Raw genomic sequence first — 72,089 nt, 5'->3', positions numbered from 1 at the left:
TGGCACTTTTAGGTCATTTTCAGTGATGCAAAGTACGACCACCGGTCAGACATTTTCAGTGATATAAGCTGGCACTTTTAGGTCATTTTCAGTGATGCAAAGTACGACCACCGGTCAGACATTTTCAGTGATATAAGCTGGCACTTTTAGGTCATTTTCAGTGATGCAAAGTACGACCACCGGTCAGACATTTTCAGTGATATAAGCTGGCACTTTTAGGTCATTTTCAGTGATGCAAAGTACGACCACCGGTCAGACATTTTCAGTGATATAAGCTGGCACTTTTAGGTCATTTTCAGTGATGCAAAGTACGACCACCGGTCAGACATTTTCAGTGATATAAGCTGGCACTTTTAGGTCATTTTCAGTGATGCAAAGTACGACCACCGGTCAGACATTTTCAGTGATATAAGCTGGCACTTTTAGGTCATTTTCAGTGATGCAAAGTACGACCACCGGTCAGACATTTTCAGTGATATAAGCTGGCACTTTTAGGTCATTTTCAGTGATGCAAAGTACGACCACCGGTCAGACATTTTCAGTGATATAAGCTGGCACTTTTAGGTCATTTTCAGTGATGCAAAGTACGACCACCGGTCAGACATTTTCAGTGATATAAGCTGGCACTTTTAGGTCATTTTCAGTGATGCAAAGTACGACCACCGGTCAGACATTTTCAGTGATATAAGCTGGCACTTTTAGGTCATTTTCAGTGATGCAAAGTACGACCACCGGTCAGACATTTTCAGTGATATAAGCTGGCACTTTTAGGTCATTTTCAGTGATGCAAAGTACGACCACCGGTCAGACATTTTCAGTGATATAAGCTGGCACTTTTAGGTCATTTTCAGTGATGCAAAGTACGACCACCGGTCAGACATTTTCAGTGATATAAGCTGGCACTTTTAGGTCATTTTCAGTGATGCAAAGTACGACCACCGGTCAGACATTTTCAGTGGTACAAAGGAGTACCACTGGTCAGACATTTTCAGTGATGCAGAGCAGTACCGCCTGTCAGACATTTTCAGTGATGCAAGGTAGTACGTCCGGTCAGGCGTTTTCAGTGGTGTAATGTAGTTCCACCGGTCAGACGTTTTCAGTGATGCAATGTAGTATCATAGGTCAGACATTTTCAGTGATATACGCTGACACTGGTCAGTCATTTTCAGTGATGCGAACTAGGATTGGTCAGAAATTTTCAATAACGCTCAGTAGTACCATCGGTCAGTCATTTTCCGTGATGTAAAGTAGTATGTCCGTTCAGACATTTTCAGTGGTGCAAAGTAGTACCATCGGTGCGACATTTTCAGTGATGCAATTTAGTACCATCGGTCAGAGATATTCAGTAATCCAAAGTAGTATCATCGGTCACACATTTTTAGTGATCGGAAGTAGTATCATCCGTCAGATATATTTAGTGGTGAAAAGTTTTATCATCAGTCAGAAATTTTCAATAACGCTCAGTAGTACCATCGGTCAGACATTTTCAGTGATGAAAGGCAGAATGTCCGGTCAGACATTTTCAGTGATGCAAAGCAGTACCGCCTGTCAGGCATTTTCAGTGATATAAGCTGGCACTGGTCAGTCATTTTCAGTGATGCGAACTAGGATTGGTCAGAAATTTTCAATAACGCTCAGTAGTACCATCGGTCAGTCATTTTCAGTGATGTAAAGTAGTATGTCCGGTCAGACATTATCAGTGGTGCAAAGTAGTACCATCGGTGAGACATTTTCAGTGGTGGTACCATTGGTCAGACATTTTCAGTGATCCAAAGTAATATCATCGGTCACACATTTTTAGTGATCCGAAGTAGTATCATCCGTCAGATATATTTAGTGGTGCAAAGTAGTATCAGCAGTCAGACTTTTTCAGCGATGCGAAGTAGGACCACCGGTCAGACATTTTCAGTGATGCAAAGTAGGACCACCGGTCAGACATTTTCACTGATGCAAAGTAGTACCATCGTTCGGACTTCTTCAGTGATATATGCTGGAACGGGCCAGTCATTTTCAGGGATGCGCACTGGGATTGGTCAGACATTTTCAGTGATGCAGAGTGGGACCACCGGTCAGACATTATCAGTGATGCAAGGTAGTAAGTCCGGTCAGACATTTTCAGTGATGCAAGGTAGTATGTCCGGTCAGACATTTTCAGTGATGCAGAGCAGTACCGCCTGTCAGGCATTTTCAGTGATATAAGCTGGCCCTGGGTAGTCATTTTCAGTGATGTAAGGTATTATGTCCGGCCAGACATTTTCAGTGATGCAGAGCAGTACCGCCTGTCAGGCATTTTCAGTGATATAAGCTGGCCCTGGGTAGTCATTTTCAGTGATGTAAGGTATTATGTCCGGCCAGACATTTTCAGTGATGCAGAGCAGTACCGCCTGTCAGGCATTTTCAGTGATATAAGCTGGCCCTGGGTAGTCATTTTCAGTGATGTAAGGTATTATGTCCGGCCAGACATTTTCAGTGATGCAGAGCAGTACCGCCTGTCAGGCATTTTCAGTGATATAAGCTGGCCCTGGGTAGTCATTTTCAGTGATGTAAGGTATTATGTCCGGCCAGACATTTTCAGTGATGCAGAGCAGTACCGCCTGTCAGGCATTTTCAGTGATATAAGCTGGCCCTGGGTAGTCATTTTCAGTGATGTAAGGTATTATGTCCGGCCAGACATTTTCAGTGATGCAGAGCAGTACCGCCTGTCAGGCATTTTCAGTGATATAAGCTGGCCCTGGGTAGTCATTTTCAGTGATGCAAAGTAGGACCACCGGTCAGACATTATCAGTGATGCAAGGTAGTAAGTCCGGTCAGACATTTTCAGTAATGCAGAGCAGTACCGCCTGTCAGGCATTTTCAGTGATATAAGCTGGCCCTGGGTAGTCATTTTCAGTGATGCGAACTAGGATTGGTCAGAAATTTTCAATAACGCTCAGTAGTACCATCGGTCAGTCATTTTCAGTGATGTAAAGTAGTATGTCCGGTCAGACACTATAAGTGGTGCAAAATAGTACCATCGGTGAGATATTTTCAGTGGTGGTACCTTTGGTCAGACATTTTCAGTGATCCAAAGTAATATCATCGGTCACACATTTTTAGTGATCCGAAGTAGTATCATCCGTCGGATATATTTAGTGGTGCAAAGTAGTATCAGCCGTCAGACATTTTCAGCGATGCAAAGTAGGACCACCGGTCAGACATTTTCAGTGATGCAAAGTAGTACCATCGGTCAGACATTTTCAGTGATGCAAACTAGTACCATCGGTCAGACATTTTCAGTGATGCAAACTAGTACCATCGGTCAGACATTTTCAGTGATGCAAACTAGTACCATCGGTCAGACATTTTCAGTGATGCGAACTAGAATTGGTCAGAAATTTTCAATAACGCTCAGTAGTACCATCGGTCAGTCATTTTCCGTGATGTAAAGTAGTATGTCCGGTCAGACATTTTCAGTGGTGCAAAGTAGTACCATCGGTGCGGCATTTTCAGTGATGCAATGTAGTACCATCGGTCAGAGATATTCAGTAATCCAAAGTAGAATCATCGGTCACACATTTTTAGTGATCGGAAGTAGTATCATCCGTCAGATATATTTAGTGGTGAAAAGTTTTATCATCAGTCACAAATTTTCAATAACGCTCAGTAGTACCATCGGTCATGCATTTTCAGTGATGTAAGGCAGAATGTCCGGTCAGACATTTTCAGTGATGCAGAGCAGTGCCGCCTGTCAGACATTTTCAGTGGTGTAATGTAGTTCCACCGGTCAGACGTTTTCAGTGATGCAATGTAGTACTACTGGTCAGACTTTTTCAGTGATGCAAAGTAGGACCACCGGTCAGACATTTTCAGTGATGCAAAGTAGTACCACCGGTCAGACATTTGCAGTGATGCAGAGTAGTACCATCGGTCAGACATTTACAGTGATATAAGCTGGCACTGGTCAGTCATTTTCAGTGATGCGAAGTAGGATTGGTCAGAAATTTTCAATAACGCTCAGTAGTACCATCGGTTAGACATTTTCAGTGATGCAGAGCAGTGCCGCCTGTCAGACATTTTCAGTGATGCAAGGTAGTACGTCCGGTCAGACGTTTTCAGTGGTGTAATGTAGTTCCACCGGTCAGACGTTTTCAGTGATGCAATGTAGTATCATCGGTCAGACATTTTCAGTGATATAAGCTGGCACTGGTCAGTCATTTTCAATGATGCGAAGTAGGATTGGTCAGAAATTTTCAATAACGCTCAGTAGTACCATCGGTCAGACATTTTCAGTGATGTAAGTTATTATGTCCGGCCAGACATTTTCAGTGATGCAGAGCAGTGCCGCCTGTCAGACATTTTCAGTGATGCAAGGTAGTACGTCCGGTCAGACGTTTTCAGTGATGTAATGTAGTTCCACCGGTCAGACGTTTTCAGTGATGCAATGTAGTACCATAGGTCAGACATTTTCAGTGATATAAGCTGACACTTGTCAGTCATTTTCAGTGATGCGAACTAGGATTGGTCAGAAATTTTCAATAACGCTCAGTAGTACCATCGGTCAGACATTTTCAGTGATGTAAAGTAGTATGTCTGGTCAGACATTTTCAGTGGTGCAAATTATTACCATCGGTGAGACATTTTCAGTGATGCAATGTAGTACCATCGGTCAGACATTTTCAGTAATGCTAAGTAATATCATGGGTCACACATTTTTAGTGATCCGAAGTAGTATCATCCGTCAGGCATATTTAGTGATGCAAAGTTGTATCAGCAGTCAGATTTTTTCAGTGATGCAAGGTAGGACCACCGGTCAGACTTTTTCAGTGATGCAGAGCAGTAGCACCGGTCAGACATTTTCCGTGATGCAGAATATTAGGTTGATGCGTATGAAATGTCGGATTTTTAGGTGAATGTATAAAACTGCATATCTTTTTTCAAAATCGCTTTATTCATACGAGTAATGCTCCATTCGCTTCAATACATCTTTCCCAACGAGACTTTAAAGCATAGATGCCTGTGTTAAAAAATTCTTATCTTTAGAATCAATAAACTCTGATATTGAATTTTTCAAACTGTCTTGATGTGTTCTCTGTTCTAAATGTTTAGAAAAATGAAAGTCCTTCCGCGAGAGATCAGCTGAATTGGCTGGGTGCTGCAAAACTTCATATTTCAATTCATTTAATTTCGCAATTGTTTTGTGCTATGTATGCGGCCGAGCACTGTCATGGAGAAGTAGTGGGTCATGCCAATTGAGAAGTGATGGGCGTATAATTTTCATTTTTTCTTGTATCTCATCAATGTACTGGGAGTACTTTTCGGCCGTAATTGTATCCCCAGTTCGAAGGAACGAGTAATGAATTACCCCTGTCACATTCCACCAAACTGTGTTTAAAATCTTCCGTGGATGAAGTGATGGCCTTGGAGTATGGACACAAACCTCATCCCTATCAAGCCACCGAGCCCTCATTTTCCTGTTGTCGTAAAGAACCCATTTTTCATCACAGGTAATAATCCGATCAAGAAATGGCGCTCGATGAAATCGGGTTAGTAACGATGAGCATACATTCAACCGATCCAGCTTATTTCGCTCGGTTAGTTCGTGCGGCACCCACTTATCCAATTTCTTTACCTTGCCAATTTCAGAAAGATGTCGTAATATTGTTGTATGGTCAACGTACATCCTGGTAGCAAGTTCTCTCGTGGATACAGTTGAATTCGCTTCCACCAATGCCTTCGGATCATCATTTTTCACAGAAGTTTTGGGTCTTCCACGCGGATCATTTTGTAATGAAAACTCACCAGAACGAAATTTTTCAAACCAACGCTGCACTTTTCGATCGTTAACTGTATTCTCCGCAAACGCTTGGTTTATGTTGCGTGCAGCTTCTGCAGCATTATTACCAAGTTTATACTCATACAGAAAGATTACACGAATATCGGTTGAATTCATATTGGCACAAAATTCAAAACAAATATCAAAAGGGAACACTTTCGCGAAAACTCCTTTGTTGAAATGTGACTCTGGCAATGGACAGTACGACTATAAACGAGGTTATGTCAAAAACAAAAGTATAACGAAAGCAGGGAGACAAACGTTCGCATGTAAAAAAAATCCATTTCATATGCACCAACCTAATATATTAACACAGAAACTACCAATGAAGTCGAAAGGATTGATCGTGGAATTTTTCTTTCTACAATTGCTATAAACATATATCTACTTTTAAAAAATCGAAAACTGTAATTAATATATTTACCTATCTTCATCGTGTCACTAAAATTACTATTATCTATGCTCGCTATGTTTCAGTACCTATTAAAGATAGGTAATTTTAGTATTAACATTTTAACTGCCACGCACTTTTTATGTATTACATTCAGACCACGATCAAATTTCCATTATTCTTAGGATATAATGAAAAATTATCAAACACTGTGCCAAAGAAAAAGAAGGTGGACCAAATAATTAGTGTTTTCTATTCAAAATTCTTTATTCATTTACGTTGTTCAAATTTTCAAAGGATGGTTAAAATAAAACAAATATAAATTGAAAAAATTAATAATAATTATCGGCGGACGCTGATGATCACTATGGCTCCATTGAGAAGACAAATGCCTATCACTGATAACCACCATGACAGTCAACGTGTTAATCCGTAATATCCATCGAGTAATTCTTCCACAGTTTATTTGCCTGAAAATGAACACAATTTTCCAAAATTGTGAATTTTTCCAAAAATATTTTGGCACGATTTTCGGTTAAATGAAGTATTACGCGAAAAGTAAACACGTTAGAAGATTCATTCCTATTTTGAAACTTTAGGTTAGGCTAGGCTTGTAAACATTGTCGGTGATTCCAGCACGTCGGTGAACCAATATCGTCAACCGAATCAACGTCGATCAAATGGTATCGGTTAAGACATTGTCAGCGATTCGATAGAAAGCCCCTGCACGCTGTCATTGTCTGGCGCGAGCCTCAGTCAAAGAATAAAGACCGTGAAAAAATTCCGTTGCGAAAACCGAATCCCAGGCAGTCACATCGCGTTGCGTTCATTTCGCGCGTCGTTTGACGCATTGAAATGTATACAACAAATATTCGACAGTGGGGAAAGGCAGTTTTACACCTGAAAAATTGACTTTCCGCCAGAATTTCGGCAAAATTCAAGCCAAGCCTCTGCCAAAAGCGTGCGCGAGGAAGGGCGGAAAAGTTCTCATGACGCGAATCAACCCCGGAGCCCTAGAGGTCTGATAAAAAGGGCCCTCGAGGTTTTTGGGGAAGCTGGGCCTAGAAATTCCAATTACAAAGGGATAATCGCTGGCGAACAGCCTCGCGGAGTGGAGTGCTGGGAGAATTTTGCGGTCGCAGCCGTGCCATAAACAGCCGGCGGACCAGCGCCGGCCTTTTTATCAGCGCCACTAAATCCGCCGGAAACCGCTGTTTACCCCGGCCGAATTGTCGGCGCGGCCTACGCGCGAATAAATCGCGAGGTGTCGCGAAATTCCGCGCCGTTACGGAGCGTAATGTCGGGCGTAAACTGCGCGAGAAGCGTGTGCGGTTCGCGGGGCCGAGTGACACCGAGTGGCTTGCAATCGATATGGCAAGAAGGCCGGTCCACACGCTCGGACCCGCGTCTTCCAGCCTCGATCCTCGCCGCTCGTTTGCCCAGGCACCGAACAATGCCACGAGCTGACCGACCGGCCTTTGTCTTCCGGTCGATTGATCGATGCTCTCGCGGTTCTTCCTCGCTGTTCAGTTTCTCTCCTCTCTCTCTCTCTCTCTCTCTCTCTCTCTCTCTCTCTCTCTCTCTCTCTCTCTCTCTCCCTCTCTTTCTCTCTTTCTCTCTCTATTCTCCTCTCTTTTTCACAGCCGCGCCGCTCTTTTTATGGATCGCGAAGGTAGCCGGGGTATGGACAGGTAGAGTCATAAATCCGACCACTGTCACGCTCGCGATTCATAGGCATCGAAGACGCTGCAATGGCTGTGACAAAGGGCTCGTTACAAGGGCTGTCGTTGTTCCTTTCGGGGGTATGTAGATCGTTCGGTGGATGGGTTCCGTTCGTGGTTTGTGCGCGTGCGTGTGGTAGTGTGGCACAGGGGATGCCGTAGCGTGTGTTTGTTTGAGGGTGATTGAAAGGGTTGCGGGAAGTTTAATTTCGAGATTCATTTGCTGGTTGTCGATGTTCTTGGGGGATTTTGTAGATATTTCATGGTGTAACGATGATGGTGTGGTATATGCATTGATGAAGTAGATATTCGTTTGGGGGTTGGAAGGGTTGCGGGATTTTTAATTTCGAGATGCAATTGACAGTTGTCGATGAGTTCTTGGGGTATTTTATAAATGTTTAATGGCGTAATGATAATAATGGTAGGTACGTGGATTGATGAAGTTTCTGTTTGTTTTAAGGGTGGTTGGAAGGGTTCTGGGATTTTTAATTTTGAGATGCAGATGGTGGTTGTCAATGAGTTCTTGGAGATTCTGTAGATGTTTAATGATGTAATGATGATGGTGTGGTACATGGACTGATGAAGTAGATATTTGTTTGGGGGTAGTTGCAAGGGTTTCGAGATTTCTAATTTTGAGATGCAATTGGCGGCTGTAGATGAGTTTTGGGAGGATTTCCTAAATATTTAATGGTGTAGTAATGATAGTATGGTATATGGATTGATGAAGTAGATATTCGTTTGGGGGTTGGAAGGGTTGCGGGATTTTTAATTTCGAGATATAATTGACAATTGTCGATGAGTTCTTGGGGTACTTTATAAATGTTTAATGGTATAATAATAATAATGGTAGGTACGTGGATTAATGAAGTTTGTATTTGTTTCAAGGGTGGTTGAAAAGGTTTTGGGATTTTTAATTTCGAGATACAGTTGCTGGTTGCCGATGAGTTTTTGGGGTATTTTGTAGATGTTTAATGGTATAATAATAATAATAATGATTGGTACGTGGATTGATGAAGTTTGTACTTGTTTCAAGGGTGGTTGAAAGGCGTTTAGTATATTTTAATTCCGAGATTCAGATGGTGGTTGTTTATAAGTTCTTAGGGGACTTTATAAATGTTTAATGGTGTAGTAATGATGGTGTTGTACATGGACTGATGAAGTTGGTATTTGTTTGAGAGTGGTTGGAAGTGTTTCGGGATTTTTAATTTCGAGATGCAATTAGCGGTTGTCGATGAGTTTTTAGAAAATTCTATAAATGTTTAATGGTGTAGTAATGATGGTATGGTACGTGAATTGATGAAGTTTGTATTCGTTTCAAGTGTGGTTGGAAGCTGTTTAGGATGTTTTAATTTCGAGACTCAGATGGTGATTGTCGATGAGTTCTTGAGGGATTTTGTAGATGTTTAATGGCGTAATGGTGATGGTATAGTACTTGGATTGATGAAGTTTGTATTTGTTTCAAGTGTGATTGAAAGGGGCTTAGGATGTTTTAATTTGGAGATGCATTTGCTGGTCGTTGATGAGTTGTTGGGGTACTTTGTACATCTTTAATGGCGTAATGACGATAGGGTAATGCAAGCAATAATATAGTTCTGATTCTGTAGAGTGCTTGACAAGATGAAGTCAGGCTTTAGAATTCTTAATTTTGCACATGCAATTGTTTATTATTAATAAATTATTAAAGTCTTCTATAGATACTTAACGCAAATGTGGTGTAATATATACTTACATATAGAATGATTACTCAGCCAACAAGCTTTGGTCAAATTTGGGAAGCTTTTCTAAATCTGTGGGATGCAATAATTAATTATTTATAAAGTTACTACAATATCTTATCGATATTCAATGATATACCACTGATATATTAACTCGATAATAATGGAACAATTTAGTTCCATGAATTTTGAAACATTCCAAATCAATGACAACTCGAAAATTTGTACTATTTCAAAACATGTACTAATATATTCCCTCGAAATTTGAGTACGAGACTCAAATTTGACTAACAAACATACCATTTTCGTCTCTCTCGGCCAAGTCATTTCCATAACCATTTGAAGTTACTCGAGGAACGCAGGAGGATCACAGGCCGTGCTATCATTTTGTCTCTCGCTGTAACGTCGTCCCTGAAAAGGGTCTTCGTGTTTTGTGACATTGTACAGTTGGTATAGAGGGGTTGTAGCTGCGAGTTAAAACAAGGGGCCCGTTTCTTTCGCGAATGTTAATTGCACGAAGGGGTTAGCACGGAGGTCTTGGCAGAGGCAGAAATTAGAGCGAAGTAAGCCGAGTGGCCCTAAAATATTCCGGTAAATAGCGCTAGACTATGGGCTTCGCACGTGACAATGGGGACAAGAGACATTTGTCGTCATTGTTCGTGCCTGTTACGCACCTGCGCCATCGGACATGTCCAATTGGACAAATTCAAATGAATAGAAATCAAATCCTGACGGATTTCATCCTTCGGACCGGACATGTCCTATGGACAATGTTAATTCTGCACCACTGCTTTGTACATCGATCTCCCCTATCCTTTTCGTACTTTCTTCCTCTCTTTCTCTTTCGTTTATCGTCCGGTTTCGGATGCACCCTTGTCCATGTTAATTAATTACATGCCAGTGACTCTCCGTTAATTATACGTTAATTACACTTCTGAACTAGGAACAGTACCGGGAGTGTATTAATTACCAAACTAGGCGAAAGTCTTAGAACACTTGGCCAAGTGAAACTGAAATTCCTTGTTTCTGCGAATGAGTACTATCGACTGAGGTATAGCGGAACATCGAAAATTATAATAAAATTGCGATTTGAAAATTTCGTGATTATAATATACATGCTCGTTTTCCTATTTGGAGTTTTATACATAGTTCTTGTATAAAGTTCAGTCTAATTCAGTTGAGTTCCAATTTATTTATTAATTCGATCTTAATAATTTTCTTGTAATTATTGTTAGCGGTGGATGAAATTTAATAACAATAAGAACAATTATTTATTTAATTACAAAGATTATCAAACACAAATATTAGGTTGAAATATAGTTAATAAATATAAAATATTTTATAAAAAATATTGTAATAAAAATAATTAATTTATCATAATCACATGCTCATACGTCTTCTCACTATTAAAATTCAATTGCAACTGACATATGCCAAATTATTCTCCTTTTTTTTTCTTCTTTCATACATTACATACGCAATTAACACACCTCAATCATTACACGCATACTCATTTATCATAATAATTTGAATTCATTAGATATTTCCATCTTATGCATACTTGTTCCACTCATACCAACACATATATATTTAAAAATCTGTGTAACCATTACCACAATTGTAATTATAATTACATATGATAAAGTAGTATGTTCGAAGGAAATATCGATTCATATGAGATAATTAATATTTTCTGGGACTTTTTACTCCAGGTTGTATCGACTGAGGTATAGCAGAACATCGAAAATTATAATAAATTTGTGAAAATGCAATTTGAAAATTTTATGACTATAATGTACATGTTCGTTTTCCTATCTAGAGTTTTGTATATAGTTCTTGTACAGAATTGAGTCTAATTTAGTTGAGTTCCAATTTCTTTATTAATTCGATCCTAATAATTTTATTGTAATTGTAATTAGAATTACACATGATAAAGTAATATGTTCAAAGGAAATATCGATTCATATGAAATAATTAATATTTTCTGAGACTTTTTACTCCAGGTTATATCAACTGAGATATAGCAGAACCTCAAAAATTATAATAAAATTGCAAAAATATTGCAATTTGAAAATTTCTTGATTATAACATACATGTTCGTTTTCCTATCTAGAGTTTTGTATATAGTTCTTGTAAAGGGTTGAGTCTAATTCAGTTGAGTTCCAATTTATTTATTAATTCGATTTTAATAATTTTATTGTAATTATAATTACAGTTACGTATAATAACATGTATAGTAATATGTTTGAAGGAAACATCGATTCATACGAGATAATTAATATTTTCTGGGACTTTTTGCTCGAGGTCGTGATCGAATAATTTTTTAATCGACTCATTTCGTAATTCCCGCTATTCTTTCTCCGATATTTAGATGTTTCAAAGAATGACTCGCCTTTCTTCCCTTCCCTTTTCTCTAGATCAGAGCTCCTTTCATCGCGGCATTTGTAAAAGATTCGTAACCAAGGGAAAACCATAAAGAACAGCAACATAAAGGGAATATCTAAAGATTCGTTTCCATATAACAGCATAAGGAAACGTTTTCTAAAAACATTTGCAATTCCCATCATGGCACCAGCGGAGCAGACAATGTCGCCGAGGAAGAAAATATTCGACCGTTTCCGTCGCGAAATTTTCTCGAGTAAAATGCAAACTTTCCACGTGAAAATTCGAAAATAATATTATCTATGAAGTAAGAACGCGCGCAAGCAACCGTAGTAATGGAAATTATCTAACAATCAATCCAACATCTGAATTTATTTTGCATTACATCCGTTTACTTTGTAACGATATAAAATTATTTATAAAATTTAAAATTCACGTACAATTATGGAAATGATCTAAATGGAAAATGAAAAATGAAACGAATTAATTCTTCACGTTTTCTATACTATTCTACGTCCATTTACTAATTTACAAAGTAGGAAAATATAGAACATATATATACACACATATTTCACACAGACAGATATTTATTTATAGTTATATATAATATTATGTTAAATAATAGTATATAGTTATACTATGTTGTATAATAACAGTGTATAGTTATATATAATATTATGTATAATTAGAGCAATCCATGGCTATATATAACCACAAATTAATAGATTGCTATGAAAACAATTTTGTTAACAATTTTGTTAACATCTAGGAAACTAAGAATCCATGAGAAAATATTTTATCTAGATCTTCACATAAACCACATACATATACAAGAAATTAGGAACAGATACCTAAAAGAAAAATATCGAAACACTATAAATTCCTTGTATACCTACTGATTTATATCTAACCTTTGGTAAACACCATCGTATCCCTGAGTTTCAGATCTTGGTCAACCTTTACCCTTACCCTTTACCCTTACCCTTTCCCCAGCCTCTTCCATTACACGACGTAGAATTAGATGAACCCTATCTAAACGCTGTCAACTCAACTCGCTGATCTTCGACGGAAGACGCCTCTTTTTATAATAATCAGACACGATTGTTTTTTACCCAATATTCTAGTAGGTGTTAGATTACTATGCCGGAAGCTAGAAGTCTCCATTCGAATATTCTGCAAAATGCTAGGTTACTATTTTCCACAAGTGACAGTTCGTTCTTGTTACTAAGCGAATACAGGGTGGATATGAGAGGCCAATATATAAGCAACAATATATAAGAATCGGAGGGTTCACTGAGGCACTTGCGAGGTACTCGGTCCTCCTAGATTCCCTCTGATAATAGTTGCATGAAACATGGTCGCCACGCAGTAATCTGTCACGCTGTCAATCACTCCAATCACTCCAATAATAGGAGTATTCGTAAATGTTAAAGGGGTTATAACGCCAGGAATAGTAGTCAGTGGAAAACTGTGGAAAAACTGTGTACTATGCGTGGCTGAAAAGAAGTCATCTCGTTAGGTTGCGGAGCAAGAGGGGTATTCCACTAGTAATACCCACTCTTCTATGACACTCCCAAAACTACTACCTCCAAGTTAAGATATCAGTAAAATTCTTACACTCGAATAATAGAAGACGCAATCGAAGACCTAGGATTGGAAATACAAAGTAGCGAGTCGGATAAGGAATCGGATGACAATAGCTCGGAAGATTTATAAGATAAAGGAGTACGAAAGTAATAATAATTAACATCATTTATGAAAATTAATTTAAAATTTAAGATGTATTTTTTACGATAAATTAATTATGTAATTGCATCATACTAGATAACCGTTTAAAAAAATCACACGATACGACATAAATATAAAAAATATGTGTACAGTACAGCACGTTTGCTGCACAATGCGATGAAAAGTTGATCGAGATGCTAATTAGTAATTAGTAATTGCAAATAATCACGTGTTCGTCGGAAGAATCTGAAGTTAATATGCTTTTGGGACGAGTCTACGCTCTTGCGTCTATTTGTTGCGTCTGTCTCACTTTGTCTCGTTGCTTCCTTCGCTTTCTTTGTCACACGGTGTTCTATGACCGGGCTAATAGGAAGGGATCAGTTCTGCCAATAAGGGAAGCCCTTTACTCTACTTCTGCCATGACGTTAGAATGATTGAGTTGGTGAGGATTCGGTCCTACGAGTTTCTCAGGTGACTTCTTTTCAGCCACGCATAGTAGATCTTTATTGAATGGGCGAATGGTTAGAACTGGCCTGTTTAGGGCCTCGCAGGTCAAAAGTCGTCTTCAGAAGTCAGAACACCGGGGGAAGGGATTGCCCCCGCACCGCTGGAATGTAGAGTTTACCTCACTATTGAGTTTTACCGTAACAGTAAAAACTCCGAATCCTGCTTATTAGTCCCAGTAACCTACAGATACTTGCATTTTCTTGTTACAGAAGAGCGAGAGTAACGCGACCCAGGTGGTGCTGACGAACCTACAGCTAGACGCAGCCGACAAATACAGCTGCGAGGTGTCCGCTGATGCTCCATCCTTCCACACGGACCTGGTCTCAGCCAGCATGGACGTCGTCGGTAAGGAAACCCCTGTTTATTAACCCTTGGCCCAAGACGGGGTTGCTTTACGGGCAGCTGTACATAGCACGAAAGATCGCTGTGCACATATGTGCACGTGTACATAGACGCGGGTGTTAGCTCGCGAGCGCACTTTCGAACTGCGAATTAATGCCAGCCACCAGCTCGGTGGACTTAAAGGCTTACGCGAATCGCTGTGGACCGAGCCGAAGATAATACTGCGGGTACACGCGGCGGAATGAACGGGAATTAGGTGTCTTAGGCACCGGCAGAATGAAGCTACCCCGCGGTTAGGTTTTCCTACCCCTCACCCTTGGCTCTCTTCGGGTCTGTTCAAATCGGGTATTTGCGATCGCGTTTGTATCGCGAGAAGTTTACTGGGCAACCAATGACGCGAAAGTGACGGTTGATGATAGATTAGTAGCGAGTATTGCTAATCTAGTATTCGCGTGAACCGTGGTTGTTTGCATTTGCGAGTGACGACGCCACTGGTCTCCGATATATAACGTGTGATATAACTTTGTTTGGTAAGTCCAGGGATTAATTCGAATATATTTTTGGGTAGAACTGTGGTGTCGAATTTGAATAGGAACGTGGTTCACGAATCGGAATTTTGGAAAAGAATTTTGTCAATGGAAAAGTTATTTTCATATATTCGAAGGTTTAGATAGGTTATGGCGAACTTTTTAATGCCAGTATGTCAAAATTAAATAAGAAACCTAACTTAACTTGAGTGCTATATCACATATAGTAATAACCTCAATTTTGCTCTATTTGTAGATAAAATAAATTTATATTTTATATATTCGGAAAATCGGAAAATATTTGCAATTATTTAACGTGTGATATAACTTTGTTTGGTAAGTCCAGGGATTAATTCGAATATATTTTTGGGTAGAACTGTGGTGTCGAATTTGAATAGGAACGTGGTTCACGAATCGGAATTTTGGAAAAGAATTTTGTCAATGGAAAAGTTATTTTCATATATTCGAAGGTTTAGATAGGTTATGGCGAACTTTTTAATGCCATTATGTCAAAATTAAATAAGAAACCTAACTTAACTTGAGTGCTATATGACATATAGTAATAACCTCAATTTTGCTCTATTTGTAGATAAAATAAATTTATATTTTATATATTCGGAAAATCGGAAAATATTTGTAATTATTTAAGTCTCTTTTTAATTCTTGCTCTGTATTTGTACTTTCATTTCAATATTACGTGTTCGACGATATTTCTAAATAATTCAGCAATTCGCTTAATAATTTCATCTCTATTGTGCAATTTATTTTTATTTATTTTATTTTCCTCGTCGTCCATGAACAATGCGTGTTATAGGTTCGCCATCCCTGATTTACATATTACGTTTATCTTTGGGTCCGTTTCCCTTATCCTTCTTTGGTTTTCGAAATTCCATTTTATTTATTTGTTCAGTAAAACCCATTTCAAGCTTCGGTTTGATATCGCTGGCTTACGACGCGTTGTCGTTAGTAACTAACAGAGACGCTAGTGACCCCTAGACGACGCGACGTTGCGGTTACCGCGGAGCGCGGGAATTTTGAATACCGAAGTAAGAAACGAAGCTGCGTCGATCTCCTGCTTTATATTTTTGTTTGAGAAAATGAGAGAAAGGATTTGAGAGTCAACAGAAAGGGGTGGAAGACGTTTGTCAACACTCTGCAGCTCGTCAATCGACAAACTGGGGAACACCAAGGGTTCTGCCTCTTTCTTTCCCCTAATGTCAAGAAATAGATTTAATCCTTCGCACTCCAGTGGCGCCATTCATCGTCTGCGATTCGTTATTTACCCTCGTCTTCGTTAATGGTACAAAAATAACCAAGCTTCCTTTGTAAATAAATTCGCGTCTATAATTTCTCTCTTACAAACAAGAATTTTCCTGTCAAAATACTTCTCGCTAAAAATTATAGTAAATTTTGTACCTTCCGTTAAATATTTTTCTTTTTGAAAATAGAAAGTTTGCTTTCAGAAAATTTCTCGTTGAAGTAATGTGTTGGAGTCGTTGTTTCGTTCGAGTAAAAAATTTCCAGGAGTGCGAAGGGTCGAGTACGTTTCGTTTGAAGACAACTGCGTTTCGAGATCGAGATAAGAAGGGAGAGGGAAGAACGATGGCAGTTATCATTTTGCTTCGTTGGTCGTGGAAACTTGTTAAACGGTGTAATTAAACCGAGGGAGTGATCTAATGTCCATGAATGAATGTTGAACGACAGGATTAAAGTTTGGTGGAGGTAAAAAGAGGAGATAGCGATCGTGCTCTCAATGGGTCAGATTACGGGATTTAGGAGAGCTGGGATCGAACCTAATTTTTGAATACTCGAAATTCGCGCTCGAAACTTCGTCGAATTTCAAAACTTTCGAAACTGGGAGTGATTCTGTTTTTCGAGAGAAATATCTTGCCTGGGGACTAAGGCTTTGTAGATGAAAACGAATTTTTAAATTTTCAAAACTCGAATTGGAAATTCGGATATTCCGAAAGTCACCAAATTTTTAAAACTCGAAATATCGATTGCATATTAGAAAAATATTTTGATTTAAATATTGCTACTGGGAGCTTGACAAAATTTGTTCATGAGCCTCCATTTACAGTAATTCAACAATATCCTTGTTTAAACCCATTTTTAAAAATCCAAAATTTTTGTACCCCATTCATCTTTCACTTTATTAATTATAAATTAGATGTACATATAGAAAAATCATTTGAGGTATGATTTACACGTTTCTCTTTACTCGTGAGTCTCATATTTTTCCCCCAAAAAATTGTAGCATGTTCAAATTTTCGCACGAATGTTTCTAAAAATCCAAAATTTGGTGAACCCAATTAATTTTTCCTTTTATCAATTATAAATCCGTTATACGTGCATAAAAATCATTCGAAGGATAATTTCCACATTTTTCTTTCTCAAAAAAAAATTTCGCAATTCGAATTTCCAAGAGGAGCTCGAAAAATTTAGAATCACGAAGAAACCACAATTATCAAAACTGGAAACTTCCTTAAACCTCAACGAAAATTAGAATTTTAATGTTCCTAATAAGAAACTCGTTCCTGAAATTTCCTGCCCGAAAAATTTCCTCATCAAAGGTTCGCGTGTAACCGTGCAGGCGGAATTATCATTCCGACGCGTTCATTTATACGTAATTGCCGTTTGTTCGAATAGAATTACGGTTTAACGAGCGCTTTACGACGTCGTTAAATTTCTCGTCCGCGTTAACCGGAAAATCGTAGGCCGGGTTAGGCGTCTCCAAATTACTAAGAACGATGCTAGCTGTCGTCCTTGTATTAGGAAATATGATTAAAACGCGAACGCAGGTAGGGAAGGTAAAAGATTGAACAGGCTGTTAACCCTCGGCTCGAAGATAGTCGGATTAACCCTTTGCACTCGACCATTTTTCGACTAAAGAAGAGTAGGAGTTCAAAGATTTTCTGCTACAAAGCTGACGATATTATTTCGATCAGTAAATAAAAAATTGTATAATAATTAACACATAGAATTATTTAATTTCGATACCTCGCACACTGTTACGTTATCTTAAATTTGACATGTTAATTAATATAGATCTTCGAAATTTTATCAAATGGCTACTGAAGAACGCCTCTCGAGTGCAACTGGTTAAATACCATTGCTTTAATAAAATAAAGCAAAAGAAAGGCAAATTTAGCTACTGCGAAAGACAAAATTGCGAAGCCCAAGTGTACCTTTAATTATAACAATTACACTACAGGAAATTAGTATTAAAACACGTAGCAATAGTTACATGAAAATATATTAAATTCAAAATTTAAAGGGTTAGGTTAGGTTAGGTTAGATTAGGTTAGGTGGATTTTAGAGGGTAGAAATCCGACATAACCTTGTCCCCCCCCTAGGGGAACGTGGTATCTTCCGAAGATTCCACCCACGTAAAAAGAAAAAGGGTTGACTCCTGAGTCATTATTCCATTTCGGATATCAGGAAATCCGTCCGTCGCTTGTTGGATCTGTCACAAGTGGGTCTCATCTGTCGCGTCTGGTACTAGTAAAATTCCTAATTTTGCTTTACCTTTATAAGCTTAATCCGCTAGAACGGCTTTGAGGCACATCCGGAATTGCAGTCGCAGTATAAAATATAAAATAAACCGTTATGTCTGTTAAAAGTGTAAGCCTTAATTATAAAATCATATTCTAAACACGCTCTCCGGGACGGAACAGTATGCTAACTTCAGCGTCTTTCAGTGGTGGTGGTTGTTTAAACATTTGGATTCTTATGCCTGTCGTCTAGAGGATAATATATGGGTCTTTGTCACGGTTCATCCTAGCGGTGGTTTAGGTGACTCTGAGCATGTACAAGTCAAGGGAAGCTTACAATAGAGGCATAAAACAGGCCTCCACTTGACCTGGGACATTTCGGTCCTAGGGCCGCAACAAACATTGTTGTAATTGAAATAATTACTAATTTTCAGTTCTCTTGTTCGGTAAATAAAGAATCGAAAAACATGGAGTGTAACTCGACATAGGAGTTCCTGTGACAGAAACTAATGTCGAGTCACGCTCGACAAAGGAGTGCAAAGGGTGATACTCTAGTATTCCTACATCTGTATCAAAGAAATATCAAAAAGTTCCGCGAAACAGCCAGAACAACCGATTTCCTCTTCGCCCACCCCAATTTCTCCCTCCCCTCTCCCCCTTCCCTTCGTCCCCCTAACTCTTGCGCCATCGAAAAAATTAACCAGAAGAATTTCTCGCGGGGAAACAGAAAATTTCGTGCCGGAAGAAAGGGCAAGGTATTCTCGATGGAATATCTCGGCCCCGTGTCTAAGAGGGGTAACGAGCGACGCAGGGTGTCGCGGAATGCTCGGAACGCTCGGTGCCCCGTTGCGCGGGCTGCTGAACTTTTAATAAGTCCCAAAATTTCGAGCGGAACAGCGGTAAAAGAGCGCGTGCACGTACACGTCGAGGGAAAACTTTTTTATCAGCGTGTTCCGCCGGTTGCTCCCGCAAACTTTGCCCGCGCACTTCGCGTGTTTCGTTTCCCGACGAACGGCCAGTCACTTGAATTCTCCCTGATGGAATAACGGCGGAGGGAGAGCGAGGGGGCCAGGGGGCGGGAAAGGAGGGTAAGGGAAGACAAGAAGGAGAGGAGAGAGAGAAGGAAAGAGTTAGAGAGTTAGGGGAGAAAGGCAACAACTCGAGAGGCTCTCGCAAATCACGAAAACGATACGAGACAAAGAAGGGGGTGGGTGAGAGGGAAAAAAGGAAAAATGGCGGACAGGTATGCTTAAATAGTCCAGCTATATCCCAGATGGGAAAACGAAAATCGCGGATCTCCTAGCTGCGTGTGTACGTGTTTGTGCGTGATCGCATCCGTGTGTGTGTGTGTTTGTAGCACGGTGGATGTAGAGGGTGGTACGAGAATCAAGGGTTGAATAAATTGGCAAGGAAAAATTGTATTCTCCCGTTTAAGGGTTGTTTATTTGATATTGTTTATTACTGAAGAAAATTGAATTTTGTCGAGGTTAGATGGAATTTTGAATGGCTCGTTCGGTTTAACCCTTTGAAAATAGCAGTTATTTTAAGCGAGATGAAAAATAAATTTGTTGACGTAGAATGGAATTTTTTGATTTAGCCACTTGCGGATAATAAATATCTTAACTTGCATAGGAAATTAATTTTGGTAATATTAAATAGAACTGTGATAGCCTGATTTTTTAATTTTACTCTTTGCGAATAATAAATATTTTATGTTGGAAAATTTATTAAATTATAAATTAAATGTAAATTATAATTATTTAATAGAAGTTGAAGATGGGGTATTTTTGTAGGCGCGAAATCAACCCCTTATAGGGTGAGAATTTATCGATTTTAAGTTCCAGAACGCTTTTGCAAATATTTTATTTCGAAAAGAAAAATATTATCGGTGACCATATACACGTTTATCAAAATTTTTCTTATTTTGAAAGTGTATTTAAATATTTTGTAATATTTCTTATTTAACTTTTTCCTTTTAATTAATGAATTGAATCAGTAATGTAATAATTTTACATAATAATTAATGAATAATATACTTAGATTCTATTTTACATTGATAATTTTTTAATTTATTATTTATTTAAAAATTTGGTATTTAAGCAAGGGATATATGTGATTGAGGCCACTCTTGTAACTACTAATTTGCATCGTTACTTTCTTTTAATCAATACGTAATAATTATAGATAATAGTAATGAATAATATAGGTAGATTATATTCTACATTGATGATTTTTTAATTTATTATATATTTAGAAATTTGATATTTAGGCAAGGGATATACGTACCAATTTGCATCGTTACTTTCTTTTAATCCCCATCACTGCGATTTACGCAATTATGAAAACTCCTGGATTGAGCAAGCATTTAATTTTAATTAGCCTCTATATATTTATTTCTTTTACAATGAAACTGCAAAAGCTTCTGGGATTCATACAAATTTCTCGCACGTTGGTACGCGTTAAATATAATTTTAATCGTACGATGAGTAGCTCATTTTCCTGTATTTTGATATGGAAAATCCACTAGCACGACTCCGAGGGCCAATTTGAATTTCATAAATAAATATAGCTTCTCGTCGAAGGTTTAAAAATTATTATTTCGATTCAACGTTCGACAAGATTTAACTGGAAATAAAACATCCTATTTTACCCCCCTGATATTAAATTCTATTTTCAACTATTTTCGTTATTTCGGTTACTCGCGCCACGATTTCGGGGACACCCTGTACACACAGTACCCGTGTCTATGTACCCGTGCATGTACCGCAGACGAGAAATATCAAACGCACCCCGTTCGAAAACACTTCCCCGGAAATATTTGGCACGCTCCGATCCGAAAGGGGGTTCGGGACAATACTTGTCTCTCTTACGAATGCATTATTCCGATATCGAAACGCGGACTCGAATTGCCAGCCATAAAAGAAGAATTTTTCATCAGCCGCTCGCGCTCGCGCGTGCTAGCACACGAGAGGATCTATCGGCTCCGTTCTCTGCACACGTGAACACACGTGAACACACGTGAACACACCGGTTGGTTGCTGCATCCGGGAATCTTGAAAAGTTTCCTCCTGCGCCCAACCAGCGAATCCACTATGCATATATGTACATACACACACGCATACACTTGCCGCTATAGGTATCTGGCCACTTAGTATGATCAAGTCTAAAGATTCCTATCTTCGCTGCAGTGCAAATATTTTTATGCTCCACAACGATTATTCCTTGTATTTGTCGTGAGTTTGTATTCGAAAATTTTTTGGACGTTTTGCATATGAAGAATATCAGGTATAAATGGGTGAAGAAGTGAAAGAAGGTTCTTAAAAACAACGTGAGAAATTAATTTTGTGCGTATTAGAGGGAAGATAGTGAAAATAAGTATAAAAGCTATAACATTGAATGTGGAATTTTTAATCAAATTTTGAAATTATTTATTTATGACAAAAATAAATTTTTGAAATGTGCAAATAGATGTTCAAGTATTTTGCCTTACCTTTTTCTTAAAATGGGAAAAAGCTGAATGACCAGATTCGAGTTTGCATCTGCAGTTTACGTTAATGTATTCCTTCAATGTGTGACGCATGCTTCGTTCTAATAATTGCACGTACGACACACGTACGATCGTATTTCCGTGATATCGGATAAAACGGAGGCCAGATACTTAGAGAGGGCAGCATATAAATCTCTCTATATTTATACACGTAGAGACCCATCGTACATACACGTACACACTTATCCACAAATACGTAGGAATAGTCGAACGTCAAAGCAGCGTTTCGAACATGCTCCGCATACTTCCTGCCCCGTGTGTACCTGACGTCTCTTGTTCCGCAGAATTACCCTCTCAAGGGCCGTCGATACATGGGTTAAGGAGGAAATACCGGATCAACGATATGCTACGTTTGAACTGCACATCCGGACCCAGCAAACCCGCGGCCAATCTCACCTGGTACATCAACAACCAACAAGTACGGTTTGCTATACGAAATCGTGAATAACGGCTACGAATTCCTAGACCCCGTTCGGTGTCTCCCTCCTACTCCAATCCGCTGTCTTCCTATCGCTCCGTCTCGCTCTCTGGCCCCTGTAAGATGCGGACCAGCCACGCTTCCGTGTCGGGAACGCCTTGCGTTGGTAAGCGCCTACCGTGCACGGCTCGGACGCTCGGACGTTTTACTCTCTGTTCGGTATTGCTCTCTTTATCTAACTCGTCTTTTTATCGCTCCGTCTCGCTCTGTGACCCCTGTAAGATGCGAACCCGCCACGCACTCGCGTCGGGAATGTCGTGCATGGAAAGGCGCCGACCGTGCACGGCTCGGACACTCGGACGGTTTACGCTGCGTTCGGTGTTTCCGTCCTTCTCTATCCCACCGTCTTGCTATCGTTCCTCTTGTTTTATAGCCCCTGTAAGATGCGGACCGGCCACGCATCCGTGTCGGGAACGTCGTGCGTTGAAAGGCGTCGACCGTGCACGACTCGGAAATAAGAATGGTTTACGGAATCTTGTCAGAGATTTCTAAATCGAGTTAATCGTCACGGGATAACACGACCATCGCGAAGTTCGATGACTTAACACGTTCGTTCCGACTACCTAATCGATCGCGCTAAATTCGTGGCCCGGCTTCCTGGTTTTATCTTACACCGAAATAGAACGGAAACGAGTTACGAAATTGAAATAAACTGCGCTGCGTGGGGTCGACGTGGCCGAGTTACGGCTTTCCGATCGTTTCATCCCGCACCCCGTGGTCGTGGCCGTCGAAGATGTCGATGGCGCGATAAGCGCTTCCGTTTCGCACGATCTGTCCCGACGCTGGCTCGGATTATACGGAAAATGGATACGCGATCGAGGAATTCCTGGGAAATATACTGCGCGACTCCTTTATTTCTTTGGAATAATTTTCTCGGTGACGGGAATTAAAGGAAATCAGTTTTATCGCGTGATAAATGAAATTTTGTTTGGTGGGTTATTTCACGGCGCAGGTGATGAAAATAGTGGAGGAATTTTTATCTTTGGAGTGGTTTTGTGGGTATCGCGAGAATTCATAATTTAACGTTCTAGATACAGAATTGGAAATTCTAGAAATTTTTCTAGGATTTCCGATATTCTAAAGTGGTATATTTTTGCAGAAAAATTAGTATCGTTGGATGAAGTATTTTTTAAAGAGCTGTACAATCTTTGAAAATTTTTTGAATGAGAAAATTAATTGTTGATTAATTGTTATTTCTATAGAAGATATTATTTCTGTAGCCTTTGCATATATAATGGTTGGAAATATATAAAAATAACTATCAATTAATTATAGTTGAAATTCGAATTTACTCTTGGCACATACGATGAATTACTTAATTCTGTCATTTATATCTAAGCTTTGGATAAACAATAGTTAGAAACCTACAAAAATAACAATCAGTTAAATATATCATTGGAATTGGAAGTTTCTCTACAGTATATAGGAGAAGTGACTTAATTCTATTGCTTGCATCTATCTTTTAAAGGAAAACAAAATTAGAAATTTATAAAAGGAGTAATTAATTAAATATATAATTGAAATTTGAAGTTTCTCTGATGTACATGGGCAACTTAATAATTAATTAAATACATAGTTGAAATTGGAAATTTCTCTACAGTATTTAGGGTTACTTATTTAATTCTGTCACCTGTATCTATCTTTTAAATAAATAACAATTAGAAATCTATAAAAATAATAATTAATAGTTAAAATTGGATGTTTCTTTTTGATGTATAAGTCAAGTTGCTTAATTCTGTCACTTATATCTGTATTACACGTATTATAAAATCCAGGGATGTTGTTTTACATGGAATTCTTCTCCTCAATTTTCGTTCATAGCATATTCAGGTGCGTCCATTTCCCTTCGTATCCACTCGAACCTTCGGAATATTTATAACCGAGAATCGTCACGGTTTGTCCAGCTGAACAAATCGTTCCTGAATATAGAACCTCGAGAAGAACAGCTCTCGATTGATGAATCGAGTGTCGTCGACCCATCTTTATTCAGAACACCGATACATTATCGGCCATTAAATCGATAGAAACATCTGTCTGTCGTGATCTCCCTTATTTCTCTCGCAGTCTCTAATTATTTTCGATCGTCAAGAATGTATATAACGCGAGACAAATTTTCGAACCACATTTTCCACGGAATTACTCTCATCTATCCCTTTCTTCTCCGTTTCTCGCCATTCGAAATTTATCGGGATGAGATATTTCGGAAGAATATTTCTCGACGATTTTTACCGACACCCTCATTCGAGATGAATACGCATATCGGACCGAGCTGCGCGGATTTGATTTCGCAATGAAACGTTACCTAACGAAACCTCATGAACGTGTTTTTCTCGCTGTCCGTTGCTCCCATGAGCGACGTACTATGAAAAGCTAACGTCTGCCAAAAATGCTTCCGCGTTATGAAAAAGGAGCACAAAATCGAGAGGAAAAATAATCGAAATTCTTGATCGTGTAATGACGGCGTTATGAAAACATAGCACTGTCGAATAGGTTGTCTATCAATTCAGGTTCCCATCGATAAAATCACATTGTTACTCGAAATACCGATACTTTCGACGTGCACGATCCTCTTTATCAGCATTTTCGAGCGACAGAAGCTGTTTCAGCTTGTCATCCGCTCTTTCACGGCACGGTGAACCCTCGAGGAATTAAATTATCGTCGAAAGGAAATATTTAAATTCCCTCGGGAGTCGGGAAACCCGAAACATCTTTGTTCGGAGAAATCGGAAGAAATTTACTTTTATCGTCCACGATGTAACAGAATTTAATACCGAATGAGGGTTAACGAAGTAACGAGTCGATATTCTTCACACGTGTCCACCATTTTGCCCGATAATTCGATGCGAAAGATTGCAGGTAGCAAGGGGTTTATTAATCCTTGGCGATCCAAGCATGCCCGCGGGGCACGTTTAAGTTAGGGCAAACATCAGCTATAAATGCTGTTATTCCTCGCAAATGAAACACTTCCTGACATATAACGTGTAGCTTGCTCTTTACCCGGCAACCCGTGCAACATTGCCAAGCCTTCGCACACCAGCAAAGCGGCCATTTCGAAATCTCGTCGCTCGAGGATTCTGTAATTAACTGCAAAGCTAATTAACGAAAATCCCTTCGAAATTTTTCTCGGACTTGGACGCACCTAACTCGATACCACCCCCATAACTATAACAGAATAACTATTAAGGGAACCTTCTTCTTTAACATAAATGAGTTCTTCGAATTATTAACCCTCTGCACTCTAGAGGCGACTCTCAGTCGTCATTTAATGAGATTCTAAAGATCGATGTTAATTAATTTAATTTTCGAATTTAAAATATTAATTCTACGTGAAATAATTCTACGTTTTACAATTAATTTGCTCTTCTCATTTACCGTTTTGAAAACATTGTCAATTTTATGGCAGAAAGTCTTTAAATTACTATGTTTCTGTAACGAAAAGATCGCCAAGTGCAAAGAGTTAAAGGAATAATGCACCTATAACGCGATACTGTTCGCGGAACGAACTAACGAGCTCCTCGAATTATTTTATTTATTAAAAATATTCGGAATAAATACACTCGTATCGTTTGCAATTTTCCTTTGGCGCGATTTCGGAACAACGAAACGGAATCCGTTGTTCCAATTTCTAGAATCTCGAAATTTCGGCTAACACGACTCGGACGCGAGAGGAAGGGACGGTGTCGTAGAAGCGCGAATTACCCCGGCAAAGATGACAAGTATCCCCAGACGTCGTGGAAACTGTATTACCCGGGACCGCTGCGGGCGATTAGCGAATTCCTGCGTCGCGAGTAATTAATCGGGCGAAATTTCGTGCTTACCCTTTCGCTACTACAGGTGACTATAGTCACTGGTCACGAGACGCCATCTACACGTGACGCGTGAATAGTCGCTATAGAGTCACCGGTCATCAAAATTGAGCCTAAAATTAAGACGAGTCCTCTCGTTCCATTTAGCTCTCTTTGCAAAGAATTGCAAGCGTTATTGCGATGATCGGATTTTCTTTTTATTTTTATTTTTCTATTTTTTTAGACGTCATCTACATGTGACGTGTGCATAGTCACTATAGAGTCACCGGTCATCAAAATTGAGCCTAAAATTAAGACGAGTCCTCTCACTCCATTTAGCTCTCTTTGTAAAGAATTGCAAGTGTTATTGAGATGATCGGGTTTTCTTTTTATTTTTTTATTTTTTTTTTTTTTTCGAAAAAGTAAAGATTCCATGCCCATGCAATGTTTCCATCTTTGACATCTTTGGTGTTTCGTTCAATGGAAGGGATTCCGTGACGATGGCTACCGTAATGAAAGAGTTAAACCTAACCTAACTTACTCCTATCGATCACCGCGAAATGGCGGAAGCGTAACCAGGGGCCAGAGAATATTTCGAATTTAACCATATCGCGGGATTGTCACGCAGCCGGAGAAGCCGCACGTACGCACTGTCCGCATGTTCAGTCGTTTGGACAAGAACGAGTCCGAGTGGCAGGTATCCCAGATCAGCCTTCAGTTTCTCGTCACGCACATCCATTTTGTTGGGAACAAGCTGAAGATACGCTGCAGCGCCTCGATATACGACATCTACTGGCAGACCACCGAGGTCAGCACGGAGGAGGACAGGCCGAGGGTGATCCACTACGAGCCACCAGCTGCGACCATCGTGGGCATCAACTACCTTCAACCACCGCCCAACTTTCAGACAGGCCAGAAGAAACCCGCTGGCCACGTTGGAGTGAAAGGTAACTGTTTCCACGCGTCGCGGCCATGTTATTTCCTCCGAATGAACGCGTAGGGTGCTCTAAACGTTTCGACCCTTTGCGGTTTTGAGTAAACCGTACCGTGGCACCAAGCCGCTATCGCGATTGTCATTTAAAAGTACCAGTGCACATTTCTGCTTAACATTTTGACTGCCACGTTGGTCATATAGGACCGACCATAGTTTCCTCTGTGACGCCACGGTGGTCATTGGTCACTGGAGCGCTTGTACTACTTACAATTGTAAAAATTGAATGGAAATTGACAGTTAGTAGACTGTCAACCGTAACCAAGGCGTTACCGATGGTCACCCGTGACTGCCAATAAGATAAACAGCTGCATTGGATAAGAATGTTGTCTCATATCACCAATTTATTATTATTTTGCTATTACATGCTTCGAATAATAAAAATATACCCATGGCGTCCTGACCGAAACACGTGATCTCAGCGTGGCAGTCAAAGGGTTAAAGATGGCGGTATAATGGGGCTATGTGCTATGTGCTAGTTATCGTTATGGGTTATTTCAGGTGATCGAATGAAATTTTCGTCTCGAGGAGTCGATACGATCGAAATACGGGAATGACGTGTCATCGTGATTCTCTTTGCAGTTGACACTTTGACTGCCACGTTGGTCATATATGACTAGTCACGGTCTCTTCTGTGACGCCATGGTGGTCATTGGTGACCGGAGCGCTTGTACTACTTACAATTGTAAAAATTGAATGAAAATTGACAGTTAGTAGACTGTCAATCGTCACCAAGGCGTCACCGATGGTCACCCGTGACCGCCAATAAGATAAACAGCTGCATTGGATAAGAATGTTGTCTTATATCACCAATTTACTATTATTTTCCAGTGGCAGTCAAAGGGTTAAACGATTTTCGTTCATAGCGCTACAAGATGTCATCGACCACAGTAACTGTTTATGTGAGACCCACATATGAGTCTTTCGGCTCTATCAGTTGTTTTCACTGAATATATGTTTATATGTTTTAGTTCCTCGGTCATAGACGCATTAACCTACTCCCTACCTCTTTCCTGTCAAGCAGACTGTCAACTTTCCTACAACTCGCTTTGCTAAAGACTGTCAATTCCTTTACAAAGTGTATACAAAACTTTAAATCAAAATATTTCGAAAATGAGGGTCTACCATGAAGAAACCTATTAAGCTTTTTCAATACTAAGTACTATGCGTGACTGAAAAGAAGTCACCTGAGAAACTCGTAGGACCGAATCCTCACCAACTCAATCATTCTATCGTCATGGCAGAAGTAGAGTAAAGGGCTTCCCTTATTGGCAGAACTGACCCCTTCCTATTAGCCCTGTCATAGAACACCGTGTGACAAAGAAAGCGAAGGAAGCAACGAGACAAAATGAGACAGACGCAACGAATAGACGCAAGAGCGTAGACTCGTCCCAAAAGCATATTAACTTCAGATTCTTCCGACGAACACGTGATTATTTGCAATTACTAATTACTAATTAGCATCTCGATCAACTTTTCATCGCATTGTTCAGCAAACGTGCTGTACTGTACACATATTTTTTATATTTATGTCGTATCGTGTGATTTTTTTAAACGGTTATCTAGTATGATGCAATTACATAATTAATTTATCGTAAAAAATACATCTTAAATTTTAAATCAATTTTCATAAATGATGTTAATTATTATTACTTTCGTACTCCTTTATCTTATAAATCTTCCGAGCTATTGTCATCCGATTCCTTATCCGACTCGCTGCTTTGTATTTCCAATCCTAGGTCTTCGATTGCGTCTTCTATTATTCGAGTGTAAGAATTTTACTGATATCTTACGCCTATGTTAACGTATCGCGTTACCGAACTTGGCGGTAGTAGTTTTGGGAGTGTCATAGAAGAGTGGGTATTGCTAGTGGAATACCCCTCTTGCTCCGTAACTTAACGAGATGACTTCTTTTCAGCCACGCATAGTATGTACTGTAGCGACCATTATTCTCATCCTCGCCACTAGATGGATTCCGACTTGGAGGACTCTCTCGCAAGTAGCCCTACTGATGAGTCCACTAACAGGCCTGAACGAAACGCATCCCTTGCTTTTCCTTTCTAGCACTGCCGTCACACGAGGATACTTGCAATCTAGACGACATCGACAACCATAGAGGGAGGACTCCCTACAGCACTATAACTTACACCTACTATTATTCCAAAAACCATGCCCACGAACATAGGGTCCTCTTGTAAGAATGGAAAAATGGTTTCCTTCTTCTCAACTACGGATGCATTCCTACTTACAAACACCATATTCATTGACTCCTGATAATCCAAGATACCAATTCGAATGTAGCCTTTCTTTCGTGTTACAAACCTTCGAAATACCGACTTCCTGGTTCATTTAGGTATACCAAGGCGAGATACTCCGTATGCACCGCGTAACAGCAACCGTCTTTCGATTCGCTTTTAGAACAGGGCTCCGGAGGAACCAGACTGGAAAGCAACGGGCAAAGCTGATAATAGGCTTTGCAGAGGCACGGGGCTCGGAGTTTTTGGTTCTTCTTAACTTCCCGGGGTGTTTACGAGAAGGGTGGCTTAATGGGGGACTGTTTGGATCATTGATTGGACTTTTGATAGCGATACCGTTCAGGCTTATTTTCGAGACGCGGGGGTCGGAAAAAGACCTGCTTTTTCCCCTCTACTCTCGCAGCTTTTATCGGTTATTTCGTGACATTTATCGTGCCGGTGTAACAGCGGGGGTGTACCACGATGTTCGATGGTAGCTCAAGATACGCGTGTTCCTGGCAAACGCACGAATTATTTCCGATCTCTGAATTAGCCCTTCGTGCTTTAAAAATTTTTTTATCGGCTCGGATACCTATCTTTTAAAGTTACAACGAGGTTTTTTGAATATTTTATTAGGATAGGGGAAGGTTTCTTAAAGATCCGGGAATTCGTTTTAATACGGGGTGAATTTGTAACTCTGCTTTTCCGAGATATCTTTTCATTGGCGTCTGTGATGAATTTTCAAATGCTCCATTATTGCATTTTCAAAATTTTCGTTTCTTCGAGCCTAATTGATATATCTTCTTATTAACAGGTTGACTGCCACGGTGGTCATCAGTGCCAGGCGCTTGTCTCCTCAGTGGGGCCACGGTGGTCATTGGTATCCGAGAATACTAATTTTCTAAATTTTCATTTTTGTTTCATTCTAACCAATTTTTGAATAATTGAAGAACGTAAATAAATAGAGAATTTTGACATTCATAATTTCCACCATTTTTCTTTTCTTTGCCATATTGTTTGATAATTCGTCATTATATTCGAAGAATAATGGAAATTTCATCGTGGCCCCCTGAGTGTACCATATAATATATAATACACCATGGCAGTCAAGGTATTAAGAGTCATACGAAGAAATATGCACATTGCAATTCCATCAGTGCACTCCGGAAGAAAGGTACACTACACGTGATAATAGAATTATCTAGATAAAATCTAGATAAAATCTTCTACTATCTTTTTCCGTCTAAAATATAAGCGGAGACTCACCCTGTATATTATTTGTCCCTCCCATAACAATTTTGTTATCTTAATTGCAATATCACATTGCAATTGCATCGATGCACTCCAGGAAATAGATACTCTACACGTGATAATAAAATTATCTACACAGAGTCCTCTATGATCTTCTTCTGTCTCGAATAGAAACAGAGAAACTCTCTCTTATTGGCTCCTCCCTCCATAAAAATTTAATTTCAGATATTTTAATCGATTTTAGATATTTTTAAATATTTCTTCTCGACAAGAATAACCCATCGCTGATTGTCAATACCAGCGTGAGTGAAGCACAAGGGATTAATAATTCGAAGTAAATCGAATCATAAACCCCTTAACAGATTTCCCGCAACTCGATCGATTATTCAAAACTAATTATTCAAAACCGGCATTCCAAACGATGACAGCGGGGGCACCTCGGACGCGGTTAAGTCGGAAAAAGAAGTAGCCGTGATTCCATTAACACGTTCCGTGCCAAGGCATTTTTGCTCGACATGATCGACTAAAAATTGATACATTATCACGCAATATATGTCATTACATCGTCAATCCATGAGTAATTAGCTTGTTTAGAGTAGTTATCACGCCGAGTACCAATTTATGACACGCGTGGCGCTGCGATCGGTGAATCGACTGTGAAAGTCATTCAGTTGGAAAATTCTCGATTAGTAAAAAGAACTAGAAGAATAGTGACGTTTTACAACGATTGCCCAAATACGCCATTTTTATGCATCCCTTATTAGTGGTAGATGAAATATCAGTAACAATAAGAACAATTCTTTATTTAATTACAAAAAATGATCAAACACAAATATTAAGTATATTAATCTAATTAAAAATATATATTAGATAATATAATAATATATATTAAAAAATTATAATAATTATAATAATTAATTTCTCGTAGTCACATGCTCACACCTATTTTCACTATTACAACTCACCTATGCCAAATCTCTCTGGTTTGTTCATTATAACTGACCTATGCCAAGTCTCTCTGGTTTGTTCTTTCTACTTTCATACATTACATGAACATACATAATTCACACATATCTCGATCATTACACGCATACTCATTTATCACTATAACCTGAATCCCATTAGATATTGGCACCCCATGCACACTTGTCCCACTCGTCCCTTTCTTACAGACATCGCTCCTTTATTATATCAACATATATATATATTCAAAATCTATGTGTACTTAATAATTATTGTATATATGTAGGGATATATTTTTCTATATGTTTACATATAGATACATATACATACATATATATATTCTATATATATACATTCTAAGTCCAAATACTCTTGACATTCTTTCAGGGCCATATTCATTGCAATCCTAAGTACAGGTATCCTATAACACGGTTTCACTATAGCACGATTCATAAATTGCGGGAAACCTCCTACAACACAGCATCCTATCACACGGTTTCGCTCTAACACGATAAGAAAATTGCAAAAACCTTTGTACAGCACTGAACTTCTACACAAGCAGTGACGACGAAGAAATTTATTAAATTAAAGTTGCATTAAATTAAAATAATATCTTTATTTTTTTTCTTTGCTTTGTGTTCTACATACATTTATATTTTTAATAAAAATTAAGTTGTTTATGTAGAATTAAAAAAAGATTTGTTTTTAGTAAGTTTTCGGAACGTAACCCCCCTTTTTGTACTGGCTCTGGGTCTCATACAACACGGTTTCACACAACACGGAATTTTCTGGGAACCTATCTACCGTGTTATAGGAGGGTTACCTGTACATATATTTTCATCGGAATTAAATTTGCCATGAGATATGTTTCCAACGCATTAAATAAACATGTCTGCCATATACGTGTCATTTATGATACACGTGGCCTGCAGATCGAGTTTAACGTGTACCATGCTAAATGGTACACGTAACACGGAACTTGTTAAGGAAAAAACCTAGTCATTGATCGTCCGCGGAAATGCAGAAGCTTCGTGCTCTCGGAAGCTTCAAATTTCCTGGCTGAATAGCGTGGCATTTTAACCGATGCTTCGTTTACGACGAACCCACCCGACGAAAGACGTTAACGAGCCAACGTCGGTCGCTTCCGGGCCGATTAAGTCCACCGATCGGAATTTCCATCCTTTTAACCCCCCTCAATTTTCCCCCCTCCTCCTCCTGCTTTGCTTTTTCCTCCCCATTCGAACTAGACGGAACAACAGTTCCCGGCATCCGCCTATTTGTCCACCTCGGATAATCTGACCGTTCGAATTATCCTGGTTAACGTCAAATAGCTCGGCACGCCATCAAATAATTCGTTTCACGCCAGCTAATCCCGAGGCTGCGGCAAAGATAATTCCCGACGTATTCCGGCATTATTTGCTGTGGCTTTGGATTATTTGGCGTCAAGTGAGCCGCCACTTCAACGGCGTTGAAAATAGCAACGACTCTGACGATCATTGCGATAACAGCGACGTGTCGCGACGAATGACACTGGGAAAAATAAGAAAACACAGCAGACGAGGTGTATGCGATGGCTCGAGGTTGTTACCAGGAGGCGAAATGCAATTCGAGTGTTTATCAAACGCGTGTTCCAAATGTAAATTTCCAATTGTCACGCTTTTATTTCATGTTTGCTGCGTGCATATGTAATTTCAGCAATTTCAGCTTTACGATTGCGAGTTGCAAATTTTCACTATTGCGTTGCACGCATACCTAAATTACGTACTATTCGCAGTGCGTTATAAACGTTTTAATTCTTCGACAGTTTGGGTATTTCTGAAACACAAGTATGGTTTAATAACAGTAATAACATCACCGCGAAAATTGGATTTTTATATATTTAGTACTCGCATAAATTTTCAAATTCGATTTTCTTTTTAAGTTATTATACCTTTCCATACGTTACCAGTTGTACCACTAATAATAGGGGACACCCTGTGTAATAATCGCGATAGTTATTCCATCGAAATTATATGATCGAATCAAGAAAGGTCAATGTGAGTAGTATACACATTTGAATTTGGCGGGCGGTGCGTGAGTCGCCACCTGGCGGACTCCCGAACAACTACGGTCTTCGAATAAATCCTTTCTAGATGGGAAAACGGGAATACAGCGAAATTTCAAGTTATTAAAGTAAATATTACAATAATCCCTTCTTTCTTGTCCCACACAGGGCTTCGTTATTCCATTTTCATTTTGCAAAATCTTCGTGCGGTTATTTGACCATTAGCTGTTTGCCCCGTTTGCCTCTGCTGGTTCCGATTCGCGTTCCCTTTATGCCTCCGGCTCCTTTATCGATCGCAAAGTAAGTTATCGGATAAACGGGGTATTTGCTCGTTAGATCGCGGATCGATCGCGTCTCAGCCGGCTTTGCGGACGACCGCGCCGCCATTGTGCGTAATCGCGTGGACAAATAGCCGGACATAATATTAATATACGATACAGGGAATATTTGCAACAAATAGCGTGGCTAGAACGCGACGGGACGGGCAAAAGCGACGATTATCGGGGATAATTAATGCCGGCGTATGGATCCCGGCCGCCATGTTAGTTCCTCCGTCCCCCGCACCGTGGCGCTCGCGTAGCCGAGCGCGTTCAGCTTTAAATTTGCTAAATTAACCGGGCACAAACGAGCATTGTAAAAGGTGGTGATACACGCGATTAACCGGTGTCATAATTAGGCGTCGTTTATGCGGATAAGGGAGAGGGGGTCGGGACGGGGGAAAGAGGCGATGGGTTACGGTCACGGTTCGCTCGCGGTTCGTTCAAATGTTATTCGAGCCCTGGAAGCGTGACGGGAGCGAGCCAGGTCGGTTAATTCGCTCGCGGAGCATTGAATAATATTTGATCGAAGCCCGTGACTGGATCGAGACTGCCGGTGTAAATCAAGTCACGGGGTCCGGCTAGCGCGGGGTTAATTAGTGGGTGGAAGCGAGAGCGGGTGATGGAGCGTCGAAAGGCCGAAAATCATTTCTGCAGTCGCGTTATTTATCGTCCCCGATCGTGGAGGGGGGGCGAGAGGGCGGGATTTTTGTTCATTCGCAGTAGGAAATCCGTCATCCATCATCGTTCGAAAGGCCTCGATCGAAATTCTATGACCTACATCCGGGGGCGGCTATTAAAGCATAAGCGCACCCTCGATTTCAATTTTTTCCCGTTATTATGCCCGGGAAAGCGCGGTTTTATTACTTTCAATCCGCGCACTCGGCACCGACACGAGTAGACGGCCGTGTATTAGCGCGTGCAACGGCAGGAATTAATTTTTGCAAAGTTTCGCGCGTCCACGTAAAGAGATCCTCGCAGCGACCCCCGGCTTTTTTCCCCGGGTACCCGGTCGATTTGTTTCATCCGGGAAGAGAGATATCGCGAACGAAAAGTATGGATTTTGGTAATTTAATGCAGCAAGATATTCCAGTGGAACGATTCTTCGTTGGAAGTTTGAGGAACGTTCGCAATGGTAAATATCGCGAGTTGTTAATTTGTCCACGAATTCCACCCCTCTCGTCACGTCTCCTCGAAACTTTACAATGTTCTTGGGATCAGGGTGACGGTCTTCGCGTGTTTGCACTTCGCGAGAATGGAGAAGGTGTTCGGCACCTTTGTTAGAGGTAGAGCGACGATTCGAATGGGGTGGTATTAACCCTTTGGATTATCGCGAGTTTTAGCGGTGGTAAAAGTTCAGCCGTTGAAATAATAGTATAGTATAGTATAGAATAGTAATAGTATAGTATAGTTTATATATAGCAGTACAGTATAGTTGATTTATAATAGTATAGTATAGTATAGTAATAGTGTAATACAGTTTATATATAATAGTATAATATAGTAATAATATAGTACAGTTTATATAGAATAGTATAGTTTTCAGTATTCATATTTATATTTTTATTTTATATCGTTACTATATTATTATAAATTATTTATATTTTTTATTACAAAATTGACAATCGATGAGATGCTACTATGGGGTTAACCTCAATTTAGAGTCTATATTTCTTTTATTTTTCTCTTTCTCTATAAAGTTAGTTATCACAAAGAATTTTGTACTGTCACGAAACAATGGTACATCATTCCAAAACGCTATAATAATCTTGATAGATTTTAGGGGATGATTAATGATATAATTAATCAGAATATTGGAAGAAGGTTATTTATAATTTTTAATTTTATAACAAAATTGGCCATCCATGTAATTCTACAAAACTCAGTCTCGAGTCTATATTTCTTTTATTTTTCTCTTTCTCTATAAAAGCTAATTATCATGTAAATAATTTTGTATTGTGATTATGTACATCTTACCGACGAAACGATAATACGTAATTCCAAAACTGTATATCTTAGTGAAATTTGAGGAATGATTAAAACCTGCTATATGAGGCAATTGATAAAAATATTGGAAGAAGGTTATTAATAATTTTTATTTTTATAACAAAATTGACCCTCCATGTAATACTACTGAGCTCAGTCTCGAATCTATATTTCTTTTATTTTTCTCTTTCTCCATAAAAATTAGTTATCGCGTAAAGAATTTTGTATTATGATTATATATGTAATTCCAAAACGGTATAACTTGTTAGATTTTAGGGGATGATTAATGATGCAATTGATAAAACTATTGGAAAAAGGTTATTAATAATTTTTATTTTTATACCAAAATTGGCCATCCATGTAATTTTCTTTCTCTCTTTTCCCTATAAAAATTAATCATAGCATAAAGAATTTTGTGATCGCATAATTAACCCTTAGACTTCGTCATATAACCGCAATGCTCCGTGCCAAAGAGACAGAATACGATGAGAATACACGAATTATAGTATACTTATGGCCGGCAAATTATTTTCTCTTTGATTACCCTGCCCATTTTCAAAACAATCGCCAAACATTTCCTCTGTCTGCTAATTTCGGGGATCCATTTGTCGATCAAAGTGTCGAGTTATTTTATACACGGACAGGAATTACCGTTATGACTGGGCATCGCTGCAAGGCAAAAATTTATAATAACCTTTGCTCGAACATCAAGGCAGTGAAACGTAGTATAATCGGACTTCTCTGAAACCTCCTATACCTTTCAGTTATACTAGAAATATAAATGTCGAGAAAATTATCCACAAACGATGATTATATCCACGATAAAGGAAAGAAATTTGTGTTCGCGAAATCTCAACCCTGTAATATTAATAATTTATCTATTATATAAATATGACATTTCACGTGTATGTTATATATCGCAAAATTTTACTAGCAAACTGAATTTTCCCTGCAAACACAAATTCATCGGTGATGAATCCTCTTTAACGAATTTCTAGTAAATTTGAAACTCGCTATTGCGATGATTAAAATAATCTGAAAGCTTTCTGTTTAACCGTACGAAACTCCTAACACGATTTATTCGATTCGCCATTTGTCCACGAACGTCCACGATTATTATCAAAAATTTAAATATTCGAGAACTACGAAATAAAATATGAGGATTGCTTTGGATAATGCTACCTTTCTTCGCTGGCCGAATAAATTAACACCACCTTCGTGAATTTTTCCACCAATAGTGTCGCACACAATTTTTCTAACTTCCACCCTTAAGTTTTTAAGGGAAGTTTTCAAGGGTTTGAATTTTTACAATTTCCTAAATGTAAAGCTGTCTTTGTTTTTCTAGATATTAAGTTTGGAGTTGCGAAAATACAGGCTTTGTTCTTTATATAGACCCCACAAATATTACCGTACGATTTCAGCTCACAAAGTTATTGCTGTTCAAATATTAACATGGTATAAATTCAGTTTTCCTCTTCGCTGTATATTTACTGGAATTTGTGCTTGCACATTTTCATCGCGGTGTCAGACGTATCGTGAGTGCCATTCTATAATAAAATCGCGCACTTTTATTCTTTTATTTATTACCAGTTTGTGCATCAATAGCGCATTCACGACTGACGGGTTCAATAACAATTCGAAAATAGGGGGCCACAGTTGTTCGTTCTCTGCATTCGCTTCCAAAAACACCGAGCGCCCCGAATCAATTGCTGCCTCTTTTATTTCTTTGCTGCCAGCGTCCCGTGACTCGTGGACACTCAGACACAACTAGGACACAACTAGACTCTAATACATAACTGTAGGATTTTTGATTAAATTAATCCTATGCAGACAGAGCTGTATAACTCTATGATAACTCTATAATACAGCTATAATAACTGTCTTTTTGTGACAAAACAGGTTTTGTTTAAGTAAAATATTACATTAAATTTCTAACACGATCCTCTATTCACTAAGTACGTCTCTACATACATTCAGCCTTCTGACTCAACTCAAATCTACCTACTCTGCGTTGCATGGGAGAAGTCATCTGAGAAACTTGTAGGACCGAATCCCCAACAGCCCAACCATTCGAACATCATGGCAGAAGTAGAGTAAAACGCTTCCCTTATTGGTAGAACTGATTCCTTCCTGTTAGCCCGGTCACAGAACACCATGTGACAAAGAAAGCGAACAAAGCAACGAGACAAAGTGAGACAGACGCAAAAAATAGATGCAAGAGCGTAGACTCATCCCAAAGCGTAGTAGTGCTTCCAATTCATTGTAAGTTAACTCTGAGATAACATTTCTTTCGCGGATATCTTACGCCTATGTTAACGTATCACGTTACAGAACTTGGAGATAGTAGTTTTGGGAGTGTCATAGAAGAGTGGGTATTACTAACAAGAGTACAGGCGGAGCAAGTGGAATACCCCTCTCGCCCCGCAACCGAACGAGATGACTTCTTTCCTGCAACGCACAGTACCTCTGACTTCTTCTCAATTCTGACCGCCTCGCGCTCTTGCATCCTTACCTAACCCTTTGCGAGACTCGAAGGACTTGCACTCTCCTTGTAAGCATCCCCATATGTCCATTGTCCTCAAATCTCGACGATGTCTTCCTAGAAATCCAACAAAGAGCTTTCTCTCACTGCAAGACGAGTGGTATCAGTGAAAATTGCCCACAGACATAACAAGCATCGTTTGATTAATTCTTCCTAACTCTTATAAGACTAACTATTAACCCTTTGCACTCGAGAGGTGAGCTTCAGTCACCGTTTCATAAAATTTGGAAGATCGATATTAATTAATATATCAAATTTAATGTAACGAAACAGTGTACGAGGTTCCGAAATCAAATAATTTTACAATTCTATTGTTATATAACTCTATTTACTGCTCGAAAAAGTATCGTCAATTTTTAGTAGAGAATCTTTGCATTTCTACTCTTCTCTTAGAGCCAAAAAATCGTCGAGTGCAAAGGGTTAATTCTTCCTAACTGTTCCTAATTCTTACTAATTAACCCTTTGACTGCCACGCAGAAATCAAATGTTTGCCTCAGGACGTCGCAGGAGTGCACTGCTAGATGCAAGATTTGTTCTAATATATTTTTGATGTTCTGATAAAAATTTGTAATTGTTTAATGGGGCACTTTTGATTTCAAAGTATCTTCTAATTATCGGTTATATTCAAAATGAACTAACTGTGCATTTTCATTTAATGTAGTTCAATGTAGTTCAAGTAGTTCAAGCGCTTCGATCATCAATGACCAACGTGACAGTCAAAGTGTTAATAGAAAAGTCGGTCGAAACAACATGGTCGCACAGTTGTTGGATGAATAACGATTCGTTGGCCCTTAATCACTAGAAGGGCCTGGCTGATAAACGCAGACCAATTTCAGGGTCCAAAAACAATTGATTCATTCCTACTTTCACTAACAAGGAGACTGCAAGTCCTTCGGGTCACCGATTTAATTGAAATTTTGTAGGTTCGTAGATTTCGTCATGCTGTTCAAGAATATATATCATTATAGCCACCATTACTCGATAGTCTGTGAAATATTTGCGATTAAAGTTTTATTACTTCGATAACTACTGATTTATTTCTTGCAGTTTTCGAGTGGCGTTGTGGGTACCTAACTATAACGTGCACAGATTTCACTCATATTCAGCGGTTCGATGAATATGAGTGAATATATTGATTACTGTTCTTTCTTAATACGAGTTGGTACCAATTTTATTCTTAAAGCAGGTGTATGTGCTCAGTGATTGCAAAAAGAAAAATTCTGAGACCAATCATTTTCGCTGGGTTGATAGTTCTAGTGTTAATAACGACACCCGAAAATTCCTATGATGCAGGTCCGGAGTTTTGATTCCCGTCTCTAGTTGGTTCTTCTTCTTCAATCTATTTTTTATTCTATATTCATTTTTCGCCTATGAAAATATTGCAAAATTAACAATTGTAAACCAAATTTCTTAATCAAAAAAATTTAGCTTTTACGATTTCTTATGCTAGTATATATTTGTTATAGAATAATAAGAATGCAATGCAAGGAAAAGAGTTTTCTATAGCAATCTTATTAACCCTTTGACTGCCACGCCGAAGTCACATGTTTCCCTCGGGAAGCGGGAGTGCACCGCTAAATGCAAGATTTATTCTAATATATTTTTGATGTTCTAATAAAAATTTTTAATCGTTCAATGGGGCACTTTTTATTTCAAAGTATCTTATAATTAGCGGTTATATTCAAAATGTACTAATTGTCAATTTTCGTTCAATGTTGTTCAATGTAGTTGAAGTAGTTCAAGCACTCCAGTCACCAATGACCACCGTGGCAGTCAAGGTGTTAATATCTTGTAAATATCTCAAAAACTATTGCGTAGTGGCGGCTATAATGATATATATTCTTGAACTGCATGACGAAATCTACAAACCTACAAAGTTTCAATTAAATCGGTGACTCGAAGGACTTGCACTCTCCTTGTAAGTACCAACGGTCATCTTCACCCCACCAAAAACTGACATCATATAAGCACCCACAAAATTTGCGAAAGGTCAGTTTCAGTTTCCGCCGACTTGTATTTTTCCAACGTAGCCTTGTCGCTAGAACCCGCATTCTATATCGAAATCCGGGTTCCAACACATTGACGACCCGCGAACACCTTTGAGAGAACATGATCTCCTATACAATAACCATCTTATTATTCTTCTAATTAATCTTCTTACTATTTCTTATTATTTCCTCGTCACACGCTTTGAATAACGAAAATACACCCGTGGCCCGGTGCGCGCAATATGCAAATGTGTCGTGGCAGCGAATGCGTTAACCCGTGTTCTCGGTGCCGAGCCCTGTGGCTCGGATGTAAATGCATTTACTCGTGAATCGAAAACGCGACGAAAAGACGAACCTTTGAGTGCTAGCAGCCTGTGTGTTCTCTGTTTCCAGTTCTCGGCTCGTCCAGGTCGGAGGCAAGACTGCCGTCGGCGCGGCTGGTCCTGGGACTGTTCGCGTCCCTTTTGATCGCCATTCGTTAACCGTACCGCATTCAACTACGCGCGCTTTGGAGCTGTTTATATAAATCGACGTGCTTGTAAGAAAGTCCAGGCCGCTTTGTGTGACGCGATGATCAACCTCCGACGGCGACGGCTGACGCACGTGTCGCGCCATTTTCTGGACCACTTCGCGAGAGGAAGGAAGAGCAAGAGCGGCGGCTGACGCATCGAACGCGAGGCAGTCGGAGGGAACCAAAATGGAGCTTCTTGGTCTTGGTGGAACGGAGGGACAGGGGGAGAGCGGAGATTCGCGGGGTGAATCGCGGGAACCGGGAACGGCCATTGCAATCTCGTTCCGTTTGCCCTTGACGAGGACGATGATGAAGGAACGGACGGGTGAAAAGGTATTCGTGGCCCGCGAAGTGTGCAAGAGCGGGGGGAAGAACCGAGACGAAATACACGACGAGAATATCCGAGGAATATTTTATTATTAGACTATGTACTTGCTTCCTTTCGGCGGTGATCATGTGTTTGCAATGTGTAGGTATAATACCGTGTAGCACGTTTACGGCGCATCGTTTCGAAGGAGAAAATGATAGTTTTCTTTTTCATACTTTTATAAAAACTCGCGAAGAGACGAAACGTAGCGTGGATATATATATATACATGTGTATTCAAACGTATATATATATATATGTGTGTGTGTATAATCTGTCTCTAGCGCTCTCACTGTCTTTCACTCTCTGTCTTTTCATCCGTGTGTCGATTCTAGTTAAGAGAACGGTTCGATTACATCACGCGATTCGCCTAAACGAGGAGGAAGAGGAGTGTGGGTAAAATAAGACGTGGAAGTACACGACGAACAGTGAGCGAGGAGATGTACCTGATGAATCGGATATTCGACGAGTCACTTTGCGTTGCCGCTGTCATTCTTGTCTAATATTCTTGTAAGCGAGAACGGTGGCCGGAGCGGACTAGATGGCGCTGCCTCCGACGTCCATTCCCGCGCAAACGTCGTCGAGAAGCTCTCGAGCGGGAGATATAGGCGAAATATAGGGGAGGAGAGGAGAAAATTAATATAAAAATGGCGGGAAAGTAGAGACGAGTGAAGGGGGAGGATATATCGGCGAGGAAAAATGGTTCGTTACCATTTTCGTTCCACTTCTGTTCCTTTGACGCGCAGCTCGCGTAATTTCGTCTCCGAGCTTATTACACCGTTCGATTTATTAAATTCGTGCCGTTTGTCGTTCGATTTAATGCGTTTTAGCACGATACATTTGTCAACCGCGTTTCACGCGCGTCCGTACGTAACGAATGATAAAAGCGATTCACGCAGTCACGTTCTGTTTACAATGAATATCGAGCTTACTGTTCTCCACCGGGCTGCTTCCGGGCGGAGCGTTGTTTCCTGTTGCTCGCGCCTCGTTCGGTACACGCACAAATTCTACGTCTTGCGACTCGTCGCTCCAGGTGTAGGTTTATTTGCGCAATTTTCGTTTCATCATCGCAACAAACGAGGCGTAACGATCGAAATGAACGAAGGGATGGGGGGGAAAAATTATAAGAGGGAGAAGATTTAAACGAACACAGATGCGAGAAAGTGGTATTGTATATGTATATGTATATTATGTATTAACGAGCGATGTGTGCTAGTATTAGTTACGAATTATCGATTAAGGATCGCAACGACTGAATAATACTCTACATGATTTTCTAATTGTAATAAGTATTTTTGAAACCGTCATCGTTTCTACGTAGCTAACACAGGCGAGCGTTCGTTAGCGAGCGCGTTTCATCCGAGAATTAGCCAAAAGAGTAAAAAGAAAAAGAGAAAAAAGAAAAAAAAAGAAAATAAGAGAGAAGAAAGGAAGAGAGAAAACGCACGAGAGCGTTGTAATTGATATTTTCGAACGAGTCGATATAACGCGTTTAAGAGAGGAGAGAGGAGAGTAAAATAAATGTAAAGTGTCAGAGATATCTCGCGTGTCCGCAGCATAGTTTCACGGTTCTTTGTGTAATAGAAATGATGCTAGTCGAATTTTTGCCAATTGTTTGGTATCGATGCTCATTATGTTCCTCAGCTTGTCACGATACGAAAGAATATTTATGATAATAATAACGATATGACCACAACATCGTCTCATTTCATACCACCACCAGAAAACACGCCATCCGCTTTAGCGTCCACAATTTGCTACCACATCTGGCCATTTAGCCGGACAGACCATTGGATGCAAACGAACAATTATGACAAGGACACCTGTACTAAATATGAGACAAATTAATATTGAACACGATTTAAAGAAGAAAAATAGTACGAACCTAAAGTGGGCAGCTTGTGGACACTTATACGGGCAATACTGTGCTTCGTTTCATTCTCGATTAATTTTCATCACTGCAGAACATTACACAACGATAACGTAAAATTATATTAAATTGACCAAAAAGTAATTCCCTTATTTTTAATATAAAATGGAAATCATTAGATATGGAACAAAAATAGTCTCATTAAATAATTCGCGGCAAAATTTCACGTTACTTATTGGTTAATCTAATATTCGATCATTCGAGAACACCTGAATAGAGATAATCTCGCGGTTCTAAAACCACCATGTACCATTTGCCTCGGCAGAAGGAAAAATTCCTTTAAAAATCGCGGCAAAGGGACACTTACATACTGACAGAGCAAAAAACTAGCTCATTCGGTCTCTCAATACCACTTAACCTTCTTTTCTAAATCCCCGCTTTATCCGGAACGATATAACATTATTCTCAATGACCGTTCATGAAAATTTCGCGAAATTCATAAAACGGACCAAATATTCTGCGCACAAATTAACTGCAGCTTTGCAGATCGGTACAACGCGGGTAAAGGGTAATTTCCAGGGGCAATTTTTTCCCCCAGACGACACCCGGTCCTGGCCATTAACCCTTTGCGAACGTATTCGGCAAATGGCCGCCTGAAATCTTCCCGCGTTGCGGTTAACGCGAAGATCAAATCTTCATTGTACAAAACAAATCTTTTAATTGCAAATTTTCATCGTACGATCTTCATCGTGTACTCTAAAATTTCCCAGTTCGGATTAATCGTTTCTTCTTTGGGTCTCTCGTTCGGACTAACGTTTACTCGGAAAATAATTCGTTGGCAGAGGATCATGATCCACCATTAACACTTTGACTGCCATGCACTTTTATGTGGTACGCTCAGCGAGCCAGGATAAAATCTCCATTATTAAATTATTAAAGCAATGTGGCGAAGAAAAAGAAAATTGTGAAAATTATTGATGTTTTCTATTCAGAATTCTCTATTTATTTACGCTGTCAAATTTTCAAAAAATGGTTAGAACAATTATAAATTTGAAAAATTAGTATTGACGGACACCGGTGACGATCGTGGCGCCACTGAGGAGACTCGCGCCGGTCACATGACCACCGTGGCAGTCAACGTGTTAACCCTTTCGCTATGGCGGGCGTCGTCGCGAAGTTTCTCCTGCAGAACGCAGTGACGTGTCAAAAATGGTGACATTACGATCATTCAGTCTTTAGCATTCGCTCTTTTGACGCAAATCTTTTGAAGGAAAAGAGAAAAGAAAAAACTGACCATCGCATTAGAGCTTGCAATTCTTTGGAAACAGAGCTAAGAGAAACGGGAGTATTTGTCTTAACCTTTTACTCAATTTTTGTGACCGGTGACTATAGTCACTCGTCGATGTAGATGGCGTCTCGTAGCGAAAGGGTTAACCATTTGCGCTGGAAAGACGTGTCACACACGTTGTGATGCTTCTGTCACAGAATCGCCAACGACGTGGTATACACGTGGTTAGGCAATTGTTACAGAAACACTGGACTCTTCTGGCACACGCGTCTATGAATTTCTTGCCACTGCAAGTATTTAAAGGATCGACGTGTCTTCCATGCGAGTTGGCGTTACAGCGTTCGTAGGCGCCGATTAATAAATGTATTTCTGCCAAAACGTTCGAATCGTGGTACTGGCATTATTACTCCATTTGTTTCCGCATCAACGGCAATAATGCTGATGAAATAATTCAATTACCCGTTTCGCATGCGATACGATCATCATGGCGGTGTGCGTGCGCACGGCCTCTCCGCTTCTAACTTCGCCCCTATTAATCCTCGAAGATGCGCTATTCACAACCGACTAATCCGTTTATTCTTTTAAATCCGAAATCCGATATCCCGTTCGAAAGGGCACACTCTCGCGCGTCACGCTTTTACTTACACGAGGGGCTTAAACGCTCGTTGGGTGCTTCCTTTTTGGATTGTCCAACGTGCCTAAAGCCGGCGTTGAACAAAATTTGTTTAGCCTAGAAGAGGATTAGCGATTCCATTTTTTTTTTATTATTTTTTTTAATTCTTCTTTACGTTAGAGCAAACGAGAGACGGAGGAAGGAGGATGGAATTGTTGCTGGTTATATACGGATGCGTGTACACGAATTGGGGATGTTTTGTGAGAAAATGCGAGAATATTTTCGAATCGCCGATAGCCGTGGATTTCAACGTTTTCAGATTAATTCGATTTCGAGCATCGGGGTCAAGAGCCTTATGAATTAATGCGAGATGCGTTGTCCTTTTTCGACGTCTCATTGGGTAATCAGAAGGGTTTCAGGTGGAACCTCGAGTATCCTTTTGTATAGTACGAGCGTGGATAATGAAATGTTAAAGGGTTTTTGTATTTGTTTCCATTCGAACTTGTTTCGATATTTGCAGTCCCGGAGAGTTTATTCGTTTGGTTGGTACAATATTGTCAATGGTGGAATAGTTAACACGACAAGAATTAATTTTATTTTTTCCAGGAGAATATGTGATGATATAGTATTATACTTCTCGTATTAACCCCTTGCACTTGAGAGGTGATCTTCAATCATCATTAAATAAAATTTCGGAAATCGATATTAATTAATATACCAAATTTAAGATAACGTAACGGTATGCAAATAATTCTACGTTTTAATTATTACTCGATTTCTTATTTACTGCTGAACAAAATATTTGAAATTTGTAAATTTTTAAACCCCTACTCTTCTTTAGTCAAAAAATCGTCCAGTGCAAAGGGTTAATGCAAATTTTGTTTAAATGATATTATTATAATAATATAATAATTCCACGTATATCAATTTTTCCACATATTCATTCTTCGTGTTTTATTGGCCTCGTGCATCATGAATTATAATTCTTGAAAAACAGGGGGAAAATAAAGAAATATTTCTTCCTACCTACATCTACAACACTCATCCAAGTATCATACGATCTTCATCTTTCAAATCGCACGATTTTTGAGCGAATCGTCTAAAATTGTAATTTATAAAATTGTAATTACCAATTTACCGTTTGGAAAGAATTATTTCTAATTCGTGTGGACAAGAAGTTAAGTCTAAGTTAATCCTGATTAGTATTATTGGGGATAATCGTCGATACTGTACGTTTATGTTGGCAATAAACGATCGTGCAACATTGTGGAATGCGTTTGAGAACAGGCAATGAATGGATGAATAAACAGCATTCAAAGTTTCTTGTTCAGTAGCCATAACACGACCAGAACAATTCGATAATTGCTATCGGATTGTAATATGTGCGATGTGTGTCTTTTAAGTTAAAAATAAAAATAGATTCTAGATGTACGTTCGACGACTCTCTCGATTTTCTTCTTTCGATTTTATCCAGGATTTATTTTCTTTCATCTTCTTAATCTTTTATCCCGCAGGAAAAAAATTCCCACAGACATATCCACGCTTTAAAGAGAAAAATCGCACGACCTTTTCTTGACTAAAATCAATATTAAATAAAGAACGATCTGCTTTCTCCATATACCATTGAAATATGCAAGGAACCTGCGAGTACTTTATAGATTGCAATTTAATAGAAGATCGATACAGGACCACCGGCTGTTCGAACCAATAAAAGATCCAGACATTTACATTTCACTAAATACTGCAGGGAGAAATTAATTACAAGCCCGATGGAAATTTTATCAATGCGATTCCTCACATAACGATTCAGTTGCATAACTGTACGTCCAATACCCTACAAAGGAAAAAAGAAGAGGAATAAAACAGGTAAGAAATATGCATAAATTAATAATAAAGTATATTACACAATCTCCAATATCACGAAGTTACACGGTAATTTATATACTACAGGTAGCCCTCCTACAACACGGTATTCGATAACACGGTTTCGCTCTAACACGATAAGAAAATTGCAAAAATCTTTATGCAACACTGTACTTCTACATGAGCAATGACGACAAAGAATTAAATTAAAGTTGCGTTAAATTAAAATAATATTTTTGCCTTTCTTTTGTTTTGTATCGTACATACGTTTATATTTTAAATAAAAATTAAGTTGTTTATGTAGAATGAAAAAAAAAAATTTGTTTTTAATAAGTTTTCGAAACGTAAGCTTTTTGTTCTGGCTCTGGGTCTCATACAACACGGTTTCACACAACACGGAATTTTCTAGGAACCTATCTACCGTGTTATAGGAGGGTTACCTGTACGTATATAATTCCATAGTAAATAAAAACATTTACTGGGTAGTTAAAAGAATTGCCCAATTAATAATCGATTTACTCATTCGTCTCGTTCGAGTCCTCTGTTTCCGCTCCGCCATTCGCCATGATTGAAGAGAGGTCGATCCTAATCGCTGCGCTGTACCGCGTAACTAATCAAATGTTTTTAGTTGTTCTGCTCGACGTTGCGATTTTACAATCAAATTAAGCGTTAATGGAACATATCATCAAGCGTGCACGAGTCGGGATTGGCGAGCAGATAATACAGGTCCATGCGCTCGTTGCCTAAAGGGCAATCGATGCTATTCCTCTGTATACGTGCCGGTATATACGCGAGGCGCGTGTGCGCCCGTACCAATGAGAAGAGCGCATCGGTGTGCAGAGAAACACTCACGTACACGCGCACACACGTGAGGGTCGCGAGCCTCGGTTGCCTGGAGACGGGAAACACGGAGAAGCACGGCGGACAGAAATTGGGCTACAGTCATGGCTCCATTTGAACGGCACGCGTATTACGTTCAGATACTTTCCATCGTCCATCGACGATCAGCGACGCGAAATTTATCGAGATTCCGTACGCTGCTTCACCCCGGCATCCTTTTTCTCGCCTCTCGTTAAATATTATGCAACCGTACGAATGACAATACGTCCCCTCGATCGAGTCGTGCAGTGCGTCATAACCTCTGCGTGTTCGTGAACTTCCGTGACGAATCGGGATAAATCGCCGAATATCGCGTTCGATCCGTAGAGAGCGATTGGCACCGGGCCGGTGAGTTAAATTTTCTGCGCCACATCTGGACGATTGGACATCATTTAATTTGCGTCTTTTTCAACGGTTCGTGGAGCTGGTGCCCGTGGACCGTTCGCGAGATCAGTGGCGAACGATTTTTCTCGGAGAAACGATCGCGGTGACTGTTATATGTATATCTACATGTCACACGGACAGTTCGGGTGAGCTGTGTTTCATATGCAACAGCTGTGTAGCCACTGATGAAACGCGCGTCGTTTTTTCGTTCTTTGTTCACGCTACTTTTATTTTTCCCCTTTTTCTCTCTACTCTCCGTTTACGGATATATCGTTATCTGCGTGTTTACCCAGGCTTGCGCAATTGCAGCTCGTTACGATACACCGAGTCCACGTTGTTGTCAATTCCTACGTAATGCAGGCCAGTTCCTTTCGTAATTATCATTGTAGCATTTATTATTGATATTATCATAACGCGAAGCTGCATATTGCAACCGTGTATAGCGTACTTCGAGGATGCAAAATTGTTTTCGATAATTATTTAACTAACCTCTAAAGCGGCGTCAGAATTTTACGCGCGTGAACTGACTATATCGTGGGTATAGTATCCGGGAATTACGGAAGTCATTTTTATCCTTGCGAAGTTATTATTCGTGCCGAAAACATTTTTCACGCGTTCTCCTTATTTATTTAACGTTTTAATTTTGCTTGCGCATTATGATATTTAAATTATAACCTCTTTAAATAGTAACACTGTACCGTAGATGAAATTATCATGCGTTTGTATTCATTCACCAATTGTATTATTGTTACTTAGTTAGATAATGATTGTAATAGAAAATAATTATATTCTACACTTGATGCAGGCCTCACATTTCACATTTCCCAGAGAATGCGAATGCTAGTGCATGACGGTGATTAGATGCACCGAAAAAGTACCTCGATCCCAAGTAGATGCGCATAAACGACCACAAAACAATTTGGCCGGGGTCCAGTCAAATCGGTGACATATCGTGCATTATTGGTATCGTACGGACTTGAAAACTTGCCTACAAGATTTTTGGATTTCTGCCTGACAACCATGGAGATGTTATCGATGGAGAGTAAGTTCCGGCTATAAATCTCGCTTTATTTTCATCTTTGTGTCAACTTTTAGAAACCATGTGTAACTGAACGGATAGTATACACGCTTTGCACTGTTGCTTTATATGTGTAAGTATAATTAGCTGTCTAAAAATAAAACTAAAAAAAAAAAAAGAAAAAATTCAAAAGTGTTACAATTTTTTCAAAATAAAGGTTCACGTTGCAAAATTTGTCCACCTCTTATTTGCAATGTTGCATTTTCGAACTGGGTTATACTTGAGATAATGGTGTCTTTAAATATAGGAATCTTGTTACTCTATTATACGCAAACTTGGAAGACATCGCTTGCGCGGCTGGTAACGCTAACTCTTGCAAACTATCCATGCAGAAATACGTAATGAGACTACATGTCAATGGATGGCACCACCGATGTATAAACTTGAGTAGCAGCCTCGCACAGTCCCGAGGCATGTGCCGCTCTCGCGAGCGTTGCACACAGCCTCTGCTTACTTTGCTTAAAAACGTTATCTGCTCGTGCATAATGTGTTCATTCCGTGGGGAAATATTTCCAAGTATCGGCCAATTTGTCAGGAGCATTCCAAGGATAACCCCGCCGCTTGTTATCGCGAAATATTGACCGCACTTCATTATTGATTCACCTCGTCAAACGCACAGGCTGACAAAACATTCGTGTTCTATTTTAATGGTTATGTATCAGACAGTGCATGCACCGTTCCCGTATAGTCGATAACTTTTCTGATGTATTGATAATCTTCGTCGAAACAGGTAATTCGCATAGTCGCGCGAAAACGAGATATACCGAGTATGTATATCGCGAATGTAGATACTAGGGAGCAGATAGAAAGGTGAATCAATAAATGCGTCTGGCTGCTTCGTGTTCAATTTTTCAAATGTCAGCCATTCCGAAGAATTCGCATTGTTATTCGACGAAACGAATCCTGTTTGCGCATCGAAGATGATGGATTCCCAATTTGGAATTTTAATTCGACAACGGTGCTTGCGTTCGCGGATATTTATAACACGCATTAATCCAGCGAATAGGATATCTTTTCTTGGTATATACGTTTCTATGACGTATGAAATACGTATATATTTGCATCGCATTATGCGTCCTATATCGCCGACGCAGCATCATGGACTGTCGATGTAACGACAAACTATCAGTGTTTCCCGCTTCGTTCGCCCGAGGTCGCTGATTCACCGTCACGACTCCTGGCATCGAAATACATATTTTCCACTGATGCCACGTCGAAATGACACGTTCTATGTTGAAAATGATAAATACACTCGGTTTAAAGTATATCTTGTATTTCTACGGTAAAAGCACGTCGAGCATGGGACTAAAACACGCTGCTTAAAAACTTTGACGAAAGTTCAACTTTCGATGTGATTGCATTATGGGCGCTGACGTCTATGACGTAATTAATCTTGACCTAGCGCAATATAAGGTTAGTATGTTACAGTTGACGCGCTTACGTGTTACTAAAAGCATTGTGACTCTAGGGTCCTAGTATCGAGAACTAAATTTCCCTATGGAATTATATTTTTTCGCGGCAAGTCGCTTCTCTATTTGCTCGACATCATTTTCGCAGATCGTCTGGCTTGTAGCCAGGTTATGTGCCTGTGTGGGCGACGCGGTTTAATCGAAAATTTATGTTTAGCCGGAAAATTAGATTAAAACTTTTTGCCTCGTAGCCATATTCCTAGTTCGATTACCTCACGTGTTGCAATATTATTTCGTGGTAAAAATACGTTTCGTGTTATCGAGCTAATCGAATTGACCACTTCGATGACCGCTGACGAAAATTCTTCAAATCGATGAAGATATCAACAAGTAGCACGGCGTAAGGCTTCTTTCGCGTAAAATCTATATGGATAATTGTATATACCGTTGTCTAGACGCAATAAGGTTGCGTTCGAAGAAACGTCTCTGTTTCAAGGGAATCTTATTATTGGAATACAGTTACATAATTTTATACGACTCGCTTGCTACCACGCGAGCATAGATCGAATTGTTTCGTTAATCGATAACCGTTCCTTTCGACATTGCTGTACGTGTTTCCAGGCTGCTGTTCGTGTTTCCAACGGTTCGTCAATGTCATGCCGACATTGTACTCGTGACTGTGTTCCCCGCCCATGAATAAAGAATTAAACGCGTAACGATCGTTTGGAACGTTCGTTAATTGATCTGTATAAACAAGATGCTCGTTGGAGGTCAATGTCCTCCGATACCATACAATTTCTACGTTGCCAGTCTCGCAACGAAACATGGGAGGTACCAAGCTTTCAAGACTATGGGAGAGAATCCATTCTTTTTCACCTGCACGAAGTATAATATATCTTTAAACGCGGTATTATATTTTACGAAACGAGACAATTGTTTGTCGGTGTGTAAAACATTATTTCATCGTGCATTTTTCTGTATTCATCAGGACACGCCAGGATTAATCGCGCGGACTCGTTATCGTGGAGGAAGAATTATGGAGAACTGAAATAAATCGCGAGTTCTTGGATTCCACGGATTTTATTACTACGTCAACACTCGAGCGAAATAAAATATGGAGACATATTTTGATGTTTAAATTGGAAGCGATATATAACGCGACAGCGTCGTTCTAGAAAAATATCTCGTTTAAATATTTCAGCGGGAAGTTATATCACGGTGATATTTCAAGAATTCCCATTCGGAACCCGTGCTTAATATTTAATTATCGCAAAATATGTATATGCGTATGCGCAAGACTGTACCGTCCGCCTGATATTCGTTTGAAATAGAGAAAGATTGAATGAACGAAAGATGATATTATCCTTCTGAAGAATAACAAGAGGAAGTCCATTGAAAACCACCACATAATAGCGAACCACTACATAATAGTACATAATAGCTGCATTCGTCCAATCGACAAATTTCTCAGGTGCAGTTGCTACGACAAACACAATGGAAGCGAGGACAACGGTGTCTGGATCACTCTAGAATTAATTCAATGCAAGTGGAATCAAAGGGGAATGAAAACCAAGAAAACCTCGAGAGCCATAGAAGACATCATTAATTTCTTCATTTCGTACGAAATGCAAGATGCACAAACCTCGTTGCTCGAGCATCTTTTTCATTTGGCGAAACGCTGAGCTTGTTCTATCGCCTCTCGAGGGTGAAGTAGTTCCGAATTATATAGGCTAGACATTATTCGCGTCCCCGTGACTATAAGTTCCTCTGGCAGGCCGTGTCTATTTCACGGCGAGCCTGGATAAAGTGCACTCGCGCGTCATCCATGCGATTTTTGAAAAGTTCCTTCGTCCGGCGGTTGTGTAATTAAAATAGACCGTATCTCGAACAAAGCGGAATTTTTAACGAGTTATTTTTACGAGATAACTCCGGCTCCTCTACTTTCAACGGCATGGCGAACTTTCCTTTAATGCATTATTTCACGGTTCGAATGTATGAATTACGCGAAAGCGGATTCGACGATACGAAATACGCTGCTTCTTTATTTAACACAACGCAACAAAGAAATGACCGAGAATTAGGACGCTATGACATACGTAACGGATGTGTAATAGAGCGCGAATAAAACAAATTTAGGTTATGTTTGCATTCCTTTGTAACACTTCTTTCTACAGTGCCGAAATTCCGTGACAAATTTCTACCATTTTCTCGCGAACGTGTTTCTCCTTCTACATGTAATGTACGTAGTTCGTGGCGTGCGGTGGCGCCAGCAGCTATGCAACCCTCATTACACGATGCACTAATACGAGTGAAAGTATTTCACGGGAAGGCAGTTGCTTCGATTGTTTATCCTCATTAAACCGATTTCCATTATACCCCAGGTTCGTTATCGCTATTTCATAATACCACCTAACCTAACAATTTCCAGCTCCTCAAAAGTTTCTTTTCCCGCTATAATTCCAATCCTCTCTATCTGCAAACAATCTTAAACACACTCGATGTTCTCCGAACTATTTGATCGATAATCGTTAACATAATCACCTTCATCAAACAGCATCGTGTTATGTACTCCTAAGAAAGCCTAGTTGTTATCAAACAATTCCACGTAGAATTGCGTAACGACCAGTATCGTTTCTTCCTTAACCTCGTCTGTATTCTCCGCCCGGCACATCCACGACTTCCCTCAAAAGGAATGCGAACGAAAATGCAACACTAGCACAGCAATTCCTCGCGAGACATACATGTTTGACAACTCGCATGTTAACGGACCTCCCGCTCGCTGAAGATAGAGAAACGAGCAAGAAGGAGAAGGTAGGGCGTCGCGGGCAGCGGAGAGAGAAAGAGCGCGTGCAACGCGACAACGAATACAGCGTACAGTCGAGCAGAAAAGGAAGGGATGACCGCACGGAGTATCGTTAACCGGTACAAGAGTACGTTCTCCAGCGTGCAAAAGTGGCGAGGCAGTACGAGCTAGTATCGCGAACGGACTCGGTCGGCACGCAAGTCGGGTCCCGTGATCAACCATATGAATCGCTCGGCGGCGATCGTCTCGGGCGGGAAAAGTTTCATGGAACGGTTCAAAGAATTACGACGTCGGCACTGACATCGGATACGGACGGCCATTCTATTTCCGTGCGCGGCGTGACTAAAGGCTGTGAAAGAGAGTTCCACGCAAGAGGGATCCACGGTGGTTCGGCCCGTTAGTCGGCAGGAATCTAGGTGTAACAGAGAGAGGTACGTCGTGCTCGGCGGAGTTTCAGCCAACTCGTTACGAACGAGTTTGTGCACCGGCCAGAGAATTTCTAAGTCCCATGGAACTTCGCCGACGGAGTTTCGGGCAACAATGTTAATCGCGACGATGCGAGGTAACGTGACCGGGACACCGTGACCTGGGCCCACAGTGTCGCGCATTCGTCCTCGATGTTTTCTCGCTTGTCAGTGAAGTGGTACTCGCCGAGTGATCTCGTTCTGGCCCAGGTTATCCGGATCGGGTACAACGGGAGTTGATTTTCCTTCGTCGCAACTGGATCACTGGTATATCATTCCATCTCGCTGCTTTTCTTTCGGTAATTTCCACCGACAGAGGTCCCTGTGTACACGCGTTTATTGACAGATCACGGACCGCTTGCTACTCTCTGTCCTTTTCTCTATTGATCTATCTGCCTGTATACCCGTCTCGCTCGCTCCCGCTGCTTTTTTCCACAGGATCCAGGTGTTGTCTTCAAATTGAACTCCGCGATCTTCGTAGACGATAAACCACTTTGCGAAGAATATCGACAGGCATGCTCGATTTTCCCGTCCCATTGTTTGCACCGGATGCAGCTCGCTATCTCGATTGGCATTGTTTATCGGTGGGAAAAGTTCGCACGTGCTTTTCGCACGTGCGATCCTCGGCTAAGTTCAGTCCATCGATTCGGAATACCTACTAGATTTAGTCTGTTTATCCTTTCGTGTCTTTTCCGTCTAGTTTCGCGGAAACGTTCGGCTTTCTAGCGTTCCAGAGGTGTACGTAATTCGAATGCACAGTAGTAGAACGTGTCCCCACGCGTGAATCGTCGTCGTCCTTGAACGAAGGAAGCTACGAATTATTATTGCCTCGGGATTACCGAACCAAGCCCAGTCCAGTGGTACTCTTTGTGTCGTCAACAAGCGCGGGCAAGAAGCGTTGGTACAAGAACGTTGGCACACTGCGCCGGTGACTCACGATGCCTGTTTTTATTGTGTCTGCTCTCTTTGTGGTTTCATTCGTGAACGGCGACTTGGAACTGCGTAGGAATTGCTAATCCTCCGGATCGTCGACCAAGGTTCGCATTGCCTGCTGTCTAGGGGAATGAAAACCTTTGTGCCCGCTTAAATCGTACGTGAATCGACGCAGGTAATTGCACGTCCTCGGATGCTAAACTCCACCAGTCACAGATCAAGTTTCACTTCCACTAATCCGATTTCCGCTTATATAACCAGAAGCAGAGCATTTCCGCGTGGTGATTCCCATGACGTGTTTCAGAGGAAACAAAAAGCAGGAAAGATTTATCGAATTCGAGTGTCTCGTCTTTCTTGTCCGTGTATTACAGCCGAGCTGTCACTCGGCAAGTTTGACGAGTATACATTGGAATACAAATTTTGAAATTCTCAAACGAATACACGCGAGAAAGTGAATTTTCTTAAATTTTAAATTTTAAATTTTAAATTTTTGGACGGTAATGTACGTGTTATATTTCGTTGGTCGTTGTTGCATCTGTGAATTGTCAGTTTAGTTCTCTCCAGGTTCTTGAGTTTAGCTTCCAGTCGGTTTTTTAGAGATGCAAATTTTTATATTTCTTTCTTTCAGAGTGCTCCTCTACCGATCGAGTAGATAATTATATTTTCATCTGAATGATAGATAAAGTTATTTCCTCGTAAGCATCTGCAAAGGTCAAAGGTCTGTAAAAAGCCTTTGACAGTTTAGTATTAACTCCGTTATCGCGAGATATATGCCATATGCAAAAACTGACCTCGTTTGTTTACATGCAGACTATTAACTCTATTGGTGTCGCCACGAAAATATTGACATTCTGAAATTTAGTATTCCTTCTTATTTTCACCTAGAAATATACAAGAAGGCGTCAAAACTATCGTGTAAACAATTTCACACGTATTCCTAATTTTTGTCTTTATCAGATAATTCAATCTTATTTTCATTATTCCAAACTAGGGACCCAATTCTCGATTTTTGAGGTTAGAAGATAGAAGATATTAGCACTATATAAACATTTATAAATTAATTTACATAAATCCGTAAAAATAGGATACAAATATCTTTTACAAAATTTAAAATAAGGAAGTTAGGCCTATTTTCTACAAATCCAAATTTTAGAGGCCCAATTCTCGATTTCCGAGGTCACGTGAAAATATTCACACTATATAAACATTTATAAATTATAATAAATTAATTTACAGTAAAAGTAGGATAAAAATATCTTTTACAAAATTCAAAATAAGGAAGTTAGGCCCATATTCTATAAATTCAAATTTTAGGGGCCCAATTCTCGATTTCTGAGGTCAAGTGAGGATATTCACGCTATGTAAACATTTACAAAATAATTTACATAAATCAGTAAAAATAGGATAAATATATTTTCTACAAAATTAAAAATAAGGAAGTTAGGCCTATTTTCTACAAATCCAAATTTTAGAGGCCCAGAAGTTAAGACAAAAAGGATTGCGAAACCCAGATCTAAACATTGTCAACACTCCATTGTCACCGATGACTATCATGGCCTCGCCGAGAAAGTTGCCAGTCATCAGTCCACCATTGGCACGTGCCTAGCTATCGTCAGAACGCTGTCAAACGGGAAATAACGCAGAACACACGTCGAATTCGCGTCCGATCCTGTCCCGAGTCACCGTGAAACTGCATTGTCCCGCGAATGCGGCCAGTTTTATCGATATTACTTACGAAATAGGAAAAGAGCTAGGCTGTACAGCGAGGACGCTGTTTCTGGTGCGTCGACAACTTTTGCTGGCCAATTGAGCTGACATAAAAGCCAGGAGGAATTGCAGCCGCGGGTCAACGAATCGCCCACTTGCACGAACACAAAGGAACGATCCAAGCACATGGCCGACTGCCTTTTCTCTTCTTCCTTGCCCGACCTGTCGTCCGCGATTTTTCTTCTCTCCGCGTATCTCCCCGTGTTCTCATCCTGCCGCGTTATTCCTCCGCTTTTCGCGAAGTCAATTGTTTCTTGCTCCTCTCCACCGATGGAGACCAGACGACTTCGGCGTAGCGCCGTTTACGATCGATTGCGTGCAATCAAATGGCCTCGTAAACGGTATTACCTGGCGCGACGGATACTTCAATTCGACGGAATGACGTTTAACAGCTGGAGAGCTATTGTTTCGTTGGTCTGGCTGCATTTTTGACTCTGCCAGGCCAGGCCCTATGGTGGATAGCTACTTAGTACCAACATTTTCTGAAAGTCGTCCAGTTTCGACTCCCATGGTTCTGGATATGGTGCACTGTGTGCTAAAAAGAATCGGGTTTATAAAGATTTAACTTTATACTTTGATTTATATTTTATTCCCTGGCGATACAAGTATGCGGAGGCTTGAGTCTTGTGCGATGCGTGATGCAGACCGTTGACTGTCGAAAGAGAGTGTTGCCTCGAACCCTTCGGCCAGATTCTTATAGGCCCTATGACGACCCATTGCGTCACTCAGTCCTACTTCGAGAAGCGATAATCTTCATGGTCCATGGAAGCAAACATAGATATCGATGCAGGGTGACGCCATCCAAATAAAGACTCCTCTCACAACTGAATAGACACTGTTCCATTAGTTTCGTCGAACCAGAGAAGCATCTTTAACCCTTTCGGTACTATTGCCGCCTAATGGCGGCGGCCATGAAACGTTCTCTGGGTACTACTAGCGTCGCCTATTGGCGACATCTACGAAACGTTCTCTACTCTGCGTTGCATGAAAGAAGTCATCTCGTTCGGTTGCGAGGCAAGAGGAGTATTTCACTTGCTCCGCCTATACTCTTGTTAGTAATACCCACTCTTCTATGACACTCTCAAAACTACTATCTCCAAGTTCTGTAACGTGATACGTTAACATACGCGTAAGATATCCGCGAAAGAAATGTTATCTCAGAGTTAACTTACAATGAATTGGAAGCACTACTACGCTTTGGGATGAGTCTACGCTCTTGCATCTATTTTTGCGTCTGTCTCGCTTTGTCTCGTTGCTTCGTTCGCTTTCTTTGTCACACGGTGTTCTATGACCGGGCTAATAGGAAGGGATCAGTTCTACCAATAAGGGAAGCGTTTTACTCTACTTCTGCCATGATGTTAGAATGATTGGGCTGTTGGGGATTCGGTCCTACAAGTTTCTCAGATGACTTCTTTCCTGCAACGCACAGTACTTCCTACTTGCATCGGGTCTTGGATCGTTTTTAACTTCTGCGCAGCAGAGTGGTTGGTAAACGATCAGATAAGGTATTAGATGATATCTAAAGTGAAATCGACAGGATGGAAATAAATATAGGTCGAACGAGCAGGTCACGGGACTAGATTGGAATATTTCTTTTTGGACATCGGGATCGTTTTCGGCTCGGTCACAATGCGCATTTAAATTGTATTTTGGAAACGGAGATCTGGTCAGAAAGATTTTTTAATTTTTTGGCTTTTAGTCGGTCTTCTTTTTTCTTACTTTTTTTTGTTCCTGTGAAAATGTAGTATACTATTTATTTTGTAAATAGCTGTATTTGAGATGTTATAATACTGTTTGATTGTTGTTTGTATAATAATTAAATATTATACAGTATGTATTTTGGGAACGGTAATCTGGCCAGAGAGATTTTTTAATTTTTGGTTTTTAGTCGGTCTTCTTTTTTCTTATTTTCTTTTGTTCCCGTGAAAATGTAGTATAATATTTATTTTGAAAATAGCTGTGCTTTAGATGTCATGTTGTTTGATTCGTATTTGTATAATAATTAAATATTATACAGTATGGAATAATTAAATATTATACAGTATGGAAATTCGAGATTGAAGGGACGTATTGGTAACTGTGGGAACAGTGTTATTAGACGAGATATTAATTTATATCTCGTATTTTTGATTTCGCGTTATTTTTTAAATGGAAATTTAGGAACTGACGCGAATGTCAACTGTTGTATTAGGCATGATTTCGTGGTTCCATGTCAAACGCAAGTATGGCATTTTCAGTGCCGATCTGCGAATGTGCCTGAAATTAGTTTGCTAAATAATAATCCGATCAGTGGAATATACCAATGTTATTAAAATTTCAAGGAATACAGGCCTCGATTGTATAATCTCGACACGTTTATCGTGAATTATGAACTTCTGTAGGTATATTTAATCAAACATTTTATCCAACACCTAAGTATGCCACTATTGAATCAATTTATCAAATAAACGATTAATACATTTCTCTTCTCGCCGATAAAAACATATCATTTTACAATTAAAGTGATCATTAGTCTCGAAACAAACAGCTTTAAACACCATCTAAATAATATTGTAACAATAACATACTTATTACCAAAGAAAAATAATAATTAGTTTATCATTCTTTAATATTCGGCGCCATATTGGAATAATTAAATGCATTGCTCCTAACCTCTACTTACAATTGTAATATTAAAATCTTCGGAATATCTATCTGAATATAATATTATAATCAAGACAGGAAAGCCTTGGCGGTTATCTAAATACTATAATAAATTCAGCGGCAGCGATAATATAGTATAGTGCACGTAACAAATCTCTACCGACGTGTAACTACCCAGAAATCAAAGCGATAGCAAAAGGCAGCATAAACTTCGCAGCGAAGCAAGGGTTAGGGGAACGCGATCACGATCCGTTTCGAAGTCGCATAAATAATCCGTGACTGCATGAATGGTCCCCTTCTGTGGCGTTGCTCGCGTAGGATTACAAGTGCTCGCATTACGTGCCACGTAAAAGTAGTCCGCCCGGATTCGCGCGACGATCCCCGTCGAAGAAATCGAGCGGTATTTCGAAGGTTCTCGTGCTCCGCACAAGAGCAAGCGCCGACACTCAAAGTAAACAACCGACGAAACTCAGCCACGACTTGGTTTCACGTATAACCGTGGCACGCGTCGCGATGCTGTTATTGTAACATTATTGCGAAATCTTTCGCCCGTTTCGACCACGACCTACATTCTCCTTTCATCGGTATCTATGCAGCCCGCGTTTTTGCAGCGCACTCTAGCGGGCCTTTCGTGCGGCTTGCCTGCCTCTCGTAATATTCCCAATGGCGAGACTCGCCGGTAGGATTTCGCGTGGAGTGGTGTTGGCCTCCTAAACTAGAAATAGAAACGGTTTTTCGTTTTCACGTTCCCGGGCTCTGATTTTTTCGACGATCCTTTATCCCGTGCCCGGCGAGATCAAATTTTCTTCGCGCCCCGATGTTTGTGGTTATGTTCGCCCGTCGTGCAAACACGTGAAACGTGACAAATGCGATAACGCGTCGACTAAACACCAGTGATTCATTGTCTTTGCACGTGAATTTTGTTCGCTCATCCGACAGTTCTCGTTAAGCATTCGAGAATCGAAGATTCGATGGCAATTTTACTCCTGTGAAATGAATTCCCGTTCGTGTTTCTGCTCGATGTGTGTGTGCGTTTAATTGAATTTGAGTTATCGTGCGCTGATAATTTCTGTTTGCGGTCTCCTTATTGCGTTGTGAAACCGCAACGATAAACGGTTACGCTAATTACACGGTTTTTGCAAATCGCGAATCAGAGGAACACGCTAATCGTAAGTCGATATTCTTTTCGTATTTTTCGTCTGCTTACGAATCTATCGTGTCATTTTTCTCGGGGTTAGGATGAATTTTACAGGGTATCGATTGTGCAGTCAATCGAGTCGCGGCTATGTTATACTTACACTCAATGACAGGCTACTTTTTATTACGATTTCTCGTGATTACCGGTCACGTAAACGTGTTTGCAGCAGCACGCTCGTACACAGTTATTTTTAACGAAGTTTTAACAATAGCAGGTGATTCATATGAAGATACAGTTTGAATTTTAATTAACAGGAGTTAGATAATTTGCTACGTCAAACGCTAGATGTCAGACTGAGATAAACAGATGTTATTTATAGCTATGCTGCGATCAAATATGGCGAAATACCTGACAGTGGATATCGAATAAATATGATATTAACAATATCAAAGTTATTTAACTAGCCTCTCAAAAACCGAAATATTTCATCGAAGTTATTTTATAAATTATTCTCGAAAATGTCACACCAGTTAACCTACGAGGTTAACAAATATTCCTATCAATAATCTGCGAAATTTAAATTATTTAATGAATAATGTTTACATTAGTGACATAATATTATATTAATTCTGCATCAATTTTATATTAATCCTGTTAATATCATAGTAATGAGGTATGATATATGAAATACCACATATCGAACGACGAATATCAATTTCTACATAGACAAAGAATATTCTATAAAATCGTCTAAACGTCCCGCTGGTTCCCAGTTCAGACACAAGCCTCACGCGAGAATTGGTAACCAGATAAAACGCGGATTGGTACATTATTTCGCGGTTACCGCTAATTTCTCGGCAAGAGGCGAGGTCATGGCGCAATACAAAGCCTCAATCGCTTTGCACCTACGCGCGGAACGTGGTCGGGGATTATTAAACTTGCACGAGAACGCAGCTCGACACTGCTTCCCGGGAAATAAAGAAAAAAGGGGAAGCAACTAAAACGACGTTTCTCGTCGTTTTCATTTCAATCCTAACCTCTTTCGTAAATCCCTGTCCTCCATCAATCCGAATCTTCCATCTCCAGTAATCGGATGCTTTTGAACCGATACACGTCGATCGCGTCAAATTAAGTCATTTCGACCGGGCGTTTCCCGATAACGGAATCCCAATTCGCACAACTCGAAATTATTCCCGTCGTTTTATTCAATTTCCAATCGGACGAGAACTATTTTCATCTCGTCGTTTTAAATTTCCATCGAGTACCCGACGCCGTGATTTTTATCGTCGAAAGATAAGCCAGGGTCGTCGAGAGATATCGGTTAGCCGCTGCTTTATTCGTCCAGAGATAACGCGGTATCGGTTGCGCGAGGCGCCATCTTCTTCGTTACAGCGGCGTCCGCGGCGCCATTTCGTGCCGCGCGCGGCCATCTTGTGACCAACTATTCCGCGGACCCGTACGCGGCGACGTCGTCGTATCACGAAACATTTATTATGCGCGAAAGTTCTCGTTTTTCCATCGCGGTTTTTACGCCCAGTGGGGGTGATAAAAAGCCGGCTCGCGACTCCAACTTTCGCGTTATTTGCCGGGACGTTTTATTGAAAATCTACCCCGAGAACGATAGCAATTTAGTGCATCGCGCGGGAGCTCTGCGCGAAATTCTAGCTTTAAATTGAGCAGCCTGTTTGGAAACGTATCAAAGGCAGCGAAAACTCCTGTTCATTTCACAGAATTTCGTATCTCGTTATTTATCGGATCGGCAGTCTTTACGCGATGTTATTTCGTAAATTCTTACATCCAGGCTGTATCGATTTTATCAGGAGTTCGCTTCGAAACGTCTGGTTGTGTTTAATGAGATAAATAAAATATCGAATTTTATTTTTTTTGCGGGCCTTTTCAAATTGATTCAGTTAATGGGTTATCGGATTACCCGTTGATTTAGATTCTGATATCGCGAGTTACTCTGTTGCTGTCAATTTAACGAACGTTTAATATTCGTTCTTCGTATTTTATCCGTGAAGAACGAGGACAGGCTGATTTGGGGCTTTGTTCCGGAACTCTCGGTGCACCTGCTGGTTTTAATAAAACTACCTGCCGGGGATTACCAAGTTTCAACCATATTTACTCTTTAGTAGAATCGTTAATATGTCAACACCGTGCACCATCTTTATCTAGTGAACTATCGAAGAAAGTTCTTTGCTATCTCTCAGTGATTGTCAAACGTTTGCTTAACAACGTGTGAAGATGTTGCGATGTCTCCAAGGTATCGATATTTTTCTTTATTCAATCGCGTCGAAAGAAAATATCCAGGAGAAAATTTATTTAATTAGTTTCATGCCTCAGACGTGTACAGCTCATACCAAAATTCTGTAACAAACTGTATTTTCGTACATGATAAACTCGTAAGACTATTTTAAACCTATCTCTAGATTAGAAATATCAATAGGGATCAGAATCTTATCTATTTCTGCTCATTTATATCTCCATCCGTATCGACGAATGGAAACAGAATGGAAACCACGTAACAAATATCAGCATGCATAAATTAATACGTATACTTTTCATACAGATTTTCATAAATTGATTTTTCGTGGTACAACTGATAAGGATACAATTCCTCGCATAAAAATGAATCGAAATTGTGGAATAAAGTTTTCTCAAACAAAGCTTCAATTGCGAGAAAATCGAGTTTGAAAATCCGGGAGAAATGCGTTCGGTTCATCCATCAGCGATTCGTCGAGAAAAATTCCACTGCAATGAAAACGATATTTTCAACCTTCGTTTAAAACATTTGTCACTAAACTGTATCAGGTATCGAAAATTTGGGCGCGCTTCGTTCAAATTATATTCTATCCCCACCCGTATTCTCTGCAAATAGAAACAGTGTACCCAACGAATCTTCAAAATCGATTTTCTCAAAAACGAGGGTCCCTATGAAAAAATTTTATTCCACAATTTGAATTCAGTTTTACATGAAGAATCGAATTAAATTACTGAGAATATGATGTACCTCGATTTCGCGAATTATATGCGATATAATTACTATAATATATATATCTCCTGTATATTACATATTGTAGTAACTGTGAAACGACGTTGTTACATTACACGTAAACCAAGACCTAACCCAAACCTAACCACACGCAATCTCTCCAAGGCCCATTCCCCATACACTGCCAATTTCACTCACGTGCAACACTCCGGTCCCACGATACCTATCCAGGGTCGCTCGAATTTTTCCTCGAATTTCTCAAACAGCAGAGCTAATCCCGTTTCTCACGTTAAGAGCGGCCATCGCGCTTTGTCCCACGACTCGGTTGCACGGGACCTAGGAACCTAGGCCCTTCATCCGGCCCCCGTCGAAAAGCAGCGTGGAGGGGAGGCGCGTTTTACCTGAGAGCAAGCAGGTGCGTTCGTTCAACCCACGGCTAGTTTACCTGTGGATGCGTGTGCTGGCGCATCATCGTGCTGCTTCGCTCTGCTTCCTTCATGCGAGGATCCCGTCGAAACCGCTTCCAATGGCACAGCGTCGCGTCGCAGGACCCCGATGCCTCTACTCTGCCAGGTACGCGTCATCGATCGGCCACTGCGTGATGGCTAGGCTAACTGCTTTTTAATCGCGCAAAAAGGTAAAAGTGGGAATTAATTTCGAAACGGGAGCTGCTCCGTCATCCCGCGGTTGAATTCCGGTGATCGGACAATTGATCGTCGATTGTGTCAGATTGGGTTAGATCTGGGCCTGGTTTTTCGGTAAATGGATAAAACGTTTGCTGGTTGAGCCTGATATCGAAGGTATGTGGTATTCTCTTGTCCAGAAAATTGTAGGATCTTTATGAGGAGTTGGCAACGTGGAATATGGAATGTTAGGATATATTGACGTGGAAGATTAACACTAGAACTACCAATCTTTAATGAGTGCCTAAATATATATACATTATTGATAATAAAAGCAGTGCAATGAAAATGAAAGAATAAATTATCAGTGATTTTCTCCTGTGTTTCCTTCGCTATTGGCTGACTCGAGGTTAACAATTATTTATCTAACTTCTGAATTGACAGATCTTAGCTTTAGAGATTCGCAATTACGAGCACGTTTGAATAAAAATCAATATCAATTTTTCCAAAAGTAACTGCAAAGATAAAGGGTCTAAAAGAAGTAGTTTTGACCCCATAAGTGATTCTAGTGTTAAAATGAAAGTGGAATATTTATAAATGTGAATCTCTTCTCAGATTGCAGTAGGATTGCTGTATAGTGATTCCTCATAATGTGTTAGGTTACTCTATTATACACCAAAACATTTCTCCGTGTTTCCTTCACTATTAGCTGACTCGAGGTTAACAATTATTTATCTAACTTCTGAATTGACAGATCTTAGCTTTATATATTCGCGATTACGAGCACGTTTGAATAAAGATCAATATCAATTTTGCCAAAGAAAACTGTACAGATGAAAGGTCTAAAACAAGTAAGTAATTTTGACTCCATAAATAGTTCCAGTGTTAAAATGGAAGTGGAATATTTATGGATGTGAATCTCTTCTCAGATTGCAGTAGGATTGCTGTATAGTGATTCCTCATAATGTGTCAGGTTACTCTATTATACACCAAAGAATCCGTGTTTTCTTCGTTACTGGCTGACTCAAGGTTAACAATTATTTATCTAACTTCTGAATTGACAGATCTTAGCTTTATATATTCGCGATTACGAGCACGTTTGAATAAAGATCAATATCAATTTTGCCAAAGGTAACTGTAAAGATGAAAGGTCTAGAAGAAGTAGTTTTGACTCCATAAGTGATTCTAGTATTAAAATGGAAGTGGAATATTTATGAATGTGAATCTCATCTTAGGTTGCAGTAGGAATGCTACACTGCTTCCTCATAATGTGTCAGGTTACCCTATTATACACCAAAGAATCTCTCTGTCCACGAACTGAGCCTTTTATAAGCTACGATTTACTTTCTGAATCCTCTGAAAATTTGCTGCCAAAATATTCAGTAGATATTTGTGAAACGATTTGTCGCGTGATAGCATCAATTATCGAACGGAGGATAAAAAACGGAGATAAGAGTCATAGCGAGTGAAGCATAAACAAGATAACAGCGTCGTTTCTCAGACCATGGTCAGGTCTCTCGTTTAGATTCTAACCTTAAAAGAGATACGGGATTACTATACCTCTGCGAAGACACGTATACAAAATACTATGGAATTCGAGAAAATGGCGGACCGTGCATATGCAAGATGGCGGACTGTGCATGTGCACGTGCATCTAAGCTAGTAGAGGGATATTCTGCTTACCTCGAACACTTTGACACTACTTTTACACTCTTGACGATGTACTTGACAGCGGGATAAGCTTCGTCGTCACGGTTTTTATCTCTCCTTAATAGGCAATATCGATTCCACGTTAACATCGTGATTTACTCGTAATATCCGATCGAGCATTAATCAACGGCCCGAACATTTTTATAATGCAACACCAGCGAAACTAAGAATATTTTTCAATTTATTTACACAACGTTCTAGCTTTTGCGAAAATGAAACGGAACAATAAATCGCAGATTATTAATGTCCGCAGCGGCACAAATGGAGCGTGCGGAGTTAATTTTGCATTTGAAAATCAAATGGCTACAAATAGAATTGTATAACGTACAAACCAATTACCTCATTCGAGTGTTTCGCTCGAAGCCTTATCGCAAACCATTTCCAAATTTATACATAAATTTTACGCTCGCGTAATTTCCTTCTGCGCGATCATCTCTTCGTGTTCCCTTATAAAACCATGAATTCGAATTAATTTCCAAGATTATGGCACTCTGACGAAGATAGAAATAAGCACAGAGGGGTTCAATTTTGTAGAAGAATCATTTCCAATCGAAATTTTGGAATAAAGTCAAAGGTACCATTTTCTCCTGGAAAGCTTCGTCCAGTGAAAGTGGGCTTGCGAGTTCTCGTCTATCTAAAATAAATCGCATTTCTTACGCGATGTTTACCTACCGACATCCGGTTCGGGATCGTCGGATAATTATCTACTAATGGCGGGCAAAAACCATTAGCGGTGTCTAGGATCAATAGAGGTTTTTCCACGCTAATATTTACCCAGATATTCATCGTTCAACCTGATTCCCCGGTCAAGAATATCCCCGGAAATTTCGGCCGATTTTCAGAACTAAATTATCCCCCATTCTTCCGCGAGCCTCCGTCTTTTCACCCCGGGGAACGTCGATATTTCCGGGTGCCATTTTTCCCCCGGATGGCCGCGGAATAAATCATAAGGTCATCGTTCGCGGTTCAAGTGTGCCGTATTTCGTATATCTCTGCACAGATCGACGAACACGTGCCGGTGAAAGTGCAATCGTTGTTCTCCATCGCGGAGGAACGAAAGCGCGAGCTCGTTTTTAATGCGGCCATTCGATGAATATTTCAAATGGCACTTTAATCACGCGGAGGTCCGCGCGACGACGCCGCTCGTCGTTTTGTCATTTCCACCGACGAGTATCCCGCTTGAAAAACGGCGAGCATTGAAATTCCCCGAGAAACGATATTCCAGGGCCCTTCAGCTTCGAGGAGGAACACCGATTTCCACCAATTCTCCATGAAAATGCGCATATCCGAGATCCTTTCGTTCCCGTCGAGAACCTAATCGTGATTCGTTTGATCCGTGATTTTGGGTTACTCTCGAGAGGCTGTCAACTATCTCCTGTGCTTCTTTCTGCATTTTTGTTATCGGTCGAGTCACGAAAATGACAGTATTTTGATAAACAAAGGGATAAATGGCACTTTAACACGGTGATCATTGGCGATATTAATTTTTTAAATTTATATTTGTTTTATTTTAACCAGTCTGTGAATATTTGAAGAACGCGAAGGAATAGGGAATTTTGAGTAGAGAATATAGACACTTTCACTGTCACGTTGTCATATATTAGGTTGTCCCGTAAGTTCTTTGTATGTCCTCGAGCTAGTTATGTTTGTAAACGTGCAGGATTATCAATTCTCCGTTTATGGCATCGTATCATAATATATATAATTATACTATGTAGGCATAAATCAACTTTAAACAACAAATATTGTCTATTGATTTCGCATACAAAGAAGGAAGAAACTTTTGGGACACCCTAATATAACTGGTTATGGTTGCTCCTGTGACGCCATGATGGTCATTGATGACTAGAGCGCTTGAATTATTTACAATTGTCGAAATCGAATGAAAATTGACACTTAGTTGACTGTCAACAGTTACCAAGGCGTCACCGGTGGTCACACGTGACTGCCAATAACATAAACGCTCCATTGGGTAAGAATGTTGTCTTATAACACCAATTTATTATTATTTTCCCATTATATGCTTCGAATAATAAAAATACTCCTATACCGTCCTGAGGTAAACATGTGATTTCAACGTGACAGTCAAAGGGTTAATATATATATTTATTTATTTATTAATTTCAGCCCCTGGGGGTGACCAAGTCCTGAAATGGACTTGGTTTATAAAAGAAAAATATGTTTACACACTCACATCTTCCATACTTTAATTAACAACTAATTACAATTACTTATGCAGCAGTATACTGTCAATCCTCTTTCCTTCCTCTCAACCATCCAACCACCCTCATGCGCCCTCTCTTCCACTATCTGCTCCTTATCATACTCACATACAGAATATTAATAATTTCCACCAATCTTTTTATTTTTTAATTTTTTTTTTACTAATTCATCATCATATCCTAAAAATAATGGAACTTTATCGTGGCTTCCTGAGAGCACCAACGTGCTTCCGCATTTAGTACGTAGGCAAAGAAAATATCTGAAAAATAGCGAACGTTAATATTTTTTAAAATCCGTGCTCCACTGAATAGCGACATGTTCGATGTATCGTAGACTACCATCGTATTTAAGATGCCCCTATTTCGATTTTTATACATAAATTGAAAGATGAATCGCGAATTATCGAGTGATGGTCCAAATCTGCTATACAGGGAAAGTGGATCGGTCGGAAGTGGATTCTCCGAGTTCCAATTTAATCGATGAATCCTTAATTAATCGAGACCCTGGCGTCACACTTTTATTTTTCCCTAATTCGATGAAGTTGCCAGGAATAAGCCGGGGCTGCGCAGATAAAAGTGGCCAGTTATTCCTCGATAATGTAATCTTCGCGTTGTAAAATATCAGCACTTTGGTGCCCCGGTTATACATCTCTCTTTGGCATTGCAGAGGAGCTTTGTGCCATTCAGCATGCATTTTCCACTCGTTTCCCGTATTCCTTTTCAGTTACGCTGATTGAATTTTCTTTTAATCCCCGCGAAAAAGGGAGAAATGATCCGCGCACCACGCGCGGACCAGGAATATGTTTCGTTCAAACAGGCAAGGACACCGATATCAGCGTTGGCATGGATTTCGCAAGATTCCCCTGTTAGTCGGTCGATTTTCCTTTCCGGCGAAAAATCAGAATATACGCCGTGAAATGTGCAGTTAAAAGATTTGCTCGAAATGACTGGGATATCGTAATTTTTTAAGTAGCCGACACTCTGCGTACCTCTTTATCGCTAATGGCTTTTGACACGAAGCTGATCGTGGCCTGCCAAATGACCGTTTTTTTCTAAAGCTCTGATTAAAAATCCTGCGACCAGCGTTATCGTTTTCGTCACTGTAACTCGTAATTTTTCTCATAATACACGCGTTAGCGGGTTTTCGATATTTATCGTTCGTTTCGTTCGTTTTTCTCCGAGATTCGTGTGCACGTTGCCTGTTTCATCTGCCACGATTGATCATTTCATCGGTCGCAAAGTTTATGCTGTTTTATAACGCTTTGGATAAAGTATCGCGGGGACAATGAAGGTATTAAAATCTGTTTCGAGTGCGAGAAATATACGTGAAATATATTTTTGCCAAATGCACAGTGGCTGAAATGGCGAGAAATCAAATGGACGAGTTTGATATTTATTTCTTGTCGAATATTTATTTTATTTTATTAAATATTTATTTTAATATTATCTATATTGTCTTTATCTTATTTGTTGTTTATTATTTTATTATAAATAGTTTTATTGCTATACCTAGTAGAGTTTATTATTACATTATTATTTAACTACCCAGTATAGTTTATTATTATACCCTTCGAGAAACGTAAATTTTTATGGTTATATTGGAATTAGTTCAATTTGTAAATATACAAACTTTTATAACGCGTTGGATAAAGTATCGTGGGGACAATGAAGGTATTAAAATCTGTTTCGAGTGCGAGAAATATACGTGAAATATATTTTTGCTAAATGCACAGTGGCTGAAATGGCGAGAAATCAAATGTACGAGTTTGATATTTATTTCTTATCGAATATTTATTTTATTTTATTAGATATTGTCTTTATCTTATTTCTTATTTATTATTTTATTATATATAGTTTTATCGTTATACCCAGTAGCGTTTATTATTACATTATTATTTAATTACCCAGTATAGATTATTATTATACCCTTCGAGAAACGTAAATTTTTATGGTTATATTGAAATAAGTAAATAATAAATATTGAAATAAGCTTAATTTTTAACCCTTTGCACTCGGCGATTTTTTCGTTACAGGAAAATAGTAATTCGAAGACTTTCTGCCATAAATTCGACGATATTTTTAAAGCGGTAAATAAGAAATCGTATGCAAATAAAGACGTAGAATTATTTTACTTCGATATTTTACGCGATATTTTTAAAGCGGTAAATAAGAAATCGTATGCAAATAGAGACGTAGAATTATTTTACTTCGATATTTTTAAAGCGGTAAATAAGAAATCGTATGCAAATAAAGACGTAGAATTATTTTACTTCGATATTACACGCATCGTTGGCTAATTGTAAATTTGATATATTAATTAATATCCATCTTTAGAATTTGATTAAATGGTGACTGAAAGGCGCCACTCGAGTGCAAAGAGTTAAATATACAATGTTGAACGCCTTTATTTTCCGAAGTTGGTATGACTGGGTTTTCATACCCAGTTCGTTAGTGTCGAGAAAAGATATTAAGAGAAGAACACGTGTGTAACTGAGTACTCAAAGAAATCAAAGATATATAATTTCATTATTGCTTCATCGTTTATTATTTTATTTAAATTTTTACAGTTAGCCTTTCTACAAATGTATGAATGGCACTTGAATAAATAAACGGAATAGAAGGGCAGAATGTCAAAAATTCTCTCATAACCTCAACATACAAAGTTAGTTTTTATTTTCTTAATTGAGATAAGAATAAGAAAGTCATTAATTTCCTGCGTTGTTATTTAAAAATTATCTTCAGTCGATGTTCAATTGCGAAAGATATTTTTATATACAGACCTTGACCGGAGCAGTATGAACAACTGCTTATAAGTTACCAGCAGACTTACAATTAGTATTAATCATTACATAAATTATTCATCCTGGTATCTTGCTAACAAATACAAGCGCGATCGCAGCCATGTAATTTCTCCTTATCCTTTTTAACGATTTATTACTTCAAATTGCACCTGACCTATGAGCCATCCAGTTAATGCGATCTCTGATAAAAAGGGGATTGTTCATTGACAATTTTCCAAGCTAATAAAAATTAATGCAAAACAATATCGTAAGAATGCCATAAGAATTCACTAATAATATGAAGACAAATTGAATATGTTATCAGTATATTTTTCCTTTTTGAAAAAAATTCGAGAGATTGATAGAGATCACTTTTGACACGATCCGAGAAATTATTCGTTTCTGTCAGCAACAGTTACATTTGCAATAAATTAATTCCTTCTTTTTAAATCGCTTCGATTCTTCAATTGATCTAAGAATGATCCAGACAAAGTGGCTAAAAAATGCCAAAAAGCGAGCTATACTATAGTGACAATTCTCTGATGGATCTAGAAATGATCCAGGCCAAGTGGTCAAAGAATAACAAAAAAGAAGTTACCTATTGACAACTGCCTCATTGATCTAGGAGCGATGCAGGCAAAATGATCAAAGAATACTAAAGAACAAGCTACCCAATGACAACTCCCTCACTGATCTAGGAATTATCCAGGCAAAGTCGCTAAAAAGTGCCAAAATGCGAACTATTCTTCATTGATAATTCTCTGATTGTTCTAGAAGTGATCCAGGCAAAGTGGTCAAAGAATAATAAAAAATAAGCTATCTATTGACAACTCCTCCATTGATCTAGGAGTGATCCAGGCAAAATGATCAAAAAATACTAAAGAAGAAGCTACCCAATAACAACTCCCCCACTGATCTAGGAATTATCCAGGCAAAGTCGCTAAGAAATGCCAAAATGCGAACTATTCTTCATTGATAATTCTCTGATTGATCTAGAAGTGATCCAGG

The 72,089-nt window shown here is 39.6% G+C and overlaps 2 protein-coding genes across 4 annotated transcripts in view; both read left to right on the top strand.

The window, feature by feature from the left end:
* The first annotated feature begins 14,179 nt into the window (after positions 1-14,179).
* Positions 14,180-41,310, top strand: LOC108550727 (uncharacterized). The gene is made up of 5 exons (XM_017904556.1): positions 14,180-14,191; positions 14,466-14,601; positions 22,451-22,584; positions 27,058-27,376; positions 41,139-41,310. Exons 1-5 carry the CDS (start codon positions 14,180-14,182, stop codon positions 41,225-41,227), a joined length of 690 nt encoding a protein of 229 aa, XP_017760045.1. The 3' UTR covers positions 41,228-41,310.
* Positions 41,311-48,479: 7,169 nt separating this feature from the next.
* The window catches only part of LOC108550729 (choline transporter-like protein 1), a 72,013-nt gene continuing 48,403 nt past the window's right edge, over positions 48,480-72,089 (top strand). Inside the window, exons 1-2 of one of the 3 annotated variants that reach the window (XM_017904559.1) lie at positions 48,480-48,665; positions 49,325-49,561. In XM_017904559.1, the coding sequence (XP_017760048.1) occupies positions 49,540-49,561 (22 nt within the window). In that variant the 5' untranslated portion in view covers positions 48,480-48,665; positions 49,325-49,539. Of the gene's footprint in view, positions 48,666-49,324; positions 49,562-54,156; positions 54,241-55,138; positions 55,382-72,089 lie in introns of those variants that run through there. The other 2 variants (XM_017904560.1, XM_017904561.1) reach the window with 2 other exon arrangements.

This window comes from Eufriesea mexicana, unplaced genomic scaffold (assembly GCF_001483705.2).
Source record: "Eufriesea mexicana isolate 0111107269 unplaced genomic scaffold, ASM148370v2 scaffold2964, whole genome shotgun sequence".
Classification (NCBI taxonomy): domain Eukaryota; kingdom Metazoa; phylum Arthropoda; class Insecta; order Hymenoptera; family Apidae; genus Eufriesea; species Eufriesea mexicana.
The sequence above is the reverse complement of the archived record's forward strand: the minus strand, read 5'-3'. Positions and strand labels throughout refer to the sequence as shown.

Bases quoted from the DNA above. Each gene is read 5' to 3' on its own strand.
- LOC108550727 (XM_017904556.1), top strand. The intron at 14,602-22,450 runs GTAAGGAAACCC...CTTGTTCCGCAG, and splicing joins AGCCAGCATGGACGTCGTCG to AATTACCCTCTCAAGGGCCG. The intron at 22,585-27,057 runs GTACGGTTTGCT...ATTGTCACGCAG, and splicing joins GGTACATCAACAACCAACAA to CCGGAGAAGCCGCACGTACG.